This window comes from Adiantum capillus-veneris, chromosome 29 (genome assembly GCF_014529385.1).
Source record: "Adiantum capillus-veneris isolate H3 chromosome 29, ASM1452938v2, whole genome shotgun sequence".
In the NCBI taxonomy this organism is placed as follows: domain Eukaryota; kingdom Viridiplantae; phylum Streptophyta; class Polypodiopsida; order Polypodiales; family Pteridaceae; genus Adiantum; species Adiantum capillus-veneris.
This window is the reverse complement of record NC_140959.1, coordinates 40,979,046-41,050,394: the sequence shown is the minus strand read 5'-3', so window position 1 is coordinate 41,050,394 and position 71,349 is coordinate 40,979,046. Positions and strand designations below refer to the sequence as shown.

At 42.3% G+C, this 71,349-nt stretch overlaps 4 protein-coding genes across 4 annotated transcripts; 1 reads left to right on the top strand and 3 right to left on the bottom strand.

The window, feature by feature from the left end:
* Nucleotides 1–33,631: 33,631 nt before the first annotated feature.
* Nucleotides 33,632–36,211, bottom strand: LOC147419083 (uncharacterized). The gene is made up of 3 exons (XM_086505778.1): nt 35,440–36,211; nt 33,907–33,959; nt 33,632–33,706 (listed from the first exon to the last, which is right to left on the bottom strand). The coding sequence occupies exons 1-3, from the start codon at nt 36,209–36,211 to the stop codon at nt 33,632–33,634; spliced, it is 900 nt and encodes a 299-aa protein (XP_086361904.1).
* A 15,232-nt stretch (nt 36,212–51,443) lies between these two features.
* LOC147419082 (uncharacterized) lies at nt 51,444–57,363 on the top strand. The gene is made up of 13 exons (XM_086505656.1): nt 51,444–52,350; nt 52,479–52,652; nt 52,776–52,981; nt 53,068–53,196; nt 53,277–53,456; nt 53,546–53,683; nt 53,788–53,881; nt 53,956–54,054; nt 54,162–54,223; nt 55,224–55,325; nt 55,775–55,842; nt 55,963–56,126; nt 57,259–57,363. The coding sequence occupies exons 1-13, from the start codon at nt 51,520–51,522 to the stop codon at nt 57,361–57,363; spliced, it is 2,352 nt and encodes a 783-aa protein (XP_086361782.1). The 5' UTR covers nt 51,444–51,519.
* Nucleotides 57,364–58,076: 713 nt separating this feature from the next.
* Nucleotides 58,077–58,832, bottom strand: LOC147419081 (uncharacterized). Its single transcript, XM_086505657.1, has one exon. It carries the CDS (start codon nt 58,830–58,832, stop codon nt 58,077–58,079), a length of 756 nt encoding a protein of 251 aa, XP_086361783.1.
* Nucleotides 58,833–58,855: 23 nt separating this feature from the next.
* Nucleotides 58,856–60,919, bottom strand: LOC147419080 (uncharacterized). Its single transcript, XM_086505777.1, has 4 exons — nt 60,094–60,919; nt 59,199–59,276; nt 58,915–59,128; nt 58,856–58,877 (listed from the first exon to the last, which is right to left on the bottom strand). Exons 1-4 carry the CDS (start codon nt 60,917–60,919, stop codon nt 58,856–58,858), a joined length of 1,140 nt encoding a protein of 379 aa, XP_086361903.1.
* Nucleotides 60,920–71,349: the final 10,430 nt, after the last annotated feature.

Genomic DNA, 71,349 nt, shown 5'->3' with positions numbered 1-71,349 from the left:
CCATCTTTCCCCAAGCATAAGAAAGGAGAAATCCTTGGCAATCAGCATCCTCTTTTGGAGCTTCAAACATAGAGGCTCTAGGGGTCTCATTGTAGGCAATTCTCTTGGGGCAAGGATGATAACCATGGCCTTGCTCCCCACACTTAAAGCATTTCTGGTCCTTACAAAAAGATTCTAGCTCTTTAGGAGAGAGTTTATATTTACCTTTGTAAACTCCCTTCTCCTTGGACCGATTGTTATTGTTAGAATTGCCTTGGTAAGAATTTTGGGCATTGGTTTTCCTCTTGGAATCACTTTTGTCTTTATTTTCCATGGGCTTGACATTCTGTCTAGCCCCTTGTTGCAAATTGATGCATGAAGCAACCATGGTGTGGTGGATTACTTCGATGATAGAGCCAGACCGTTGAGAGTTGACATACTCGGCCATCTCTTCAGGTAATCCCGCACATAATTGTTGCTTTTACTCAGCAAAGTATATCTTTTGAAAGACAATAGCCTTGAGATGTAAATCCCAAAAAATTTCCACATATTTGTGGATAGACTCACGAGAGAAAAGCCTCAAAAGCTACCATTTGGTGAGCACTTTGTCCTTTGCATCGATTGTAAGGAATTGCTTCATGATGGAAACTCGTAGAGTTTTCCATATCTTTGGGGCCGTTGCCACAAAGGCTAGCACACCATTGACGAGCCGATTTTTTTTTTTTGGAAGTGCATAGCTACATGGCGTAGCTTGGAGGACTCCGTGAAGCCTTAGTCTCCAAAGGCCGCATCAAATTGTTGGATGAAGGCGAGTACTTTGTTAGTAGCACCAAAGGTGCCATCATAGGTGAGAAAAGAGATACTCTTTTCTCCCTCTTTGAACTTCTTGAGCTTTTGTGACCTTCGCCATGCAGGGTAAGATTTGCGATGTCCTCCCCTCTTGTATTCTCTAGGAGAATAGCCATATCTTTCATCGGTAGAGGAGTAAGGTGAAGAAGAAGGAGAAGAGGGTGACCTCTTTCTTGCCCTTTTCTTCCTTTGTTTCCTCTATTACCTTTTGGAGTGATGAGGAGAAGGACTATGGGTTAACCGTTTCCTCTTGGGAGGAGGGAGTGATCGTTTAATCCGCCTTCTTTGTGGAGCCACATCTTCGGAGGAATTTAGGGATTCATTAATTTCTTGATCTTTGGATTCCTCCTCTTGTATGGGAGAGAGTCTTCTTTTGGAGGTCTCATCTAGAGGACTCTTGTTACCATATACATGTGGTAGTGATGTGTGTGAACACACTAGGACCGCCGGGGCATTTTTTCCCTCTTTAGGAGGTTTTTTCCCCCGAGCATTATATATACGCCCATCACTCTAGGGCTATCTATCTTTCCATTGCACACTAAGTAACACACTCTCTATTGTGTGCCTTGAGCTTCCTTCGTCTTCTCCAAGCTGTGTGCGTTTCTCTGCAACCCTAATTCCAACAACTCCTAAGCTATGTCTCCTCTTGGAGAGGAAAGGAAATCCCAAAAGCACAAAGTTGTTGAGTAACTTTGGCTTGCAAAGCAAGGTTGCCCATAGCTTATTGCAACCTAGTAACAAGATAATTAACAAACATGGGGGCATCATCATTAGCACCTTCATGTGCAAAATCAAATTTATCAATGTTCATTCTACTCTCTTGGTTATTATCAGCCATGTTAATTAGACTTATGTGTTTACTTAGTGTATGCTTTGGTAGTTCAAAACCTTAGTTGCTGCTCCTCTTAGCCTTTGAAAATAGGCACTTATGTATCTACACCCACGGATCGAATTGGTTAATTATAGAGAGTAGTGGAGTGAGTCTAACATAGCGAAGTTGCCGAGGGATAGCTCGTTTCGGAATTCTTATGCCTCAATAATGGTAAAGCCATAGGCAATTCTAAAAAGACTCATTATTAAGACCAAATCTCCCAAGGTGTGCACCATATCCCACATAGTGGGCTCAACAAAACCGATAATAGATCTCAGTCCTACTTATCCTAATATAATTAACAAAATCAACCATTTATAGGCTACTTAAGAATCTCTCTTCTTAAGCAAGAAAAGAGAAACCAAACGCGCTGATAATAATGTAATGGGAATGGCCTATGAACTTTGAGAGTAGCGGAATTAGGAAATTAGATAAAGCACTTTTGTGAGATACCTTTGTGAGCATAGCGGTGATAGCCGTTTTTCGGCTCTCCGTAATTGCCATAGTGAGTTATCCCACCCTACCAAAATCACATAAACACTGTGGCTATTCTTACCTTTTCATTGTACATCGGCGTGTGTGAGTTAGGGGGCTTTTCCCATATCTTCTTTAAATCCTCAGCTAGCTAGTCACTGGGCTTATTGAGCCAAAAAAATAAAAAAATAAAAGAATAAAAGTATATTATGGCCTCTTTGTGTGTAAATATTTCATTGTATATATGGCCTAAATATAGGGATTTTTTATAATTATTTTGGTATTTTATTTAAATATTTCTACTTAGGTGTGTGTTTTATTAAACATGTGTATGCCTTCTTTCACTCTCTTACACCATAAGTATATTTTTTGCCAATATGTACATACTCTAACCTCATATTTTTCATTTATACAAATCACTCCCATATTTTCACCCTCACCCTAGTGAAAACAAAAAAATGATTTCTACTCCCTTAGTCACGTTTATTATATTATTTTCCTTTACTGGCATACCTTTTCCTCTTTCACCCAAAATAATACAAAGAGGGACCATATCCTATGATTCCAATATCTTTCCATATCCATAATTCCTCCATATTTTTTTAATTATTTTTACTCATTATTCTAACACCATGTGCTCATTGAGCTAAAATCCATGAATAGTCCATACACTAGTCCCACCATGTATATATTGCTTTATTCACCAATAATCCTCCTCCATGCATGTGTAAAGGGCAACTTGGATGCTTTGTATTATGATATGACAAAGGAGGGGCTCACTCTTGGATGCATTGTACAAATTCAACAAAGGAGGGGGCCACTAAAAAACTTTTGCAGGCATAAAAAACAGGCTTTTTGGTGAGATTTTTGGAACCCATCTCCACTCCGAATTTGAAGCGGTGGTCAAAAGAGAAAATATGGAACAAAAGCTGAATAATCACCTCAAAACTTTTGGTGATTTTTGGAGCAACCACCGGTGAGCTATGATTTTTTGAGTGGACCCGAGTCTGCCCACTTTTTTCACAAGTAGCCCATAGTCTTCTCTCACCTCTTTCCACACTTCTACACACACACACAAATACACATTCCTCTCAATCCCTCACTCAAACCTGCACCTTCAATGGTTTCTCTCACCTTCTTCACCATTAACCTCCCCACTTACTCCCATAGCTCTCATATGAGCTCTCCATGTACATACACCATCTCTATGCCTCTCTCTGTTATCTCCAAAGTACAATTCCATCTTAGTCCTTATATATATACATAAATTCAGCATGATGCTTAATCTCTGCAAATCAAGAGATCTCATCAACGGAATTACCATTTTCATCACGATAATCAACCTTGGCGGCGGTGGCGTAAAGAAGGGAAGACGAAGAAGAAGATCGATAGTCATTTTGAGAATCTACACAAGTAAGTCCAAAACTTCTTCAAGCTTCACCATCACAAGGATTTTCTCACTTCATTCAACCATCTTACTTCAACCATCCACCCCATTCTACCCATTGTAAATATATCATTAACTTTCTAATGATTACTAACACTAACCACTAACATACTAACACAAAATAGCATTGACCTAACCATAAAAGACACCTCACCTTAAGACATGTACAAAGTAACTCTCTCTCTCTCTCTCTCTCTCTCTCTCTCTCTCTCTCTCTCTCTCTCCTTACTTAAAACTTTACTTTCACCTTATCTACCATCAATAATGCTCTTTTTTGAGCCCACATCCATGACTCAAGCAGACAATGAAAGCCCGCAATGTTTTGATATTCAAAAAAATCATAATCCTGATTTGTTAGCTTGTAAATTAGGATTTCTAATAATCTTAATGAGGGGTCTCCAAACTATAAATAGGCTCCTCTCCTTCTTGTAAAAAAACCTCCAATATCTCACATAGCACCCCAACACTCTATGCGTGAGGAGAGACTTAGGTGTAGCAACCACTTTGTGAGCTTCACTCTTGGAGCTAGAGAAGCTTTCAAGCTACACATTGCAAGTGAGAGAGTGTGAGTTCAAAATCTCAAAACCAATATTGTATATGTTCCTCCATCATCAATAAATTGAGGTTTGGTGCATCAAAGGCGTGCTTCCACGTTCAAATATTCGTCCTTCCACTTGTGCGATACGGGTTTAGTGAATTGAAGGTGACTTGTGTATTTTGATTTCTATCGTTTGATCTTGCTTTAGAAAGTGTTTTAGTGTGTTTTCATTGCCAATTTTGTGTCCATTGTAAGAGGGTATTGTGGTGAGAGGTCTCCCACACCCTAAGACAGTGTGTGTGTGTTGGCGATGTTTAGCATTCACTAAGCTTTGAGTGAGTTTTATACAAGCTCTATGATAGCAACATAACCAACCATCTCCATTTTCAAGTCACAAATCAGGTATTACGCAAGATCCATTCCTCTCTCTCTCTTCCCTTTGCTCTAGCTCTCTAGTCCATTTTGTGTGTGTCTTGGTGTGAGATTGCTTGTGTGTGTTTTTTGTGGTGTATCTTCTTGGTTGTGACAAAATCTCTCTTGCGTCCTAGTTCGCATACCATAACTAGGTGGTGCCCCTATCTTGTTTGGGTTTGGCTGTGGGTTTGTTGTTGTGTTGTGCTTGTGGTTGCCCCAACCCCAATTGAGCAGCACAGGAGCCTTGAGGGGTGTTTAGAGGTCGCCTCTCTTGTTGCCCGCCCCGGACCGCCTCAATTTTGGTGCCCCCACTGAGGAACGGCTTGTGTATGTTTTGTGTAGGCTCAACCTTTAGCATAATCAAGTAGCTTGCATGAATCACCAGAATTTGTATGATCCTTTTATTCCCATTGCAAGGCAAAATGTGCACATAATTGTTAGTACTAAGTTACAATTTCAACGAGTAATTCATAGAATTTTGGGCCCTCGTAGGTTGGCTGAAATAAACGCTTGAGTGAATCCTTTTCTTTTGCCTCTCATTAGGTACGACCTTAGTCTGGACGTCTATTTTTTTTTTTTTTAAAGAATTAAGTCATGCATAGACCATGGATAATGGCCCAGGAATAGAGGTTTTCCCCTTCCATTTCACTCCACACATTAGAGTAAACATTGCAATTAGTAGAAAAATCCATTTTCAACAACGTATGGTGTTCATGTTTGGTGCCCAAAGAGTAGGAGAAATCCTCGCGTCACCAAACCCTGTCATCCTACCTCTAATTGATTATCATAGGTCATTTGATGTGAATATTTTTATTTTGTTGTAGAATAGATTGCAATTTAGAAAATATTATTGAAAAAAACAAAAACGTGTGACACTTTGAAATCAATTCAATGGAAAGCCAACGCCAAATGTCTGGGTATCCTCTTTTCTTTGGAGAGCCTGGAGAGGATGCAGAATTATTTTTGGCGAATTTCAAGATGTCTTGTCGTATCAAGAGGATAGTAACTGATCAAGAACGTGTAGAAATGTTTGAGGTAGTCCTTAGGAAAGATGCTAGCACTTGGTTTGACTCTTTGCCTGAGGAAGTTAAAGGAAATTACACGAAAGTTGTCAATCATTTCAAGAGATACTTCTTTGATCCCCAAAACACTCAAAAGCTATGGCAAGACATTGTTTCTCACAAACAAACAGACTTAGATGACTACTACTTGTACAAGCAAGAGTTTCTACGTCTTTGGGCTGTATGGGTGAGAAATGTTGCTAACCCTGGTGATGGTGCAGAGTTCCTAAAGAAGGAGAGGTTCATAGCCGGACCTTAAGGTAAAAGTTGAGGCAGGTGCACCTGCTACCTTTGATACAGCTGAAACTAGGGCTGCTGAGAAATATAGGAAGCTCAAGTGCTTAAGGGGAGAGGTTCCAATAGAAGGTCTTAGACCCAAAGGTAAGTCACAAGCATCAACATCTAGGGAGATTCCTGAGGTAACGGCGGAAGTGATTGAGAAGTTAAATGAATCTTTAAGCAGCCTGTCTATTCACCTTGCCCAAGCTGTAGGTCCAAAGGGACAAGCAAAGAAGTCTGAAGAGCGAGATTCACGACCTAGGAGAGTCTTGCAATGTTGGAATTGCGGTGAGTCTGGACATGGGATGTATAATTGTCCTTGGCCCCGTGGGGAGCCAGGGAGACCTAACTTGAATTACCTAGTGATGAATGCAGGTGAAGGAACTGGTCAACAACCAAGGCTTCTACAAAGACCAAATGAACCAAGACCACCTCCACAAGGGGTAGGAGGAGTTCCACCTTTGCCAGACCCAAATGTGCATGTGGTAGAGGTGACAAATTCAAGAGAGGTTGACATGGAAGCAAATGGCATTAAGCATGCCCGAGGGAAAGGTAAGGAGAAAGAAGGAGTTACATCACAAAGTGACCATGGACGAGAAAAGAAGGCAAAGGAGACCAAGGAATCTAAGAGGACTCGACGTCGTATCAACCTCCAAGACTTCCCTCTTGGACATGGTATGGCTCCATACGACTTGTTGGAAGACATGAGAGGTAAGGGTCCTGATATCTCATGGCCTCAGTTTCTTGCATTATGCCTACAAGTTAGGATGGATTTAACAAAGGCAGTTAGCACTAGGAGAAAGGTAAAAGAGAGTGTGCCTGTTGTAAAAATTGCACATGCTGAAATATATTACACCTGTTCTAGATTGTTACATCAAAGGAAGATTGGTTAGGAAAGGTCTAGTGGATGGGGGTGCACAAATTTGCATCATGACAGAGGGACTCATCCAAAAACTAGGCATGCACATCCATGAGACACCTGAAATTAAAGTCAAGATGGCAAACAATAACAAGGCTAGGTGCGTAGGCATTTGTAAAAATGTTTTTGTGGAGGCCTTTGGCATTAAGAAGGCAGTGGATTTCTATGTCATGTCTACCAAAGGAAATGGTTACCCATTTATCCTAGGGAGACCATGGCTAATGAAAGTGCGAGCTTTGCAGGATTGGGAGAGTGGAAAGCTAATTTGCAGGAATGACAATCATAAGAAGGTTGTCTTTGACATGAAGGAGCAACGCCAAGAGGAGCTCCATGAAGAATCATCTCAAAGTGAGACAGAGGAAGGCTGGACCGATAGCACTTCAGAAGAAGAAAGTAGCAGCAGCATTACTGAAGAGGAGTCTTCCATCGAAGTCATGGGGGTAAGGTTTAAGCCAAACAACCAAGAGACCTCTTGCCCAGGTTTGGAAGAGGTAGGTTCCCAAGAGAACCAAAATGTGCAAGATGAAGGAATGTTAGAAGGTATGTTGTCTACAACACTTACAAAGGACGAAAGAGAGGAGTTCAAATGTGTGCTAAGGAAATTTACTAGGCTTTTTGCTAAAGACTACACCGATGTGCGTGGAGTAGATGCTGTTCAACACAAAATTGAGTTGAAGCCAGGGGCCACACCTAAGGCTCAGAAGCTACGAAGGCTAGGAGTCATCAAGGAGCAGGCTTTACTCAAGGAGGTAAGAAAGCTTCTAGCAGTAGGTTTCATTTATCCAGTGGAGAATTCAGAGTGGGTCTCTCCCGTTGTTGTCACTCCCAAGAAGAACGGAAAGTGGAGGGTGTGTGTGGATTACCGTCCACTCAATGAGGCAACAAAAAGAGATCACTTTCCCCTCCCATTTCAGGATGAAATACTAAATGAGGTAGCTGGTCATGAGAAGTACACTGTGTGTGATGGCTACTCGGGTTACTTTCAAGTAGGTATCGCATTGGAAGATCAATTGAAAACAACCTTTATCACTCCTTGGGGTTGTTATGCTTTTAGAGTCATGCCATTTGGTCTGACAAATGCTCCTGCAACTTTCCAACGCTTCATGAACATGGTGTTTCAAGCATTCTTTGGAAAGTCCATTAGGGTTTTTATTGATGATTTTTGCATTTATAGCTCAAAATCATTGCATCTACAAAGGGTAGAAGAAGGTTTAAAGAAGCTCTACGACATGGGAGGTCAGCTCAACCCCGACAAGTGTCACATAGGTGAGGATTAAGTGATCTTGCTTGGTCACAAGGTTTCCTATAAAGGCATTGAGGTGGATCCTTCAAAGGCAAAGGCTCTTATTGAGCTCCCATCACCCAGAAATCTCAAAGAGGTCATCTCATTCATTCAAAAGGTGAACTATATGTCACGCTTCATTCACTTAGCCTCGGAGTTACTTCACCCTTTGCAAAAGTTGACACAACAAGTCGAGTTTGTTTGGTCTGATGAGCTTGAAGAATATTTTTGTAACATCAAAGTCATTCTGTCAGAGCTACCAACACTTATGCCTCCTTGTTGGGAGTATATATTCTTTGTTAGCTCTAGTGTTGGGAAAGAAACAATTGGTGCTGTGTTGCTACAACAAGATCCCCACAGTACCAGGATGCGACCCATCTACTTTGCTAGTAGGGTCATGAATTCTTTGGAGAGAGGGTACACGGAGGCAGAACTCATGATGCTTTCTCTCATGTTTGCGGTGAGAAAGTTTAGATCCTACTTGTTACCAAAACCTTTTGTAATTCTCACTGCAGAAAATTTGTTTCCTTGGATGTCATCTCAAATGAATCTTAGCACTAGGATCTCAAAGTGGATTATGGAATTGCAAGAGTTCCAATACTCTTTCAAGGTAGAAGATAGTGTGCGTGCACAATTGGTAGGGATCCTTACTTATAGGGTACATGAGAAGGAGATTAAGGTGCCGGAAGTAAAGACCCTACCATTGCCACCACCTAAAAGTATTCCTAATGCTTTTACCTTTTTCTTTGAAGGAGCTTTTCGACAAGTCACAGGAAAAGCAGGGGGAGGGCTAGTATTGCTCAACCCAAGTGGAGAGGTGGTCATGAAAGAGAAGGTCAATCTACCAGGTTCAACTAGCAACAATGAAGCAGAATACGACACACTACTTCATGGTTTGAAGATGTGCATTGGCCAAGGGATAAAATGTCTCATGGTAAAGGGAGATGCACTTCTCATTGTTAAACAGATTTTAGGCATTTGGGCATGCAAGAATGAAAGCTTAAGGACAAAAGTTCATGCCATTCGTAGGATGTTTAATCAGTTTGAAGAAGTGCAACTATATCATATTCTGAGGAAACAAAATGAAGATGCCGATTTACTTGCACAACAAGCAGTTACATGTGTTGAGAAAGAAGTGCAGGTCATCATGGTGGCAGCATTTGTCAAGCAACCGAGATACCAAGGGTTGGAGTCATTGGCTCCCATTATTGGCTACATTTTGGAGGGCGAGTTTCCACAAGACTTCACTAAAGCTCACAAAAGGAGACTCATGAAGAAGGCAAGTTTCTATCTCTTCCTAGAAGGCTCCCTCTATCAAAGAGGGAAGGATCACGTGTGCAGAAGAGTACCAACTATCGAGGAAATTCCAGCCATTCTAAAAGGTTTGCATGAAGAGGCATGTGGTGGTCATTTTGCCCAAGAATTAAGTGTGAAGAAGATTTTTCTTGCGGGGTATGTTTGGCCAAGTTTGCATGTGGATGTTCAACATTGGTGTAAAAGCTGTCACAATTGTCAGATAAATGGAAATAGAAGGTTGGTGCATGGCCCGAGGCAAATAGTGCTTGCAAATGGACCCTTTGAAAAATGGGGCATTGGTGCTATGGGTCCTCTGCCTAGAACAAAGAATGGTAAACTCTACATTCTAGTGGTTGTGGACTACATGACTAGGTGGGTAGAGGCTCAAAGTGTGGCAAGGGTAAATGGGAAAACAGTGAGCAGGTTTGTCTACACTAATATTTGTTGTAGATTTGGCACACCTCTAGAAATTGTTTCGGATAATGGTCCGGGGTTCAAGAAGGGTTTACTCACAGAAGTTTGTGAAGAGCTTCACATTCTACATCGTCATAGCACACCATACTACCCACAGTCAAATGGTTTGGTGGAGAAGGCTAATGGTGTCATTGCAGGAATCATTAGAAAGATGGTGCAAAACAAGACAAAATTATGGGATGACTTCTTGGATGGTGCCTTGTGGGCATATCGAACCACATATAGGGAAGCCACGGAGTTCACACCATTTCACTTGGTCTATGGTCAAGAGGCTTTGCAGCCTATCGAGCTCAACATTCCAACAATGCGGCTTCATGGCAAAGGTGCACAAGATGATCAAGAGGTATGGATGGATTGACTTCTTACGTTAGTGGAGCTTGAGTGGAAAAGAGAAGCAGCTTACGAATGCTACAAGAGGAAGGCCACACAAGAGAAAGAAAAGCTCGACAAGAAACTGAAGGACAAAGGCATCAAGGAAGGAGAGCTTGTGCTAAGGTATGACAATCGACTTGACAATCGTTTTGATGCCAAGTTTGAAACTAGATGGCAAGGGCCATACATAGTCAAGAAGGCTTTCAATTCAAGTTACTATCAACTTATGGACTTGAATGGGAAAGAGCACTCTAGGAAGGTAAACGGGTATCGCTTGAAGCCCTATTTGAGTCGCCTTCTACCAAAGGATCTACCAAACATCTGTCCAAAGGCCGCTGTCTCATGTAAGTATTGTTACATGAAGCATGAGTGTAACTCCAGCCAAAATTCTGAGGGGCCAAACAATGAAGATCTTGTAGAGGACTCTGAAGTACTCTCTTTGGAAAAGATGCTTTATGATGGTACATGAATATACCATCATCCTGGGGGAGAACTAATGATAGCCGTTTTTCGGCTCTCCGTAATTGCCATAGTGAGTTATCCCACCCTAACAAAATCACCTAAACACTGTGGCTATTCTTACCTTTTCATTGTACATAGGCGTGTGTGAGTTAGGGGGCTTTTCCCATATCTTCTTAAAATCCTCAGCTAGCTAGTCACTGGGCTTATTGAGCCAAAAAAATAAAAAAATAAAAGAATAAAAGTATATTATGGCCTCTTTGTGTGTAAATATTTCATTGTATATATGGCCTAAATATAGGGATTTTTTATAATTATTTTGGTATTTTATTTAAATATTTCTACTTAGGTGTGTGTTTTATTAAACATGTGTATGCCTTCTTTCACCCTCTTACACCATAAGTATATTTTTTGCCAATATGTACATACTCTAACCTCATATTTTTCCTTTATACAAATCACTCCCACATTTTCACCCTCACCCTAGTGAAAACAAAAAAATGATTTCTACTCCCTTAGTCACGTTTATTATATTATTTTCCTTTACTTGCATACCTTTTCCTCTTTCACCCAAAATAATACAAAGAGGGACCATATCATATGATTCCAATATCTTTCCATATCCATAATTCCTCCATATTTTTTTAATTATTTTTACTCATTATTCTAACACCATGTGCTCATTGAGCTAAAATCCATGAATAGTCCATACACTAGTCCCACCATGTATATATTGCTTTATTCACCAATAATCCTCCTCCATGCATGTGTAAAGGGCAACTTGGATGCTTTGTATTATGATATGACAAAGGAGCGACTCACTCTTGGATGCATTGTACAAATTCAACAAAGGAGGGGGCCACTAAAAAACTTTTGCAGGCATAAAAAATAGGCTTTTTGGTGAGATTTTTGGCACCCATCTCCACTCCGAATTTGGAGCGGTGGTCAAAAGAGAAAATTTGGAACAAAAGCTGAATAATCACCTCAAAAATTTTGGTGATTTTCGGAGCAACCACCGGTGAGCTATGATTTTTTGAGTGGACCCGAATCTATCCACTTTTCTCACAAGTAGTCCATAGTCTTCTCTCACCTCTTTCCACACTTCTACACACACACACAAACACACATTCCTCTCAACCCCTCACTCAAACCTGCACCTTCAATGGTTTCTCTCACCTTCTTCACCATTAACCTCCCCACTTACTCCCATAGCTCTCATATGAGCTCTCCATGTACATACACCATCTCTATGCCTCTCTCTATTATCTCCAAAGTACAATTCCATCTTACTCCTTATATATATACATAAATTCAGCATGTGTAACATGCTTAACCTCTGCAAATCAAGAGATCTCATCAACGGAATTACCATTTTCATCACGATAATCAACCTTGGCGGCGGTGGCGTAAAGAAGGGAAGACGAAGAAGAAGATCGATAGTCATTTTGAGAATCTACACAAGTCCAAAACTTCTTCAAGCTTCACCATCACAAGGATTTTCTCACTTCATTCAACCATCTTACTTCAACCATCCACCCCATTCTACCCATTGTAAATATATCATTAACTTTCTAGTGATTACTAACACTAACCACTAACATAATAACACAAAATAGCATTGACCTAACCATAAAAGACACCTCACCTTAAGACATGTACAAAGTAACTCTCTCTCTCTCTCTCTCTCTCTCTCTCTCTCTCTCTCTCTCTCTCTCTCTTCCTTACTTAAAACTTTACTTTCACCTTATCTACCATCAATAATGCTCTTTTTTGAGCCCACATCCATGACTCAAGCAGACAATGAAAGTCCGCAATGTTTTGATATTCAAAAAAATCATAATCCTGATTTGTTAGCTTGTAAATTAGGATTTCTAATAATCTTAATGAGGGGTCTCCAAACTATAAATAGGCCCCTCTCCTTCTTGTAAAAAAACCTTCAATATCTCACATAGCACCCCAACACTCTATGCGTGAGGAGAGACTTAGGTGTAGCAACCACTTTGTGAGCTTCACTCTTGGAGTGAGAGAAGATTTCAAGCTACACATTGCAAGTGAGAGAGCGTGAGTTCAAAATCTCAAAACCACTATTGTATATGTTCCTCCATCATCAATAAATTGAGGTTTGGTGCATCAAAGGCGTGCTTCCACGTTCAAATCTTCGTCCTTCCACTTGTGCGATACGGGTTTAGTGAATTGAAGGTGACTTGTGTATTTTGAGTTCTATCGTTTGATCTTGCTTTAGAAAGTGTTTTAGTGTGTTTTCATTGCCAATTTTGTGTCCATTGTAAGAGGGTATTGTGGTGAGAGGTCTCCCACACCCTAAGACAGTGTGTGTGTGTGTGTGTTGGCAATGTTTAGCATTCACTAAGCTTTGAGTGAGTTTTATACAAGCTCTATGATAGCAACATAACCAACCATCTCCATTTTCAAGTCACAAATCAGGTATTACGCAAGATCCATTCCTCTCTCTCTTCCCTTTGCTCTAGCTCTCTAGTCCATTTTGTGTGTGTCTTGGTGTGAGGTTGCTTGTGTGTGTTTTTTGTGGTGTATCTTCTTGGTTGTGACAAAATCTCTCTTGCGTCCTAGTTCGCATACCATAACTAGGTGGTGCCCCTATCTTGTTTGGGTTTGGCTGTGGGTTTGTTGTTGTGTTGTGCTTGTGGTTGCCCCAGCCCCAATTGAGCAGCACGAGAGCCTTGAGGGGTGTTTAGAGGTCGCCTCTCTTGTTGCCCGTCCCTGACCGCCTCAGCGGGTGAACTGAATTGATGGTAGCAACATAAACATGGTACTTAGTTAACTTGGCATGAACAATACTTTTCCAAGAGAGAGAGTTTAGAGAACATGACAATAGTTGAGGACCGGATTCATACGGAGCCGGTCCCCCCTCCAATAGGCATTTGTATATAGTTTCTCCCATCAAGAGAGACTTGGTACAATATAATCTTTGTGTTCCTTGTGACCTAGGTAATGCAATGAAGATGGAAAGCTTCATGCATCACAAACATAACATAAACTTTGTACAAAGCATTAACTATCCAAAGCCTCATTCCCAAGGCCTCAAATACCTTCGAAGGTGGAGAGAGCTAGCGGGGAATGAGGGTAGGGAAAATGAAGAAGAAACATTCCATAGGAGAAAGAAATAGTTCCTCACTTATCATGACTCTTCTTGCTAGCATACATAATAGCATATTAGTGAAGATGGAGAAGATGGCAAGTTTAAGCATTGAAGCATGGCTCTTGGTTGGATTTGCATTCTATAGCCAAGAGTGTTGGTGTAGGCTCTCACTTCTCACAAGCTTGGAGAAGGAGGTGGAGTTCCTCAACTTTCACCAAATGAGAATGATCCACAAAATGAGTGTGTATATGGTCTATATCCCCCTTGCACCCCCCTTGCTTGCTTGGGGCGAGTTGTAGCTTTTACACATGTTTCAGCTCATTGGACCCCTCTCTCCCCTAGCCAATCACATGCAGCATGCATTCAAGTACATGGGTAGTCTTTGGACAAGTGTCCTCCTTACCCCTTAGAGAGAGAGAGAGAGCTTGAAAATATCTAAATATTTGTTGGATAGAACTAGAAGCTCATTGGACCCTCTTTAGCCCAACCAATAGCATTCAAGCACACCATGTGGTTAAGCTTACGGAGAGTCTAACATGTGTCCCATGTGCCCTTTGAGAAAAGGGGTGCCCTTTGGGTGAGTGGAAGGTTAAGTCAAACATTTCCCTAACTTTGGGACTTTCATGCATAGGAAGTTTCTCTAGCACCTTCCTCATTAAGTTTGTAGGGTCTCTTTTTGACTCAAGCACCTTACCCCCCAAGCATGGGAATCATCTCAAGCATCTTCCTCATTAAGTTTGTAGGGTCTCTTTTTGACTCAAACATCTTACCCCCCATGCATGGGAAGCTTCTGAAGCACCTTCCTCATTAAGTTTGACAAGTACCTCAAGTACCTTAGTCATCAAGCATGACAAGCACCTCAAGCACCTTAGTCATCAAGCACGACAAGCACCTCAACCACCTTAGTCATCAAGCACGAGAAGCACCTCAAGCTTAGGTTGGGTTCCCACCTCAAGCTCAGTCCTAGCTTGCCTAAGGTCAAGGGACTTTTAACACTAACCATTTGGAGGTCTTTAATGAATCTAACTCTAAGGTCTTTTAAGCTCCATTAGATGCACATTTCTCTTTGATAAACTACCTCCTTTTGGACCCCTATTGAGATGTAACCATCTCTCCTCTTGGTCCCCTACTGAGGTAAGTCTAGAAGCACTTATTGCACATTGCTCTTTGGTAGACCGTCTCCTTTTGGACCCCTCTTGAGATGCAATCATCTCTCCTTTTGGTGCCCTACTGAGATGGGTCTAAAAGCACATGTCTCTATTCTAACTCTTGTTCCCGTTTATTCTCCCACATTAAATGATCAGTTTAATATGAGAAAATCATTTGGGTTAGCTAGATTTTACATTTTATGACAAATTATTCAAGATATAATGTAATTTTTTGAAATTTACAAATCCCAAAACATAAAGAAATAATATTCCACATGTTTTCATTGTGATCAAAAGACCACCAGCCCTTCAGATCCAAGTGTCAAAAGACCGTGCTTCTAAAAGTCAGTATATATTACTCATCTAAAATTCAAATTATTCAAAGCTACACATTGACACTTGTTTTGCCAAAGGCTCCAGCAGATTTATATAAGCCTTGAAGCCCTATCACCGTCTTTCAATGAAGGAATATCAGGACTTCTAATGAGCAAAAGACCAGCAATAACCAAGGTCAAAAATTTATCCCATTCATTCAGATGAGCAGACTTCAGTATCAATAATGTTAGTGATCCTAGGTTTTTGGTTATGAACTCTATTACAATAGTACCTTCCCTTTCATTAGAAGGCCCAACAATAGTTCAAGACTGGTGTTAAATGAAGTAGAAGCTTATCCCATATTAACTAAAATGTAAATTCGAGAACTAGTAAAGTTTCCTAGTAGCAAAGGGTCAGAATCAAGCAAAATATCAAATCTTAGATTCTCAACACCAGCTATCAATAATACCTAAGTCAAAATCACTAGTAATTTAAACAATTTCTAAATTTTTTGTATGATAAAAGCATCAAGTTCTTTCTCAGAAACAAAATGCACAATGCCAATTTGTATGAGCATGCAAGGGAGACCAGTACTAGTAAGAAGATTAGTACAAGCCACAGTACCAAGCCTCCACCCTTATTTATGTTCAGAGTGAGTAACACCAGGTAGTCAGGTAAAAACCTGAGAAGCAGCCCCACCATGGCCCAAATATTTACCGACTATATGCATGATTGTTAGCAGGTCCGTGACAGTCTGTAGGATAATTGTCTTGACACTAAAATAATGTGAATACTCAGGGAAGTCACTCGGATAGGATATGGGGACTCTTTGAGGTTGTTAGTCCTCAAGAAGTGAACTTAATAAGAAAACACAACAACTCAAACCAAACCACCACTCAATGATCGAAAGTTTTGTCTATGTCCTTTCTTACCGCTCTTGGTCATCATTCTATTTCAGTACTCAAATGGAGTCGAAATGCAATGAAACTTTAGAAAGAGGTCTAAAAGGTCTAGGGACAGTATCCTACTAAGTCTGATTGCAATCCGACAAGGTATCAAAATCACAATCCATCATTATCAAGACCCTGCAAATTGTAACGCAACTATCTAGAAAGGTCGCCCTATGGTCTAGGAACATCGTCCTTATGATCAAAACGTCAAAAGACAGTGATTTAAGCACTCATATCTACAATTAAGACTCACTAACATGCAGTCGTAAACCACAACAAAACTGATAATGCTACACTTGAATGAAAAAGCAAAGAGAGAGGAACACAATGCAAGTTTTGGAATTGAAAATGGATTATCCAATCATTAGAAAAGTTGATTACAATTTAGAGCTTCATGGTCGCTTGAGCGTACGTAAAGTAGATCTCTTTTTTCTTCAAAAGATAAGCCTCCTTTCACATTAAAGTTATTGACTTTTATACCTAGGGATTTCTAAATGGCTAGTGGCCAACTCAGATGGGCCTTTACAACAATCATTACAAAATAATTACATCTCAAAGAATTGATCTGCTACTATAGAATAATCAGGATTTGCACACAGTGTAGCTACACTAGCTCAAAAAAATAATAGAGTACAAATGTGGTGTTTGGCTAAGTGTCCGGCCAAGTGAACGCTCGTTTAGCGAATCCGCTAACATTCCCTCCTTCCTAGCTTGTGTTGTCCCTTGACACGACCAAGTGCAATTTTGGTGTCAGAGTTGTCTTCAGCTTTGTCTTTAAGACTGATCTTAAGATTTGAAATTGCTTTATAGCTGGTGACGTTGGAGAGGGGGAATGGGGGAACACACCCAACACAAACACAAGAGCCTCTCTATATCTCGGGGTATCCACAGCACCCCTATCCTCTCGAAAAAACACCTTCAAAAACACACTTCACACTAGCAAACCACCGCTTGCTCAATTTCCACCGCTCACACACTCAACAAATCCACCACACAATGCACACCTGCTGCCACGATTTGTCTCCACCCTTACACACGCACAGAGCCGCTCAATCTCACTCTCTCACACAAAGCACCATTGGTCTGGGGGGTCACACACATCCACACTGCCGACACCAAGGGGAAACACAGAAGGGGGAAAGGGGAAATGACACGAGAGCAAACACAATGGAGGCTTCACCCCTGCTCAAAAACTCTTTCCAGATCATCCACATCAAACGGCACCCACATGGTCATCGGGCAAGAAAACACTCACTTGGGGCTTTGCAGGCACACACCTCTGCATAAAAAGCCAAGCCAAGAACTCACACACATTCTCTATCTTGGCTGTCTATAGGCTCACTAGCTCAAGGCCCTCCTCAAGAAGCCTACTCTGGCAAAAAGCATGAAAAATGGCTGAAAAATAGTTTATATAGGGGTGCCCCTTTCAATTTGGGCATTTGGGCTCTTATTGGTCCACTTTGCATCCACATTTGGTAACTCTGGGGAGGTAGCCGTCTCTGCTCTCTTTCTCTTCCTTTTCAAGTTGAGGAGGGGGCATTAGCAATGTCGCTATTGCCCCTTGACATTTTGTATTTTTCCTTTCTTCTTTATTTTTTACCCCTTGGGGAGCTTAGCCTTGCACTCTCCTTTGACTTGCTTCTAACCGTCTTTGTCCGGCTCCCACCTACCCTCTTCTCTCTCTATTTCTCTCTCCTCATTTGCCCTTTACTTTTACTTGGTCTTGTTTGGCCGGCTTGGAATGGCCTCTTTGGTCTGCTCCTTGTACACGTGGTGGCCCTCCCAGGGCTCTCTTTCTCTCTTTACCATCTAGCCGCAGGATTGGCCTCTTTGGAAATCTCTCGAACTGCCTCTCTCTCTCTCTCTCTCTCTCTCTCTCTCTCTCTCTCTCTCTCTCTCTCTCTCTCTCTCTCTCTCTCTCTCTCTCTCTCTCTCTCTCTCTCTCTCTCTCTCTCTCTCTCTCTCTCTCTCTCTCTCTCTCTCTCTCTGCGGGACCCCTCCCTCTAGGCAATAGCGACATCGCTATTTGGGGGGGGGGGGCATTTTGCCTTCACAAGGTATTTGGCCCAACGGGCCGTGGACACTAGCTCTTAAGGGCATGCCACGTCATCACTGTATTACAACCCCAACCGTCGGTGACTGTCCAGCAGGCACGCGCACAATGCCGCCTCTCCTCCTCCAAAACCTTCACCCAGTGCCACTGGCGCCCCCACCACAGCGCCGCAAGGGGCCCGCCATTGCCACGGGGTGAGGGAGCTCCCCTCTCTCCCCCTTTGTGTATCTATTGAGGCTCACGGTCCCGCCCATAAAGCCCCTTGTCTAAACCCTTGGCTACACCTATGGGATAATCTGCCTCCACGTGTCATTTCCTGGGCCTCCAAGCCTTAAGGCTTTAAAATCTTTTAAAAAACACCTCTTCTATGAGAGAGAAACCCCACCTTGGGATGCCAACTTGGTCCAACTACCATGCTCTACCCACCGATCCCATTCCAGAGTTGTAAAGCCCGATCGCAATTCCATATACCCGGATCCATTCTGCGCAATCTCCATCAACTTTTGACTTCTTCGAGCCAACTATCCGAGGCCGCAAAAAAGGCAAAAAACATCTGTCAATCCCCTCCTTAATACTAGCTTCCGACTTCATCCTGCTGTATCCCGCTGACCGAGCATCCGATTGGACGAACCGTTGATTTGAGCTATCCTCACATGATGTCTTTCACCTTCCAGAACCTTGTTGAGGTCAAGTAGATGCCACATGGTGCATCCTCCGATACGGGTAAGTGGGCTCAAACCTGGCCCTCGTAAAAACTTCTGATGGCCATAACTTACTATCCAAAACTCCTATTTGCAATCCGAGAAGACAGGCATGCTCCATAATTTGAGCTCTCTACATGTATCCACTGATATCTGCCTGAGCCACCTGTCCCTAATTGCCCTATCCGTCGGGGATCTGCTACACCTTCTAACTTTGTACTTCAGTATCTTGCACTCCGGGGCTTCGTTTGTCAAGCCGTCTGGACCGGCTTTTAGAGCACATCAAACATTACATTTCAAGGCACTGACTTGGCACTTTGGACACCTTGATCTCTCATCCTATTTGGACCATTCTTTAGCTCTTTTGGCCTAAAAAACCTCATTGAGCATACACTTCCGCTACCCTTTGGTTGCCCAGGGACTCCATACCTGCCCTGGCCTTCTGTACCACACCTCTCTGCAACCCCTGCTTGGCATAGACCACTTTCTAGCTCGGACCAACTTTGGTTGCACCATCATTGCCCACCTCCTCGTTGAACATTTATGTTCAACCACACATGGGCTTATTGCACTAAAAAACTGTGTACCAAACACACTCTGTACACCACAAAGCACCTAGCATATATACAAAACTGGCACCTGTCACTTGCTGTCTTTGTTCATGCGGGTTGCCTAACCCCTTGTTTTATTTGTCATCAACCGCCTGGGTCAAACACCTTGCATTGGTCTCCTCCATCCATGTAAATAGACCTGACATACCTGACCCACCCTCCCATCCATGTAAATAGACCTTGCATTTGCACCAAATAGACCTGACATACCTGACCCACCCACCCATCCATGTAAAACTAGATCCTCATCTAGCAGATCTTGCACCTGATCAACGGCCCACTGCACAGCTACTTTTATCAGCATCCCTTTTAACCACCACTCATAGACCTCCCTAGAAAGCTTGGACATCACCTTGGAAACCGCATCACATGTCATAGAGTGCATTGACTGCGTAGGAAGCACCTCTATCTTTCACTCCGCACTGTCTTCTCACCTGCCATGCACTCAATTCCAGCATCATCGAACTCTTCCTCTTCAACTGGCCCTTCAATGTTGATAAGCACCATATGCTTGTCGGCTTCAATCACCTGCTCTTCTATTATTGCATCGAGTTCCACCAAGGAAGAGAGAAACTCGTTCTCTACCGCATCACCCTCGTCTTCTTCCATGGGCATGACTGCTTTATTCCTCTTGGCAAAACTCTGCACCTGTTGTACCACCAAGGCATATTCCATTGCTATCTTCCTCAACATGGCCATTAGCGTGGCACCACACATCACTTTTACTTGCTCATCATCACGTGTAGGCCTAGATCGCTCCACTTGGTCTTCATTGGGCATCTCGGCTTGCACTTCATGTTGCTCTTCACACACATTCATTGCCTCTCCACTCACATGTAAGACGTCAAACTCATCATACGTGGATTGATACGACTCGGTCTCCCAACTAGTGTCTACATCCATAGAGCTATTGTCACTCGACTCAAACTCTTCCTCTATTTCTAGCTCGGGAATCTCCTCTATCTTTACCACTTTGACCTCGTCCACAAACCGCACTCTTTGGTCTTTACCACATTCCAATGGAGCTTCAACAGCCGCACTCAAACTTGGCAGCACCTCCTTTGTCCACTCTGGAACCACCTGCACTTCCTCCACAATTGGAATAGCTCTAGCCGGCATCTTCGGCATAGGAACCACTTTGTCTCTCTGTAGCCAAAGAACCCTTCGTTCTTCTTGCACTTTCACTTCTCTATGCACCACCCGTGGCTCGGCTACCACCGCATTACACTGCTTTGGCACCACCGTACCTTGTAAACACCACCTAGCCTCGCGCTTCTTCAACATCTTTTTGGTCCACCCTTTTGCTAGAGCTACCGCCTCTTCGTATGACACCGGTCATCTATTTCCACCTTATCGCGCACTTCTTCATGTAGGCAATCCATGAACTTACTCAATTTTTAAAAACTAGCATTTTTTACAGCAGTTACCTTGATCAATTTCCCCCAAAGGGCTTCGAACTCCCACTCGAACGCTTGAAAATCACCCTCCAAGCTTTGCTTCAAACCATCCAGCTTTTGCTTTACTTCATCCAGTTGCACATCCGCTACGAATCTTCTTTGAAAAGCCGGCTCTAGGGCTTCACAATCTGCCTTTTCTTCATCACCAAGGCTATCGAACCATGGCCTCGCTTTACCACGAAGTAGGAGCGGGAACACCTGTACCACACCATCTTCTCTCGATAGACCACTTTCAAACACGAACAACCCATTGCTAGTGATAGCTCAAGGTATCCACAACACCCCTATCCTCTCAGAAAACACCTTCAAAAACACGCTTCACACTAGTAGACCACCGCTTGCTCAATTTCCACCACTCACACACTCAACAAATCCACCACACAATGCACGCTTGCTGCCACGGTCTGTCTCCACACTTACACATGCACAAAGCCGCTCAATCTCACTCTCTCACACAAAGCACCGTCAGTTCGGGGGGGCACACACATCCACACTGCTGGCACCAAGGGGAAACACCAGAGCAGGAGAAAGAGAAGGGGGGAAGGGGAAACGATGCGAGAGCGAACACAATGGAGGCTTCACCCCTGCTCAAACACTCTTTACAACTCATCTACATCAAACGGCGCACCCACATGGTTGTCGGGTAAGAAAAAACTCACTTGGAGCTTTGCAGGCACACACCTCTGCACAAAAAAGCCAACCCAAGAACTCACACACACTCTCTATCTTGGCTCTCTGTAGGCTCACCGGCTCAAGGCCCTCCTCAAGAAGCCTACTCTGGCAAAAAGCATGAAAAATGGCTCAAAACTAGTCTATATAGGGGTGTCCCTTTCAATTTGGGCATCTGGGCTCTGATTGGTCCACTTTGCATCCACATTTGGTAATCTGGGGAGGTAACCACCTTTGCTCTCTTTCTCCTCCTTTTGAACTTGAGGAGGGGGCATTAGCGATGTCACTATTGCCTCTTGCTATTTTTTTATTTTTCCTTTTTTCTTTATTTTTACCCCTTGGGGAGCTTAGCCTTGCACTCTCCTTTGACTTAATTCTGACCGTCTTTGTCCGGCTCCCACCTGCCCTCTTCTCTCTCTATTTCTCTCTCCTCATTTTCCCTTTACTTTTACTTGGTCTTGTTTGGCCGGCCTTGGAATGGCCTCTTTGGTCTGCTCCTTGTACACCTGGCGGCCCTCCTAGGGCTCTCTTTCCCTCTTTACCATCTGGCTGTGGGATTGGCCTCTTTGGAAATCTCTTGAACTGCCTCTCTCTCTCTGCGGGACCCCTCCCTCTAGGCAATAGCGACATCGCTATGGGGGGGGAGGGGCATTTTGCCTTCAAAAAGGTATTTGGCCCAACGGGCCACGGGCACTAGCCCTTAAGGACATGCCACATCATCACTGTAGTACAACCCCAACCGTCGACGACTGTCTAGTGGGCGCGCGCACAGCGCCATCTCTCCTCCTCCAAAACCTGCACCCAGCGCCACTGGCGCCCCCAACACAACTCTGCAAGGGGCCCGCCATTGCCACGGGGTGAGGGAGCTCCCCTCTCTCCCTCTTTGTGTATCTATTGAGGCTCACAACCCCGGCCATAAAGCCCCCCGTCCGTATCCCTGGCTGTGCCTATGAGATAATCCCCCTCCATGTGTCATTTCTTGGGCATCCAAGCCTTAAGGCTTTAAAATCTTTTAAAAAACACCTCTTCCATGAGAGAGAAACTCCACCTTGGGGTGCCAACCTAATCCAACTCCCATGCTTTGCCCTCCGATCCCATTCCAGAGTTGTAAAGCCCAGTCGCATTTCCATATACCCGGCTTCATTCTCCACAATCTCCATCGACTTTTGACTTCTTCGAGCCTGCTATCTGAGGCCGCAAAAAAGGCAAAAAACGTCTGTCAATCCCCTTCTTAACACTAGCTCCCGACTTCATCCTGTTGTATCCCGCTGACCGAGCATCCGATGGATGAACTGTCGATTTGTGCTATCCTCACATGATGTCCTCCACCTTCCAGAACCTTGTTGAGGTCAAAAAGATGCCACATGGTGCATCCTCCGATGCGGGTAAATGGGCTTAAACCTGGCCCCTGTAAAAACTTTTGATGGCCATAACTTACTATCCAAAACTCCGATTTGCAATTCGAGGACACAGGCATGCTCCAAAATTCAAGCTCTATACATGTACACTGACATCTGCATGGGCCACTTCTCCCCAGCTTCCCTATCCGTCGGGGATCTGCTACACCTTCTAACTTTGTACTTCATATATGGGGCTCCGTTTGACAAGTCATCTGGACCGGCTTCTAGAGCACATTGAACACTACATTTTAGGGCACCGACTTGGCACTTCAGGCACCTTGATCTCTCATACCATTTGGACCATCCTTTAGCTATTTTGGCCTAAAAAACGCATTGAGCATACACTTCCACTACCCTTTGGCTGCCCAGGGACTCCATACCTGCCCTAGCCTTATGTACTGCACCTGCCTGCATCCCCTGCTTGGCATAGACCACTTTCTAGCTCGGACCAACTTTGGCTGCACCAACGCCCCTCCCTTCCTTGAGTGATTCATACATGTTGTGTTCTTCTTGATGTGTATGTCGGTCTTCGATTGTTGAGGTAACTTTGTATCTCGTTATGCTTTCTTCGTTTTAGTGGCCACTTTTGGCCATGAAGTTGCTTTGGTGTTTCCTGCTTTTGTGGAAACTGAACTTCTTTGGGTTGTGGACTTGATGGTGGACTTTGCCTTTGGTTCCATCGCAATGTGAGTCCTTTGCAAAAGTTCACCAATTTTGAAGCACTATGTGAGCTATTTCTGATTTTTGTTGATAGCTCCCTTGCTGAATTTGTCATTGGTTATCGTTGTAGGCCATTCTTCAAATCCATAAACCCAATTCCATAGGTCCTTGAGATTTAGGCCTCTCCTAGTTTTGGTCTTTGAATGCCACCATTTTTTCGAGTAGGTTGGCATACTTCTGCTCCTCTTGATTTGTTTGCACAATGTCTATACTCCTTTGTGTAACACGAACTACAATTGTAGTAGAGACTGATCGAGCCTTTGCTTCATCTCCCATGTGAATCAGTTGTAGATGTGTGTGGGTTCTTTGTGATTGAGTTTCCAATAGGGATTTTGGAACCCACCTTGTTTGTGGTCTCTGTGTGATCTTCCTTTGCATTTGCTTCTTTTGTTCGATGACTTGATGAACACTAGGCTTTGGCATCCACATCTGATGATTACTATTGTAAAAGCCTTGCTTTTGTAGTAGAAGACGAGGTATCCATTTGGAGGTTGTAGCACTGTCAACTTGTATTGGATTTTTTTTTCTCTTCGTTGTGACTACTTTCCTTTGGGTAGAGCCTTGTGTCGCATGGATGCTTGAAGCACATGAACATTTTGGACATTGACTTAAGCAGATACACCCATGCATGCCTAGAGTAATCATCAATGAAAGTCATGAAGTAAAGATAGATGTACAAGACGGAGTTTGCATGAACCGACAAACATCATTATGCACAAGCTGCAACCTACATGTAGCCCTTACTGAACTATTTTTTGGAAATTCCAAACATTGCATCTTACCCAAAATACATCCTTCAAAAACATGCTTCACAGGTGTTTCAAGAGGCGGCAAAGAAGCAACCATATCAGATTTTTGTAAACGCAGCAAACTAGCAAAATTTAGATGCACAAAACGTGCATGCCAAAGTTTTTCATCTGAAACAGCCTTTGAATCCACAATTGCATTTGCAAAATTTTGCCTACACTTGTCATACAAAGTGAGGTTATATAGCCAATGACATTAAATGCCAGATGCAACAATTTCATTATTAAAACTAAGATCATGAATTGTACATATATCACCCACAAATTTGACAACAAGACCAAGTCTAGCAAGTGTAGATATAGACAAAAGATTCTTTTTTATCCCCCTAAGTACATACCATGCATCAACAAGTGTGAAAGAACTAACATTTACAGTAGTCATCACAATCTTACTAACTCCCTTGACCGGATAAGAGACATTGTTTGCACAAGTGATTGTATTCTTGTGAGGGACATCTTTGAGAGAGGTAAATCGGTCACGATGAGAGGTAATGTGCTTTGTAGCACCACTGTCAAAGTATCACACATGAGCATCTATAGCAATTGACATACATGCATCATGGACAGAAGAATCATAAGTGCACTCTATACTAAAATCCCAATCTGCATCTACATCAGCATCACAATCTCCTTTCACAAAAAAACTCTACAACTGTTGCACTTATAGTGAAACAAGCCTCTTTCTTCTTAGCCTCTTTTGCCTTCAATTTTGGACACTGCTTGATCAAATGATCATTAGCTTTACAATAATGGCAATGCATCTTCCCAGAAAAGTGTTGCCAGCAGAAGCATTGGAAACATGTGATTTTGCACTCGCCAAAGAACCATGAGAAGTGGCTATATTGTTGTTACCACTTCTCCTTCGATTAGCAACAATAAAAGCCTGTTCAACTGCACGTTGTTTAGCCCTATTTTTTCTTGAAAGTGACTATTGCAACAACAATGTGCATAATGCATCAAAGTTGATAACTTTTGGATTTCCTTGGATCATAAGTCTCCAAGTACTAGCAAAAGTTTGGTAAGAATCTGGCAAAGCATTAAGAATAGTTTGCACAAGGAAACTGTCATAAATAACTTCGCCTACAAAAAAAGTTGCTCATTAATATCCTTGATACCAATAGGAAAGTGTCCATTTGATCTTCCCCATGCATAATCTTTGACTCTACCTCTTTACGCAGCACTGCTATTTAGCCTTATTGCAACTTGCAGACCAGCCATAATATCCCAAGCTTATTTTGCAGATTTAGCTAAAAGAATGTGAGGAGTAATAGTGCACTTCATAGATAATGCATGAGCATGCACAACGAGCATGCTCAACTGTAGGCAAAACAGCTCTAGCAGTAGCAATTATGCCATCAAAACCTGCAACATCCTCAACATCGCCTATTTTCATAGAACCACGAAATACATCAATGCCTTGCACAACAATCCACGGGCTCTTTAACACAAGAACATGTTGATCATGTACGCCCACATCGGGTAATTGTCCCATCCAATTTATCCTCAACAGCAAACATCTTGAATACATCTGTATTGTTGTCGGCCATGGCGAATGCCTGCACCTAAGTAATTTTTTTCGAAAAGTGGAGAAACAAAGCGAGCACATGCTATATAGCACAACCCGTAGAAGGCTGTAAGGACCTATTTTGCAGAAAATGGCACTGACAAAAAAATTGCACAAAATGACAAACTTGCTTATACAATACTGCCTATAGTGGAAACGAAAGCCCAAATGAGCTCGAATGGAAAATCTGAGCAGATAGAAAGTGAGCAGACGTGAGCTCGAAACACGTATGACTCTCACCAAAGCTCACTGAAATCTAAGAAAGTGATCAGGCATGTGTTGGCAACCGTTAAATGACGACTAAGCTCGGTAGGACACAACCTACTCTGATACCAATTGTTGGAAATAGGAACACAACAGAGAGTAGTATTACTTAGTGTGCAATGAAAGATGAGTTAGCCCTAGAGTGATGGGCGTATATACAATACACGGCCCGGGGGGGGGACTTACTAGTGAGGAAAAAAATACCCTAGCAGTCCTAAGTGTGTTCACACACATCACTGCCACATGTATATGGTAACAATACCTTGCTTACTAATCCCTTGGCATGCTTGCCCACAATGGAAAACCCCTTGATAGCACATAGAGGACGATGCATCGGTTATAGAGATGGAATTTGGAATCTTTACTGGCATGTTCGAGATGAGGTTTGAATGTGGCTAAATTTAAATAAAATTGAGCGGCCACTTAATGCACAAGCCTTACACAAACATGATCACATGCCTTGCTTTTATGCTAACAGAAGTTAAGAAACATGACTATGCCTTGGAAATGTCGGTATATATCTTGTACAAATAGTCCTGCTAAGGGCAGAAAGCGTGGTTTGTTTTGTTGCAAAACAAGATTGAAATCGAGTTAAAAATAAAGAGATTTACTAACCCCCAACCTTGTTCATAGCCTTCAATGTGTTGTGCCTTCAACATGATGCACACATTTGCACATACCTCCTCTATTGGAGCACTACGAATTCTCCAAGCACTCACTCTTTGACCGAATTCCCTTGGCTTGTAACCTTGAGACTCTAAGCTCAAGCCCTTGCCGAAGTTAATTGCGATGCCGAACTACCTTGCAAAGGATGCATAACTTTGATAATCTCCATCCGACCTAAAATTCTCGTATAATTGATTTTTTTGAAACGAATTAAATACGCGTGTCGACGTGCCTTGTCGGTTGCATGGCCTGTGAATGAGCTTCCTCGGCTTTGGAATGACTTCTTTGGCTCGTGGTAGGTCACTTTCTACTAGCTCCAAATTCAAGCTTGCATTTTCTACGTTCTTTGATGTTTTGCATCACTCTATGATATTGCTTGCTGCCGGCCTTGCTAAGCAATCCTCTCTTGTGTAAGCCTCCCTTCCTGCGGCCTTGCTAAGCAATCCTCTCTCGAAGATTTCATCCTCCTTTGTGTAAGCCGCCCTTCCTGCGGCCATAGCTCCTTGTGTTTCCTTGCTTGGTGCATTAGGAAGCCTTGCTTCCCATGCCCAACTTGCTCCAATTCATTCTCAACTGATCCTTTCTTGCATGCCCATGCACATGCCATGCATGTAGCCTCCACCACCCCCCTTCCCCTTGCATGTTTCATGCATCTTGTCTAGGCCACTTTTAAGTGGGCTACCCCATTGTACAATCAATAAATTATTGCACAATTGGTTGGTTCAACAATCTCTCTCTCTCTCTCTCTCTCTCTCTCTCTCTCTCTCTCTCTCTCTCTCTCTCTCTCTCTCTCTCTCTCTCTCTCTCTCTCTCTCTCTCTTTTGCATTCTCTTTCTTGGCTATATGCTTCCTCATCATCAACTTTGACATGGTATCAGAGCTCTAGCGTATAGAATTGCACCCATTGAGGAGACCGAAGGATTACTTACTCTTGACATTTCCATTATTGTGGCGTTTTTGTGACTTGTTGCCAACCGTTGCTCTACTGCTAGCATTTTGAAACGCTAACAAAGAAGAGGCTCTTCCCCAACAGTGGCATCATCCAGATTCCAAAGGCCTTGCGTTATAAACGCTCACGCTGATTGCCGATAGTGGCATCATCCAAAGGCCTTGAATTTTAAAACACACACGCTAGTGCTGCTTGATGGCAGAATCGAAAACGTCTTGAGACACCCTTGTTTTCACACGCCTCTTCTCATCCCCTTGCTAGCAGTATTTTAAAACTATGTCTTGGCATTGTTTTGAAGAATTTGGAGGATAGTGAAAGTACTCATCAAGTCTCTTGAAGCTTGCTTGAAACAACAGTGGCGTGCTCTACTAGTACATAGCTCTTTTATGGAGCTTGGGGATGAGTTTCGAAACTCTAAAGTGTGAAAGCGGCTTGTAAAGGCAACGAGGAGTTTTTGGAGCGGCTTGGGGTCCTTTTTGGGAGTGCAAGGAGGAATTTCAACTCTTCTAGGCCTTTTGCCCGCAAAATGGTCTCCACTTGCTCGATCACCAGTGACAAATTGAACAGGGATAACTATAGTCATTGGCACTTGATCATGCGATTTTGGTTTTCACGTAAAGGATAATGGGATATTGTCGAGGGCTTGGAGGCGTACATCATCAATCGAAACACCCATCGTCACGATGAGGAGCACCTCAAATCATGTGTTGATTGGGATGCAAGCAATGTGAAGGTGATGTCAACCATTGCAAAGTCTCTCACCAACGAAATTTCTCTAGCCATATAAACTTGAAGACTATCAATGCATTGCGGTTCAAGCTCGTCGGAATGTTTGATCAAGATTCTACGATGCGAGCAGTCACCCTCCTTGGACAATTATTTTGAAACTAGAAGTTCCATGTAGTCTTTTCTAATGAAGGTAAAGTTTATTCCTGATCAACTATTAACTATAAAAAATTTATTGACTAGTACTTAGTTAGCTACTTTGGTACTCACAAAATTGCTTGAGGAGTATGAAACAGTGTGTAGCACACTATGCTTGCAAATCACAAAGGAAAAGCTGGAACTTGATGAACTCATCTCTTTTCTCATTGAGGAGGAAGCCGTGTTAATCACTCAAGGCAAAGTTTGAGTTTCTGACAAAGGTGGTGAAGCACATGCTGCTTCAGATTCCAAAAAGTGTAGTCATTTGTCTCGGCATTGTAAATCCAAAGGCAAAGGCAAAAGATCGACAAAGGACAAAGGATAAAGGCAAGCATGATGAGGAAATCAATGATAGTGATTCTAGAAAGGACTCAAAAGAGTCTACTAGTGTGGTAGAGACTACACTGGCAAGGGCTATAACCTTCTAGTCAGGTGGCCGTTTTTTTTGGCACAACTTGCTTCAACCAAAGGAGGCTTGTTAGGAAAAAAAAAGAGGGAAAAAAGGAGCTCTTTTCAAATGATTCGGACACATGTCTTAAGGATTCAAGTTAGCAGTGTTTCACCCATGGGTCGGAGTTCAAGGCACATGCATCTGGCAAGGAACCAATGCGATGACAAAGGACAAAGGACAAAGGCAAGCTTGATGAGGACGTCAACGACAGTAATTCTGGGAAGGACTCAAAAGAGTCTACTAGTGTGGTAGAGACTACGTTGGCAAGGGCTATAACCTTCTAATCAGGTGGCCATTTTTGCCACAACTTGCTTCAACCAGAGAGAGAGGCTTGTGAGAAAAAAAGAGGGGCACAAGGAGCTCTTTTCAAATGACTTGGACCCATGTCTTAGAGTTCAAGTTAGCAGTGCTTCACCCATGGATAAGGCACATGCATCTGGCAAGGAACCAATGCGACATAGAAAAACACTTTGGATGTGCACGCAAATCCATTGTTGTTAGCTGGATTATAGATAGGATGTGTTTCAAAGTTCACTATCTAGGAAAGTTTAGATCTGATGTATTCACAATTCACAAATGGGGATTCTTGGACGTAGTTTGTTCTACAATTTAACTTTCTGTGAGGCAACTAGTACTTGGGATGGCATTCTTCAAAGGTACAAAGTTGGTGGTTGCACTGATTGAGGCATATCTAATGGAAGGATCCTCTATTGGGATGTCCATGGTAGCTTCTTCATTGAGTTGGTCTTCCTACATATGTCCTCTATGAGCTACAAAGAGGATGTTAAAGCTATAGCATCTCAAGTGAATGGCCCAATGTGATCCCAATATTTACTTTGACTTTGGGTATTTAATTTACTTATTTTTCAAAGTCTTGGGTAGGGCAATTTGCTTAGGGGAGTATATAAGCACTTCTAGCCCCCATTGAAATAACAGGTCTTGAGTTAAACTCTGCTCGTCAGATAGATCTTTAAGATCTTATGGGATAGTTTCCTACGACGTTAAAATTTTCTTCTTCTTCTTCTTCTTCTTCTTCTCTCTCTCTCTCTCTCTCTCTCTCTCTCTCTCTCTCTCTCTCTCTCTCTCTCTCTCTCTCTCTCTCTCTCTCTCTCTCTCTCTCTCTGCTACGCTTCCACATCATCAACTCTAATAAGAAGTTTTAGCTTAGCTAGAAAGGAGCTTCTCGTGAAACACATACAAGTTCCCTTAAAAATATAATAATTTGCTCTAATTTGTGAGTAATTAGTGTATTAATAGTTCGCCAATAGTTAGTGCCAACTTGAATAGCTAGGATGAGCCCGGTGAAGAAACAATAGCTACTGTGATCCCAAAAAGCAATATTTCTATTAGATAGAATTACCACATTATCTCACGTTTGTAATGAAATTAGCATTTTAATAAATTGTATATGAATTCTTTGGTATATTTTATCAGCATTGCAATACTAAGTTGGCTTGCAAAAATATGATCACTTGTCAAGTGTTGTATTAGCAAATCAATGACTGGTACGTGCTAGACAATAATGTGATAGCTATTGATGGAATAGAGTTGCCATTATCAGACTTTGTGGCAAACCCTAGTGTTTTATGATTTATTGAATTCATAAGTTGAGATGTAGACTTTTTATTAGAAAGATCTAAGTACGAGCAATGATTAACTTTTATGCTCAAGTGTGAACTGACATAATCATTTCATGAGCATTGCCTTTATCTATGAATAAAATGCATGCAAGGTGAAAATGCTCACTCTTGCACGGGGGTTGATTGCAATCTCTCTCTCTCTCTCTCTCTCTCTCTCTCTCTCTCTCTCTCTCTCTCTCTCTCTCTCTCTCTCTCTCTCTCTCTCTCTCTCTCTCTCTCTCTCTCTCTCTCTCTCTCTCTCTCTCTTCCTTTTCTGCTATTAATCTATTGTTGCACATGCATCATAGCACATTTATGCACACTTCTCATGTTCTCTATCATTATCGCGACATCTACAATATTAGGATTATTCAACAGGGTTACCGCATGTAACAATGGTATCATAGCGTAGCTTATGCACTTGGGGATGTAGCAACCATGAGAGGGAGATACATGCAAGGGAGTCTAGTCAAAATATGGGTGTAATCAGGCAATAAACACTCTTGCAACTCAAATCTCAACCATGCTCTGGTCAACATTTTGGTGGCTACAATGAGCGCCAATCGAAGCTAAGTCGTGCTCAATTTTTTGTTTTAGGCTTTCAAATTTTGTTTCTTCTTCTTCTCTAAGTATATACATTCTACGAGTTGTATTAGAAAACCAGATCTCCTTATTGTAGTTACTAACTAGATGAACAAGTAATAATTAAATCATGAGACCCTCCGTTGAGGAGAGAGCATGAAAACACCACCATTGCGCCAAAAGTTGGAATTAAGAAAAGGGAAAATGACCAAAATACCCCTCTAATTTCAAAAATTCCCAAAATATCCTTCTATCTATTTTGGTTGGATTGTTCAAGAATTTCTAATCTTTACTTTTTTTTTGACAATTGAGCTCCGTTTTTGAGTGCTTAGCATGTAATTTGTGCAAATTACCTTGCAAAAAAAGGCAATTATGTCCAAACATGATGAAGCAATTCATCTTCAAAGCGTACATAACCAACTCAAATTCTAGTTTTAGCGTCTTGTATTGATAGACAATCAATCTTCTTATGATAAGCAACAAAAATAATTGTCTTTGGTACTCTCACAACTAGGGTGTTTTAGGAAACTTGGAAAATTTGAAGGGCATTTTTGGAATTTATGACAAAATATTGAGGGTATTTTGGGAATTTTCACAAATTAGAGGGGTATTTTGATCCTACTGCTTCCCTCTCTCTCTACCTTTTTCCATATTCTACTCGTTCTCTCTTCCTTAACACTTTGTGATCCTCTCTCTCTTCCTTTTCTTTTCTCGTTTCTCTCTCTCTCTCTCTCTCTCTCTCTCTCTCTCTCTCTCTCTCTCTCTCTCTCTCTCTCTCTCTCTCTCTCTCTCTCTCTCTCTCTCTCTCTCTCTCTCTCTCTCTCTCTCTCTCTCTCCACACAGCTCCATGGTTCCACAAGGCCAAAGCCCGTCAGCTACCTCTTGGATGTCTTTCCATTGTCAGCACCCTTCAACAGGCTGCTCCGTCGTCCGATGCTCTACTTGAAGCCAAGCCAACTCCCGAGCTCCACAATCACACCTTGTGCGTCTGTAGTTCATCTTTGTTATCCCTGTGCCTTCCCTATCCCATAGCTCATGTGAATACCTACTGGAGAGCTCTCTTTCTCCTTGTCCCATTGATACTCCGCTTGGATCGCCCCTAGCTCTAGTTCCATCATATGCATCCTATTCCCTACCAACTATCCTAGCCAGATCTGCCCACTACCATCACCATCCATCTTGTATTGTCCACCATCACCACAATGCCAAGCCCCCTGGCTAATGTATACATGCCAATCGCCAGATTTGTTGTCCAACCCTCTCCATGGCATGCCATGACCTTGCATTTGGTGCCGCCTTCAACTTAATATCTTACACCACCCATGGCCTATATTAGAGCTTGCCCTCCCTATTGCAATTAGGCCATGGGTCACCTTTGTCCTGCCAACTGTCTATGCATGTAGCCACAAGCACTAATGGCTCCCATCTCCTACGAAGCACCTTTAGACCGCCACCCTGCCATGTTGACCTACTGTACTGCTTGCCTCGCTGTTTCTGTTGTAGCCCATGACCACAATTTGCCAATGCTCTTTGTTCCAGTATCAACCATCGACTCCATATTTTAAACACCTGTTTTGCACGATCATTGCAGCTCCACAAATGCCCTTGCACCTTACCCCCTATTGTGCTATGGACTAGGCCAACCTCGCCATGTCGTAGCCCCTCAATATTTGCAACCACTGAAATCCATCCCACCACATTGGCAACCTGCAGAAGGTAGCTCACCTTGCACCCAATCGGGTACCACAATCTTTGTCATAGCCACGACGTCCATCTTCCTTCACACCGTAACCGTCCCCACAATATTATGGGCTACAAGTCTTGCCCCTTAGGCTTTCCTGCCTCGCCATTAGACTTGCATCAAGCATGAAGCCTCACCATCCCCTTCTCCTCTCTCTCTCTCCCATACAACACCCCCACTAGCTAATGTCCTTGATCATGGCTTGGCTCCAATCATGCATCATCACACCCCAATTTTCCATGTTCTTCCTCATGCATTTCAGCTCCACCATGCCCATCATTTTCATCCTAGCCAGCCCAGGCTCAGCAAACCAAGAAACACAGGCAAGGTTGGGTGGCTTGGATGGTACCAAAGTTGCAGGTGTTGTTGGTTTTGGCACCAGGGAACACAAGGGGACAATCTGAGTGGCGAGGTGAACACAGGGCATGTTGGCTTACGCAGTGAAGGTGGGGGATCGTTGGTCATGGAGGGTGCTTTTGATGTATACGTTCAAGATCTCATTCACGATAGAAATCTCTGCCTTGCTTTTACCAAGGATTCCTATTCCATCCAAAAAATGAGATAAATGGCCACTACTTTCATACACCAAGCAAAAAATAAATAATTTCAAAAAATATAAAATCTAATTTTAAAATAACTTTCCCTTTTTCCTAAAGAAAAAGGGAACTAATGAAAAAGGGAAGGCATCACTCATGCCTTCCCCTTTGGGGTAGGCCAAAAGATATACTCTTATTACAAGCTACTAACGAGTAAGTAAGGTGGTACCCCGTTTTCATTAAGGGGAATATTGAAAGATCCCTTGGGCTTGAGAGAAAGGGAACAAGGTGAAGGATCACGGAGGCCTGCCAATCGAAGGATTTGTGGAGGTGATTTTAGGATGTAGGAGGAGGGGAGGATTGGAATGTGTTTTTGGAGTTTAGTGGGAGTAGTAAGTAAATAATGGAGTGGTCTGACCAGAACGAAAAGTTAGTGCATGTTGTTATGTTAGCGAAGGAATTTGTAGTCCAAATGTGATCCAAAGTTGAATCGTAGATTGTTGTGTTTTGGGTTATATGTTGTGTCATGTTGTGTGTGGAGAGAAGGTTAGAAAGTGCAAGGTATTCAGGTGTTTGGTATTTAGCATTGATGTTGAAGTCACCGAGTAAAATGGTAGGGGTGTGTTGGAGGTGAGGTGTGAGTAGTGTGGTCAATGTTTGCAGGAGCAAAGGAAGTGGAGTTGAGGGTCTGTGGTATAATGTTATCAGGGTTATTGGTGGATTATGTGGCGTGTTGAGGAGTGTTGTAATACATTCTATTTCGTTCGTGGAAATGATGTTGTGGTGTTGTAGATGTATGTTTTTGTTTGATGTGAAGAGGGATACTCCCATGGGGCCAGTTGTTTGAGTGTGTGTGTGTGTGTAACTGTTTATGGCCACTGTTTTGGGATGTCGTAGTTTTGTTTCTTGGAGACAAAGAATGTGGGAGGCCATTAAGCTATTATCATGAATAAGGTTGTTGTAGTGTTTCTTTAGGGACACAATGTTAAGAGATTGTATTATCAAGTGACTGCTGGGCAAAGAGTGGAGGTTAAGCTGTGTAGGTTGCCAAGTGGCATGTGTTTTGAGGCGGTGTAACTCAGTTAGAACTGTTTGGTCTACTTTAATATGGTTGGAAGTTAATTTTGCTAAGAGGTAAAGGTTGTTGGGATCCCTTACGTGGGAGAGGGCAATGTACACAAGGCCGTGACATCGAATGCTGGTTGGATCGAAAGCCAAGGTGTCTAGCGTCAAGCCTTGTGCACGGTGTATGGTTCTAGCAGCTGCAGGTTGAATTGGGAATTGTGTTCTTGTAATAGTGTTCAGGAAGTTCTTTCCTATTTGAAACTCACGTGTTATTTTTTGGATTGGTGTCCATTGCCTATCTATTGATGCAATGTATAGTTGCTGGTTTTCATACCTAGTTTTTTGGCCTACTTTAGTGGTTTGAAAGTGAATCCAGATGGTTTGTGTCGTGGAGGTTTGTGTTATTGCTTTGAATATACCGTCAGCTCGATTGACTAGGCCATCTAGAATGTCAATATTTCCTGCACAAAGTTCTACAATTAGGCCTGGTTTCAAGTGAAGTTTTGTGTGAAGACCTGGTGTCAATTTTGAATCTATTGGTATTTGAATAATTTTGCTGCAATTTTTGGCCCTTGTGTCTTGTGCTTCAATAAATAGTGGTGTCCCTATGGTAGTGTTGAAAATATGTTGGTTGTGTAGGTCTTTATCTTTGTTTGCATAGTAAAGGTGGGAGACGATGGCTGGATGAGGTACTGCGCGCATGTAATGTGTATTGAGGTACAAAATGTCTTCGTTAGTGTGCTTTGAAACGCGTATCCTGTTGAGTATGTCGATGAATGTCTTGTTAGTTTGTCTCATGGTGCTTGTTAACTCATAAGACTTTATGTGGTCATGCCAGAAAGAGGGTGAGATAGCTTCGAGCAACTGATGTTTTCTGGAGAAAATCCAAGAGTCGCGCACAGGACTCGCTTGACAAAGATCGCCACATAAGACAATGTCAACACCACCAAATGGAAGGTCGTAGTTGTTTTTTATTGCACGCAGATGAGAGTCTGCCATAGCGAAGACGCTGGTTCCAATCAAGGAGACTTCATCGAAAACGGCTAGCTGCAGGTCACGATAAAGCAGTCGCAGCTCATTCAGTTTCTCAGGTGATAGGAAAGTGTTAGATGATGTGAGCAGTGGCAAGTGGAGGGCTGAGTGGATAGTGGTTTCACCAATGTTAAAGGCAGCCTTGCCCGTGTATGCCATTAGCAAAGCTTTTGTCGTTGTTGGGCTGGAATGTGATCTATGGTTGTATAAACGTAGAAGTCATTGGATAATCAAAAGGAGGGTGAAAGTTTTTCCTGTGCCTGCACCTCCAGTCAGGAAAATATGGATTGGTTCTGTAGGAAATGTACGTTTCCTTAGCATAATATCATCGAATATTAGCCTTTGTTGTGTGTTAAGTAGTAGAATGCTCTTGTAATATATATCGTTTGGCTACAGTAGTATTTTTATGGTTGGTATAGTGTGTGTATGCAGCTGGTGGTGTTGGATATTTAGGTCTTCTGTGATGTCAACACGAATATGGGAGGAAATATTAGATAGTGTTGTAGATATCGACGGTGAATTGGTGGCTAGTGAGTTGGTGTTAAGGTTCTCCTTTAGTATTGTGGTTTTGTTATATTTGGATTCATTTGTATCGATGGTAGGTTTATTTTGACTGTATACATCTTTCCATGTGAGTCCATCTGTTAGATGTTGAGTTTCATTATTTATCCATGGTAGAAATAAAAGATATTGTTCTCTATAATAATTATCTGGATTTTTTGTGGCATTATATTTGACATATCGTATAATCTTTGGTTTGGTACGTTTTTTGTATGTGTTGCTTGTTGTATTGTATGTCGAGGCAAATTCTGCCAATGATACGGCATTGAGCTGGGCAGGACGTGTACAGTATTTGTCTATGCTTGTCTCATAAAAGATTTTTGTGCCGGTCGGGTCTATGTTTTGTAGGAGGTGTTTTCGTTTGAGAAGCATTGTTCTCTCGTCGGGAGGGTTTGTGTTTATGAACATAAATTCTCGGATTGCGCTATAGAGAGGTAGGGAAAGTGCAATATATACTGCTTGTTGTGAGCTTATTTGCTGTGTGTTTAGTATTGTGTTTCCTATTTTTCGAAGTCTATCGTATGTAGTTGCATTGTTTTCAATGCAAGAGTCAAATTGTTCTTTGATTGCTTTGATGAGTGTGTTATCAAATTTTGTTATGTATGAGGTGCAATAGGTAGCTGCTCCGTGTGCATTTAAAATGTATTGTATATCTGAATTCGCATCCCATAGCTTTGAAATGGTTGGGTTGAAGTTATTTCTGTAGATATCTTTGATATTTCTTTTCAACAGAAGTGTTGGGCATGAGATTCTGGATGATATAGCTTCGATGTAATCGTCAAATCGAAGGTCCATAGATAGGAGCCACTGTTCGAATGTAATATTCACTTTATAATCTAGTAGTAGCAGATTAATCTTTGATTTGTTTGTGTTTCTTTCTTTTGTATTGCATATTGTTATCTGGAGAATGGTAGGGTTCTAAAATCATAGTAAAAGGCATTGGGTAGCGAGGAAAGTCAAAGCGGCATCCCTTGTGTTTTCTGAAGCAAGTCTTCCTATGCTTGTGTGTTTGAATTTCTTGTAAATCTACAGGAAGGAGAATGGAGTCAGTTGTTATGTACTTATCAATGAAATCCACAGCATCTTCGTTGGGATCTTTCCCATATATGGGAGCATTTTCTATCCATAGGAGCCCATGATCATGCTGGCTACCTCGGCTCTGAAACTCAGTTACAAAAAAGTAATCTTTGAGTTTTCCCATATCCTTGGTTAGCAATTTCTTCATCCCGTTAAATCGGTTCAAGTAAAAGCGGGCTGTTGTTACAGGGTTGGCTCGGACCAAATCTCGTATGTATGATGCTTCTGTCTGTGTGCTTGCACGCGTGATGGGGTTGAGCTTAGCAAGTGTTGTAATCAGGGGCTTCCAACGTTTCTCAGCGGCAGAAAATGTGATGAAGAATGTTGGTGGTCCAAGTTGTCTAATCATAGCAAAGGCGTTTTTTTTTAATTTCTCTTTGTAGTCAGGTGATGTTCGCAATGCCTCGAAGTCACGATATCCAAGTTGGGAAGACAAGACCTTCTCAATGTTAGTATCTCCAACAACCTGTGCGGCCACTAGTGTATTTTGGTTTAGCTTGCCTTTGCACATACGTATCCAAATGGATCCCAAGATTTTTTGAGTCATGACTTTGACTGTTTTGAAAAAAAGATTCTCTAAATTTAGTGAGAACCTTCTATCACTATTCATAAACTCCCATTGGGCCACGTGTTGGTATTTATGCTTAGCAAGTGTATGGTATTTACGGGGCTCACCATAGAAAATAGTAGGGAAACTAAGTTCTTCACAATATTCATCTTTGAAAATACTCAAAGGATTATTTCCCTCGGCAGGAGCTACAAAGAATATTTTGTCGTTGTGATCACTACTTGTTGTGATGATTCAATTCCATGGAGCATGACATCTGTAGCTAGATCATCTTCTTCTGATGGTTGATTGTCGTCGGCAAAATCATCAGGAAAAGGACAATGGAGACTATAGAAATGGCTTACCCATTCGTTGTTCAGAGTAATATTTTCGTTCTTGTATAAAGATGTTTGCAATAGTTGAGCAGTGGCTTTCATTGTAAGCAATGGTTGAACAACGCTGGAAAGGTAGCAATGATTGTACTGTAGACGATTCTTAATGCCCACTATTATCCAGGCTTCATCATGAATAAACCTTGGCAATATTTGTTGTGTTTTCCCCAAGGATGCCAAAACATTAACAACGCTACCTCGCAAGCCAAATTGACCATCGTATGTAAGCTCCCTAATTTTGGTGAAAGGTAGTCTAGGACTTACAAGGCGGCTTTCTAAATGATTTAGCTTCTCTACTGTAGCCAAGGGGAGGTTAAATCCTATGGAATTCAATTGGGTGAGTAGTGCACAATGTTCTTGCCTTCTACGACCGCATGAAGTACAAAGATAGTTTTCGTGTATCTCATTGTTTCTAGACCTCCCAAGTGCCGACTTACGCCCTTTTAGAGCTAACTGGGAAAAAAACATTAAACGTCCACATTTATAACATTGATATATAGGAACATCGTTTGCTGTTTTTGTGTACTGTTGTAAAGCTTTTTCTGATGGTGAGGCTTGTTGAATGTTTATGTTGGACGGAGTTGTGGGGTGTAATTTTTTTTTAAGTTTTTTAATTTTTGATGTTATTGCACCTATTTCTCATATGGTTCCATCACCTAAGCAAGAAAATTGTCTCGCGATGGAGATAGGGAGTTCATTTGGTTGTTGGAGAATCAAAGCTGTCAACGACTCTGTCTCGTTTTAGTCCCAGGTATGAGGCTTGCGTTTGTGTGAGGGTTGGTTGCCCCCCAAGCAAAAAAATAGGTTGCCACTTCTTTCAACAATGATGATTTTCTAAAATGTCGCTGGATCGATTCCACTATTGAATGTTGTGTTTTTGACTGAAGTTATTGGTGCACCGTAAATATAAACATCACATGCAATACTAAATCTAAAAGAGAACACATGGATAATATCAAGCGCAATACTAATAGATGATGTGTGGCTATTTAATACTTGGGTCAAAATGGAGGAATCGTGTCTACTGGAAGTCAAATGCGCTAGAGAAAGTGTGATCATTGGTGTTTCATCCAATGATACTCTTACTGCCTCTATCATGATGTTGATGATTTTTTTCAATGACCAGCGTGACTTTATTATTTTATTGAGCACGAGGAAAACATTATTATTCCATGGGTGATCAGCAAGGAAAGCACTATCAATATTATTTTGAATGAGTTGTTCAAAAGATACATTATGGTTGGTTGACGAAGCCATGTATGTGCAGTTTTTCCTCCCCTTACGGTATGGGGTGGAAGGAAGATAAGTAAATGAAACACGTGCACACTGAGAGAGAGAGAGAGAGAGAGAGAGAGAGAGAGAGAGAGAGAGAGAGAGAGAGAGAGAGAAAGAGAAAGAGGCAGAAAGAGATAGAGATGGAAATCTACAAGATGAGCAATGGATGAAAGCAATATAATATAAAGAGTGTTCTTTGGTGTGGAGGTGATGGAGCTTCAATGTCGTAGAGGAGCACTACTTTGTCTCTTCGACAAAAAATGTGATGAGGCCTAATTTGTTGACAGTGAATTTGCCAATATGAACAAGGAGGCTAGTAGCCCACGTGCATCTGGCACATCATAAGCATATAAGTCAATAAAGTTTGTCAAGGTGCAAAACTTTGTCGACTATGTCGCCCGCTAAGAAAATATCAGTTGCGGAAGCTTTGTTGGCCAAAATCTTTCCTTCAAGCTTGGGCACCAAAATAATAGTTGTAGATTTTGAGCAAATAGAGCAAAAGTCCACCTCTTGTTGGTGGTGAATCTTAGTAGATTTGCATTGACCGCAAGAACATTCCACCAAAATTGAGTTCACATTCACAAAGTGCAATGTGTTAGTTCTCTATGTATAGGCACCTGATGAGTTAGAGCGTTCTTGAGTTATTGTGGTGAAAACGGAAAAGCAAGATCAATACTTAGTTCTTGATTGTGAGCAACATCAAGTATATGGGCCTTATATGCTTCCTCCAAACGGTGCTTGAGATGAGGATTTTTGACATGTGCTAGGATAGCAATATCCAAGGCTGAGAGTGTATTGCTTCGACTTGTGAAGGAACTTATGTTTCGTGCGACAAACGTAGGATACGCATCGGTCTCCAGAGCACGAAAAATAGCGTGGCAATCGTCTTTACGTGCATTCACGAAGGTAAGTATTGCCGACTATGTTACCCACTAAGAAAAAATCAATTGGGGAAGCTTTGTTGGCCAAAATCTTCCCTTCAAGCTGGGGCACCAAAACAATAGTTGTAGATTTTGAGCAAATAGAGCAAAAGTCCACCTCTTGTTGGTGTTGAATCTTAGTAGATTTGCATTGATCGCAAGAACGTTCCACAAAAATTGAGTTCACATTCACAAAGTGCAGTGTGCCAGTTACCTATATGTATAAGCACCTTATGAGTTAGAGCTTTCTTGAGTTATTGCGGTGAAAAAGAAAAAGCAAGATCAATACTTACTTCTTGATTGTGAGGAACATCAAGAATATGGGCCTTATATCCTTCCTCCAAACGGTGCTTGAGACGAGAACTTTTGACGTGTACTAGGATAGTAATATCTAAGACTAAGAGTGTATTGCTTCGACTTGTGAAAGAACCTATGTTTCGTGCAACAAAGATAGCATGCACATCGGTGTACAGAGCACGAAAAACAGCATGTTAATCGTCTTTACATGCATTCACGAAGCTAGGCTATGATGGCAAGAGAGAGAAAATATTAGAAAGTTGCAAGTCTATAGAAAGGCGAAGATAAGTAAGCCTTACAGTGGTATGGTGCTCAGATGTTGGCCGATTCACAACAACAAGATCACCTCGGGAAAGACTAGCTTTTGAAGTGTTACGATGCCCTATATAACAACAAAAGCTACAGTTGCAAAGTGTGTACGGGTGCCTTGTGCATGCAAGGACTATGCCTCATGCAAAAATTGACGCACTTTGCTCTTTGGGTAGAAACTAAGGCTGACCTCAAAAGGATTTGTTTTCGCTACAACTGTGCAAGCATTGAAAAATAGTACATAAGGAGATGTGCAATCTTCTAACTTATTTTGTCTTAATATTGTGCCGTTTTCAATTTAAAAAGTGACGGTTGAGGGCATGGAAAAAGGAGAAATGTCGCCCCAAAATAGACAAAAGTAGTGTAAAGATTTAAAAAAGCAGCGTAATTTTTTGAAAATTTTTCTTGAAATATTGAGATGGGAATTTACAAGATAAGCATGGATGAAACCGATATAATACAAAGGGTGTTCTTCAGCATGGGGGCGATGGAGTTTCAATGTTGTAGAGGAGCACTACTTTGTCTCTTTGACAAAAGATGTGATGAGGCCTAATTTGTTGACAGTGAATTTCCCAGTGCGAACAAGGGAGGCTAGTAGCTCACGTGCATCTAGCACATCAAAAGCATATAAGTCAACAAAGTTTTTGTCAAGGTGCAATACTTTGTCGACTATGTCACCCGCTAAGGAAACATCAATTGGGGAAGCTTTGTTGGCCAAAATCTTTCCTTCAAGCTTGGGCACCAAAACAATAGTTGTAGATTTTGAGCAAATAGAGCAAAAGTCCACCTCTTGTTGCTGGTGAATCTTAGTAGATTTGCATTGACCGCAAAAACGTTCCACCAAAATTGAGTTCACATTCACAAAATGCAGTGTACCAGTTACCTATGTATAGACGCATGACAAGTTAGAGCTTTGTTGAGTTATTGCGGTGAAAAAGGAAAAGCAAGATCAATACTTACTTCTTGATTGTGGCCAACATCAAGAATATGAGCCTTATATGCTTCCTCTAAACGATGCTTGAGATGAGGGCTTTTGACGTGTGCTAGGATAGTAATATCCAAGACTGAGAGTGTATTGCTTCGACCTGTGAAGGAACCTATGTTTCGTGCAACAAACATAGGATGCACATCGGTCTCCAAAGCACGAAAAATAGCGTGGTAATCGTCTTTACGTGCATTCACGAAGCTAAGCTACGATGACAAGAGAGGGAAAACATTAGAAAGATGCAAATCTATAGAAGGGCGAAGATAAGCAAGCCTTACAGTGGCACAATCCTTAGGCGCTGGCCCATCTGCAACAATAAGATCACCTTGGGAAAGACCAGCTTTTGAAGTGCTAGCATGGCCCTGTATAACAACAAAAGCTACAGTTCCAAAGTGTGTACGGGTGCCTTGTGCATGTAAGGACTGTGCCTCATCCAGAAATTGACGCACTTTGCTCTCTGGGTAGAAACTAAGGCTAACTTCAAAAGGCTTTGTTTTTTCTACAACCGTGGAAGCATTGAAAAATAGTACATGAGGAGATGTGCAACCATCTGACTTAGTTTTTTTTTTAACAGTTACATTCTCAATGTGGAAAAAGTCTCCTATCGTAAGGGTGTCAATGAATTGCTCAATAAATTGATCGCTAACAGCACAAGTGCTGGTGTCAGTGTTGAGTGGATCAACTAGGTCTACCTTAAGGTAACGCATATACTTAGCGACCTCTGGGCTTTGTTTGTAGGTTCCATATCGATTAAGTATGCACCCCTCACATGCGAAACGAGGGCAAGTTTCAGTGATGTCAACAATGTGCAATAGAGGGATCTTAGTGGGAATATAAGGCACAAGAGAAGATGAACCAACGGGAATTACATTCTCATGGGAACACTCAGTACCAATATGTGCTTCTAGCTTGGCACCCTCTGGAACGCTCTCTTTTTTTGAAATTACAAGTGGTGGTCCCCCTAATAAAGGTTTGGCTGCCACAACAAAAAACAAAACTCGTAAGGGTTGGATACAAGAATACAATATCTTTGTGGTGCAAGCAAGTCTTACTTAGTTCCGTTGTCGCCTCACACATCTTGGAAAGTGTACGTGTTATTGCCCCACTTTATTCCACACGCTTGAGGGATTTGGGCCCAACGCCAAGAAAAGAAGAAACATCAACCTTAGGTAGGCTCGAAGCGCTCCTTGTGCGGAGTGGAGACACACGATCAAGAACGAGGCCACTATCGGGTCCCAAAAAAGATGCAGCTGTATCACGATGCACTATCTTGTGTAACTCTGTAAAAACAAAAAGGAAAGTCACATTATTCCCAAGCACATATCAACCATTTTCTATAAGTTAGCAAGCTATTGAGTCACCATTTTCAAACTCCATCGAGCGAACATCACTAGATTCATCGCACATGGGTTCAACGTTGTCATCGTAGCCATCGTAATGTCCATCGAGTGGATTTCGTGAGGAAGACGAGGCAACCATATTAAGAGAGGATGGTAAATAATGTTCACACAATTATTACTTGCTGTGTTCAAAAGAAGCAAAGGGTAAAGCACTTGCTTTAGCTAAAGAATGAATAAGTTCATACAAATAATACTTCACACAGTCACAAGCATCTTAGGATAAGTAATGGAGAGGAATGTTTTTGAACTGATTTTTGAAGCAGCAAGTCCACTTATATACTACAAGCTCCCTTGCCTTTCTCAATTGTTCACTATATCTTAAAGCTAACCTACTATCGCATCTATCAAATGGATTTGACACATTTAGACACATGCAACAGGTGACATCAAATTCAAAGGGATTAATGAACTAGTGGACAAGTGTGTGTTGGTGGTCTAGCGTTCCCACCACACTCATGTGTTGAACACCATAGAAATAACGAATGAACGAGCCTAAAATTTTCCCTCAAGAAACTCAGCGAAAAGAAATTTGCATGCTCGAGAAAATGATTTTTCTTGAGCACTTGGTGGGAAAAAGATTTTCAAAAACCAGTACTCGTCGTAAATTGTGTCTCACCTTAATAGTGTGTTGGTTTCAATTTCGAAAATGCTGCTCGAGGGCACGATAGTATTTGGGAAAAGGGAATAAGTTGCCCTAGAATAGACAAAAAATAGTGTTGAAATTTTATAAAGTAGCCTAATTTTTTGAAATTCCTCTCTAGAGTTCGGGGAAAATGTGTGTCGTCTTAATATCGTGTCATTTCCAATTTTAAAACTACCGATTGAGGGCATAGGAAAAGGCGAAGTGCTGTCCCTAGTGTTAAAATATTAAAAAATTTTGAAATTCCTCTCTAGTGGGGGAAAATGTGTCTCGTCTTAATATCGTGCTGTTTTCAATTTTAAAAGTGCGATTGAGGGCATGGAAAAAGCAGGAATGCCGCCCCAAAATAGACAAAAATAGTGTAAAAGTTTTAAAAAATAGCCTAATTTTTTGAAGTTTTCTCTTGAAATATTTTCGTACCATAGCCTCAACCTTGCCGAGTAGTATTCGGGGAAAATGTGCCTCGGGTTAACACCATACTATTTTGAATGTCAAAAATGCCGAGAAATTTTGAAAACCAAGCTAATTTTTTGATGGGTTTTTAGACTATTTTCCTCTCTTTTAGGGTTGAGAGAAATTGAAAACGGTATAGTATTAGGTCGAGACACATTTCTCCCTAACAAAATTTTTCGAGAGAAAATTTTGGAAAATTAGGTACTATTTTTTGCATTTTTACACTATTTTTCTCTCTTTCAAGGTTGACAACATTTTCAAAATAAAAAACGGCATTGTATTCAGTTGAGACACATTTCCTTGTAACACTGCTTGCAGCGAAACACTTTCTCTCTTTTGAGGTTGACAGCATTTTCGAGACCAAAAACGGCATGCAGTGTTCGGGAAAAAACATTTCCCCAAACATGCAAAATCCGTTTCCTTATTTTTGCCAAGAGGAAAATTTAGAAAAGTAGCTGACTTTTTTAGGTTTTTACACTATTTTTCTCTATTTTGGGACGGAATTTCTCCTGTTCGCCTTGCGCTCAACCAGCATTTTGGAAATTGTAGACGGCATAGTATTCAGCTGAGACACATTTTTCCCTAACACTACCTGCAGTGAGAAATCGGAAACGGCATGCAATGTTTAGGAAAAAACATTTTCTCAAACATGCAAAATGTTTTTCCTTATTTTTGCCAAGAGGAAAATTTAGAAAATTAGGTTACTTTTTTAGCTTTTTACACTATTTTTCTCTATTTTGGGGCGGAATTTCTCCTTTTTCCCTAGCGCTCAATCGGCATTTTGGAAATTGAAGGCGGCACGATATTAAGCTGAGACACATTTTCCCGGAACAGTGACGGCATGGTATTAACTTGAGAGAAAGGAGATCATGCTTGTTATTTTTTAATATTAGGGATGATGGCCACGTAATAGATTTCATCTTTTCTCTACTTGACCATGAGCCACTGACACAAACAGTCCTTTGAGGACTAAGGCTTAAATAGGCTAGAAGTGCATTTTACAAAGACTCTCTCTCTTTTCAGGTTGACAGCGACGGCATGGTACACCCTACAGAAGGAAAGGAAATTAGTAACCAAGATACACTCAAATATCCCCCCTTCCACGTCAGCACCGTGTAGAGAGCTAATTCTTGGCGGCTTGCAGAATCCCTTCTTCATGCCACTTCCTCACTGCGACCCCTCGACTGCACCGCCCTACGTCACATGCTACTCTCATCCCTTGCCTCGTGCTCCTCTCACTGCATATGCACGCGAAGCAGTGCCTTGAAGCGCGACATTGGCTTTAAATGCAGTCGCTTACAGCGCTAGTACAAACTGTCGCAGTCGCTGCAGAGTTCTCCACCATAACCAATGTTTATAGCACGTGCTATTGCAGGCAACCTCACTTTGTAGGTTCCGGGTCCTTCAAGGCGCAGCAGCCGTCCAAAATCCGGGCCTCGGGAATTCATCCACAGCGACCTCCTCGCACGTCTTCTCCCAAAAGCCTAAAAGAAATACTGGCCGTCCACTTGGACGCCATCCTTTGAAGAACGCCTAAGCTGACCCAATGCTAGGGCCTTTCTTTAGCAGGCCAAAAATGAAAGGGTAACTTTTTCTTCAAATTCAAAATCAAGAGTTTGATAAGTTAACTTGATGGGGCGGATTTTGAACCAAAAGTTTTTAAGGGGAGTGCTGGAGATTTATGCAAGCAACCACAAGGCAAGCAAGGGGAAGGGCATGGAAGCTAAGGTGAGAAGACAGTTGTGGCACAAGGAATGGAGGGAGAAGTGTTCCACGGGCCAAGATTTACTATCAGTTTTGATTTTTTTTTTTAATATGGTGGCATTTGCATGCATGACACGGAGTTGCCTACGGTACATTGCCTTTGGGAATATATATGTTGCGAGGGGATAATGGAATCTCGTTGTAATGAAATTGTCGAGATCGAATCTAGAGAAATGCTCTCTTACAAATGGAGAAAGGAAGAGAAATTCTATGTGGAAAAGGAAAATGTGAGAAAAAAGAAGACGAAGAAGAGCAATGCTAGAAAACAAGTGATAAAATCACAAGGCCTGCCAGGTATGATAAAAATTTCTTTTTGACATGCAATTTTTTAAGCCCCCTTTCATATGCTTTGTGTAATGCAATCAACTTATATAGTTTGCCATATATAACATTAACTTAAAGATATAAATACAAAAAATGACAGGCAATTTTGAGATTGTTTTGATAGGCAAAATAGCCCTTGACAAAAAAAATAGGCGTCAATTTTAGGCTCTGATCTGAGGCTAGATCCCACTTTAAAATCACGACATCTCTAAGCTTTTAAAAAAAAAACATAAACACATAGAATTGAATGAAAAAAGCACCCTTAAGCTCTACACCCTAAGCTTTAGATCCCTATGCTCTACATCCCACTTTAAAAATTCTACATTTTTAAGCTCTAGAGTCCCTTTTACAAATTTAAAATTGTAGATCTCTAAGTTGTAAATCCTGCTTTAAAGTTCTAAATCCTAAAACTTTAGCGTCTCGGGATGACTCTCCCTCTACTTGTGGATCCATGTAACATTTTCACTTTCTTTAATTCAAAGTTTTACATTCTAATAAAAAAAACTCTAGGTCCTCATTGGATCATTGGAGACATTACTTTAAAAGTTCTACGTCTTTAAGTTCTAAACTTAGCTTTAAAATCTTTAAAAATAAAAATAAAAAATCTTTAAAGGTTAAAATCCTAAATGATAAATTCTTTTCATAAAGTTTTAAGTAACAAAAATGACAACTTTAGTCTATTACCTCAAGTTTAAAGGGGTGAATCAAATTCTCAAAATGAAAAGGTGGATAAAAGAACTTCTCAAATTTCAAAATGAAAAGGTGACTCTTGGGATTTGTGGAGCCTCTAAGGCTTTATCATTTAAGATGTAAGGCTCTCAACTTTTCATGCTTCCAAAGGCAAAGGCATTGGACAACCCAAAATCTTTTCCTTGATATATTAGAGTTCATTTCATATTTCAAAACTCCAGACATGTCCATCATTAGATTTACACTATTCATTTCAATGAGTTCCTACTATTTTATTTCAACCAATGAACATTTTTGACCTATCAAAAAATGCTTAAAAATATAAATCAACCTTTTTCCTATTTTAGTCAACAAAAAGAGAAGGCAACGCTATAGCCTTGCCCTTTGGGCAAGCCAAAAAAGCTTTTGCCTTAAAAAAAGATGGGTCCATCAATTGGTTGAAACTATAGCCTAAAATCTTGATTAGATTGACTTATGCATTAAGGAAACCAGGAAACTTACACGAGAGAGAGAGAGAGAGAGAGAGAGAGAGAGAGAGAGAGGTCATGGACAACGGACCTAGCAACATGGAGAGAGAAAGAGGGCAGTGGTCGTAGCCCATGGATGGGCTTATATGGAGAGAGAGAGAGAGAGAGAGAGAGAGAGAGAGAGAAGTTGCCCGCAGCATCTCTATTGGTAGCAAGTCGCTGCAGTAGGATCACGCAGACGATGAGTCTCTGTGCTTGAGCAGCTGACGAGAAGGGGGGGAAATTGTGCGCCTCTTGCCGCACAATTTCTCCACCACAAAAACAATGGGCACCCTCCAGCATTCGTGGTGCCGCATATTCCCTTACACAGTGTTTGTTTTTTTTATCATCAAACTTTTTACTTCGTTAGCATAGGAGGCATTTTCCTATCCCTGGCCACTCGTTAACCCATGTGGCTCCTCTTATTTTTCAAAAAACCCAGCGATGAAAAGCTATAGAAAAAACTACACTGTCAAAAGCTACCAAGTGAAAAAATTAAAAAAGCATTCCTATCTCTGACCTCTCGTTAACCCACGTGGCTCCTCTTTTTTTTTTTTTAACCCAGCGATGAAAATCTCAAAAAAAAACTACGCTATCAAAAGCTACCAAGTGAATAAATTAAAAAAAGCATTCCTATCCTTGGCCTCACGTTAACCCACGTGGCCCCTGTTATTTTTAAAAAAATTCAGCGATGAAAAGCTCTAAAAAAAACCTACGCTGTCAAAAGATACCAAGTGAATAAAATAAAAAAAGCATTCCTATCCCTGGCCTCTCGTTAACCCACGTGGCCCCTCTTATTTTTCAAAAAGCCCAGCGATGAAAAGCTCTAAAAAAAACTACTCTATCAAAAGCTACCAAGTGAATAAAATAAAAAAAGCATTCCTATCCCTGGCCTCTCATTAACCCACGTGGCCCCTCTTATTTTAAAAAGAGACCAACGATGAAAAGCTCTTAAAAAAACTACGCTATCAAAAACTACCAAGTGAATAAAATTAAAAAAAGCATTCCTATCCTTGGCCTCTCGTTAACCCACGTGGCCCCTCTTATTTTAAAAAAAGCCCAGCGATGAGAAGCTCTTAAAAAAAACTACGTTGTCAAAAGCTACCAAGTGAATAAAATAAACAAGGTGAGGGATCACGAGGGCCTTCCAATGGAAGGATTTGTGGAGGTGCTTTTAGGAAGTAGGAAGAGGGGAGCATTGGAATGTGTTTTTGGAGTCTAGTGGGAGCAATAATGCATGGAGATGGTAATGAAAATGTATGTACTGCAATCATGCATGGTAATGGAACAATAAAAGGATGAAGAATGATTTTGATGCTAAGCACATTTGGTGAGATAAAAATTTAAATGATGCAATTGTATGTCAACTCCCCATTACTAGTATCAATATGTAAATGCGTGTATCAATGCACAAGGCAACAGCAACAGCAATTATATCACCGAAATCAGCTTCTCAAAACCGTCACACAACCTGGTGCATACGAACTTTGGGCTTTTCCATTGAAAGAGGAGTGCTCAGGTTATCACTTTCCAGATTGAAGATGCCACTCCCACACATCTCTTTTTCCTTCCGCACAGAGTTAGGCTTCCTACACAACAAATTGAAACATTCTGTTAGTGGCAATGGCATAATCACATTTCCAGAACGATCAAGATTATTAAGTGGCGTGCAATCTTCTTTCAACGTGAGATTTCTGCAAAGATTGTAGCTGAAAAGTTGCATTTTTGCCTGATAAAGGTATATGCACACCACAATTAGCATTTCAACAAGTCCCTTCTATTCTGTTCCTGGAGAATTCATGAAATTTGATAATAGTTTCTATCTTCCACCCCTCCTGGCTCATTGATATCTCTTACATCCATTTCTATAGCCCAATATCTCACACGAACTCATTGACAGCTCGAAGAGCACAACATTTATACATTTTCTACCCCGCAAGCTGAGTTCAAATGGAAAATTTCAGTTTCCTTTGCAAGGGGATTGAATTTAAGCATTCTGGTCTCTTCTTCATTTTATTTAAAAGGAGCCGCAGGGACCCATGAAAGGCCAACAATACTTCAGCACTATGGACAATAAGCACAAATTTAAGCGGCCGACCCTTCCGTGGCAGCTGTCATGTTAGATTCACAGCGAGAAGTTTTGTTTGATCTCTTTCGATGATGAGGCATATGCTTCAATAAATCAAGTGAAAGCTCATGCGCTTTTCAAAATCAAGCTCAGGAGCATGCTTTGCTACAGCTCTTTTGATCATGCTCCATCTGATAGAGAGAGAGAGAGAGAGAGAACTGCATTTTAAAAAGACTCCCTCTCTTTTGAGGTTGACAGCGTTTTCAAAATCGAAAACGGCATGGTATTAAGTTGAGACAATGACAGCCAATCACCTCATGCTCAAACTCCAGCTTGCGGCGACCCACCGCTACAACTTCTTTGCGCTTTTCTACGGCCTCAACCCCGACGCCCGGCGACCTCTCTAACTCACGGGCACGGGAGGGAGAGAGGGAGGGCCTCAGGACTATATAACACATAGCATTTAAAGAGGGGGGGTAAGGGGATCAATGGCAGGGAACTGGAATGGGGCTTATCGAGGGGATCTGGACCGTGCATACCTGTAAAAACTGAACCTGGACAGCGGGGGGGGGGGCTGGGCAGGCTGGCCAAATTCAAAACATGGGCCATGGGACGCGTGGCGACTGCTGATTGGTTGCATGGTGAGCCCGCGAGTGGGGGGATACGGGGGTTTGGCGGGGGGAGGGTCCTTACAGGATTTTGCGCTACTGGTGGATAATCCCGTCATCGCTATCCGGTCATCGCTCTAGCTCAGCATCGTTTGAGGGGCAAGCGGAGGAGCAGCAAGTGGGGTGAGGGCATCTCCTTTTCTCGTTGGCTGTGAAGGTTGGGATGCATGCGTTCTGTGTGGGTAGAGCATTGAAGGTGAGCACAATTTTTTTTCTCGCTGAAGGGTTGGATGCGTGGGTTCCATGCATGCTTTCTGCAAGCATCTCAAGGCTCGACCATGGGGTTATGCATGAGCTTGGCCATGTGAAGAAAGGGAGTGCGTTGTGTGGCTGACTCTGTGTGTGTGTGTGTGTGTGTGTGTGTGTGTGTGTGTGTGTGTGTGTGTGTGTGTGTGTGTGTGTGTGTGTGTGTGTGTGTGTGTGTGAGAGAGAGAGAGAGAGAGAGAGAGAAATAGAGGGAATTATTGTCATGCTTTTCATGAGCTAATTTGGCTTGAGGTTGTGGCTAGGGGATGGCTCGTTCACCTGCTAGAAAGGGGAAGAGAACATGGCAAAGGGGTGGTTGCTCTCGCTTCACAAGAGGATAGGCCGATGTCACCAAAGGCAAAGAATGGGGAGGAGGTCCAGCCTACGGAGAAGTCCAAGAAGGTGGACATAGCTAAAGAGCAAGAAGAGGGACCCTTCTGTCATGAGGAGAGCTTCACTAGTCCTCCCACATCTCCTCATGTAGAAGGGGCTACTTCTCAACCAAGGAGAAGTCCACGGAAGCACACCTTGCATGAGATGGGCACACCCTCGAGCCTAAACATCCGTCCGCGAAAGAAGTTGGTGGGCTCAAGGGAATGTGGAGTTGAGATAGAGGATGTAGCAAAGGGAGAAGCACAGGAGGTATTTGAGGATCTTCCAAAGCAAGAAGAGGCAGTCAGCATCCAAGAACCAAAAGTCTATTTAGAGATTGAGCTCCCTGATGGACGGCTAGCACGCCAATGCCGCGCAAGTGCTGATTGCCCAAAGCGATCGGCCTTCATCTTCAAAAGACTACGGATGATGTCTCACCTCAAGACTTTCCATGGAATCACTGTAGAGATTGAAAAGCGCCATGGAGGTCACCCCCTCCACAAAGAAACTGAGAGAAGAGCAAACCTCATGCCTAATCCGGAAGTGAGAGCTTGGCATAAAGCAGCTTTAAAGAGATTTGGCGACAAGGATAGGAAGTTTAGGCAAAATTGTAAAAGGTATCAGCACATCACGCGCATACGGGCTCACCAAGTATGGAAGGACCTCGGAAATCAGTACAAGCACATGTCAGAGGCCGCTTTTATTGAGGAATTTGTGGATGGGAAGATGCGAGACTACATGGCAGTCAAGGCTCTCCGGCTGGCAAAAATTCAAAAGTGCATTGATGAAGGTTACAACACACATGTAAGTTTCCGATTTGTCTAATTTGATTTTCTTTTGTCATCAATTTTCATAGTATGTTTGCACACCATGTTTGATTAGTTCATTCATTTCTACTAATTCTCTAACTACCATGCTATGGACATTCACAGAAGAGGATGCATGATATTCCTCCTTGGCTTGAGGCAGCCTTGGAGGACACTGACAATGAGGACCCTTTCCAGTATGCTCCCGAAGGAGAGGACGACAATGAGAATTATGAAGACAAGAGAGAAGAGGGCCCAGGACTTGCAGAGACATTAAGCAATCTTAAGCTCGATGAGGATGTATGTGTCTAGGATTTGTAACTTTTGCTTTTTTGTGCATAAGTAATTTTGTTTAGGTGTTGAGAGCGGTGAAAAAAAATCCAGCATGCTGATGTGTTCTAATAAATGTGCATTCATTTCTAGCCTACATTGCTTGCAACTCCAACAAAGAAAAAGCTTCCGATTCAAAGAGGGAAGACACAAGAGAAAGCTATTGAAATAGGCTCTCCTGATAATGCATCTTTGTCGGCTCTCCTATTTTATGTCGGTAATAACCAGCTGACAGTTGAAAAAATAGGCCATGAAATCAGCCCTGCCACTGCGACACGTAGTAATCGGGCCTTGTACAGGTGGCTTTTGTCAACCATCCCTATGTTCACAGTTTTCTAATTGTTTGATACTCACTATGTTCATGATTGTGGCATGTTGGATGTAGATTCTCTTCACATGTGCCTATGTCGCTCAACTCTCTTCGCTTTGGCCTACGAGTGGACATTGATGATCAGGCTCTATGCTTCATCTTATCAAATAAAGCATCCAAGCGCACGATGAATCTATTTGCAATGTAATCACTGCCATGTTTTTGTTATTGAGTGGTATGCATTATGGTGAGCAAACATGTGCTTAACATACTCACTTTTACAGGTGGATGGAGTACACACTAGGCTCATATGTCCTCATGCAAGTGATGCTTGTGGACTCTATGTGGTATTCTGTTGTGGATGCAACTTTGGGCAAGCAAGATTCCATGCGGGTCTTACATAACTTCTTCGGGGAGAGGGACTTTGGTGAATGCGTGCTTACATTTTTTCCAATCATTTACAGGTGGTTTGTAAGGAGAGGACAAAGGGCTGCTAGGTATGCTACATTGTGGCTTCTCATTGACATGCTGATGTTTTCTCTCTTTGCAACAGGGAGCATTGGACATGTTGTGTTATGTATCTTGCCACACATGCAAAGATTGTTGGGCTACGTAGGAGAAAGAACCACATTCTCTACTATGACCCACTTGGGTGGACGACCATGATGGATATTGTACCTGTTTTGCACAGGTACATGGGTTGACTTTGTTCATCATAGCTTGGGGAGGTCGGTATATGAAACAAGTTGATATGGCTATCAATGGTTTTTTATCTTGCTTGTTATGAATATGCAGTGCTATGGAGGCGATGGCCCAAGGAGTAAAAGCTCATGATGTCCAACATGCATTGCTTGAACCTGCCACCAAATTTGAGTTAAAAGTGTTGAAAGTATGTCTCCTTTTGCTCTCTTATGCTTGGAAAATTTAGGGCATGTTAGTCATGTTAATGGTTTGATGCTGCAGGGACCAATTCAACCAAATGCGATTGACTGTGGGTTTTATGTCATGGCTGCCATTCGCTACATAATTCAGTCTTGCTTGCAGGAGAAGAGCAAAACCTGGGTATGCGTAGAGTGTGTGTCGAGTGCTATCTTTCTACCATATGCATCTGGATATTAATCTCCTTTCTAATTTCCTTCAATCCTCTTGTGTTTGTCGATGTTGTGCAGGTGAAGAAGACATGGTTCATACACGATGATGTGTTGGCATTGAGGCAAAGCCTCCATAGTTGGTGCTTAGATATAATGGGGGGGGGAATGAGATTATGGCCGGTCACCATATGTGTTGCATTTTGCGCTAGAGGGAGCCAGGTCTATGGCCGTTTTGTAAAACAACCCATGACACTTTATGTATGATCGGGTTTAGGGCGAGGTTTTGTGTCAGTCTATGCACAATGGTTTTGTATCAGCCTACATGTAATGTCTAGGGTTTGTGTCGATAAAGTATGTATGGCGAGTTTTATGCTGCAATATTCGTTCAAAGAAAGCAAATCATTGGCTACTGACTATGTTTATGTGGGCTTGTTTATGGCGGCTAGCCACATCCGAGATCCATATTTTGTCTATGTGCAGGTTCAAGAATATGTTTGATGTATGTGGGAAGTGGCCATGTTTATGTATACAAGCAGGTTTGTTACGGTTGGGTTTATTTATGTTTGCAGGTTTTTGGCTACGTCCGGGTTTAGTTCCATGTGGGGCTAGTGGCCATGTTTGTTTATGTTTGCAGGTTTATTTCCACATCTGGGTTTAGGTGTGGCCAGTGTTTATGGTGTAAGCGGGCTGTATCAGAGTTTTATGCTTGAGCTCGATCGAATCCCAATTCCTCATCCATTTCTCGACATGCATCTAGTCCAGCTAAATTATTATTTATGGTGATGTTTGATTTTTATTTCCTGTTGAGTAAAATTTATGGCAAGGTCCGATTCTGTCTAAGGCGACTCCCCGATTATGTATGCCGTATGGCGACTCTTTTGTTTATGGCGAGGTTTTGTAATGTGTTCCCAGTTTGTGGTGCATTGTCCTTTGTGACGAGCTTTTGGTGCAATGTTTCACGTTTATATCTGGATCTATAATAGGTGCTCGGTTTTGGGTTGGTTTATGGCTATGTCTGAGAGCCATGTATGTTTTAGGTGCTCAGTTATGGGCTCAGTTTCTTTCTGTATGCAGGTTTATGGCGAGGTCCGGGTTTAGTGATCGGATGTGATCAACGGCCATGTTTATTTTTGTATGCAGGGTTATGGCTTCGTCCGGGTTTAGTGATCGGATGTATGGTTGTTGGGCCATTTTTATTTCTGTATGCAGGTTTATGGCTTCGTCCGGGTTTAGTGATCGGATGTATGGTCAACGGCCATGTTTATTTCTATATGCAGGTTTATGGCTTCGTCCGGGTTTAGTTATTATATGTACTCTTTGATAAGCCAATGTTTATGTGTATATTAGTGGTCCAACAACCTTTTGTTATACTGATGCATTCTGACCACAATTTATCCTTTTTATCTGGTACTCATGTATATATGACTTATGGCAAGTTCCTACAATCAAGGTTTAGTCTTTTGTTTAATAAGGTTGCAGTCCATTTCGAGTCTCCTATAACTGTCATGTAACACAAATGGCTCGATCAATTTGATGTTATGGTTTGTGCTGACTCTAGGTTTATGGCATTATGGCGAGTTTCGATGGTGTATGGTTGTTGGGCCATGTTTATTTCTGTATGCAAGTTTATGGCTTCGTCCGGGTTTAGTGATCGGATGTGGTTGTTGGGCCATGTTTATTTCTGTATGCAGGTTTATGGTTTCGTCTGGGTTTAGTGATCGGATGTATGTTCAACGGCCATGTTTATTTCTGTATGCAGGTTTAGGCTTCGTCCGGGTTTAGTTATTATATGTACGCTCTGATAAGCCAATGTTTATGTGTATATTAGTGATCATGTAATACAAATAGCTCGATCAATTTGATGTTATGGTGACTCTAGGTTTATGGCATTATGGCGAGGTTCGATTGGTGTTTGTGCCGAGCGACTCTAGGTTTATGGCATTACGGCGAGGTCCGATTGGTGTTTGTGCCGTTGCAGTCCATTTCGAGTCTCCTATAACTGATCATGTAACCCTAAACCGGCTCGATCAATTTGATGTTATGGTTTGTGCTGACTCTACATTTATGGCATTATGGCGAGATTTGTTTTTGTGTGTGTCATGTCCCAGAGTATGGCGAGGTTCGAATGGTGTTTGTGCCGACCCTACATTTATGGCATTATGGCGAGGTTTGTTTTTAGTGTCATGCTGGGTGTGTGTGAGCTTTTTGCCAATCAATTTATGGTCATGTCCGAGATTATGGCGAGGTCCGATTGGTGGTGTTTGTGCCGACCCTACATTTAGGGCATTACGGCGAGGTTTGTTTTTAGTGTCATGTTGAATGTGTGTGTGTTTATGGTGAAGTCATGCTGGGTGTGTGAGCTTTTGGCAATCAGTTTATGGTCATGTCCGAGATTATGGCAAGGTCCCATTGTGTATGAATGGAAACTATAAGGATCTTCTTCTAAGGCTGATCTGGAAGATGCAAGACCTAGCAAGAGTGAGAGCAAAAATCAGAATCCCAGAATTGGTAAAAGCATATGTACATGGCTGATGTGCACGCATCCTAAACCTAGCAAAATCGCCATCAAGATCAGTTGAAGCATGACCCTTTTGGGCTCAACCTATAGCCCTATATAGAGATGTAAGACCTGGGAAAAGCCAGAGAAAACTCGGCCCATGAGCTTGTTGTCAACCACCTGGCAAAAGGCTTGTGTTGATGCATTATGGTTTCATTTTGCTGGTGATATCAAAGAGACAACACTTCATTGTTGCGACCACTTACAAGTGATAAAGAACAAACAACCAGATTAAGACAACCCAAATGAACTTTAGGATATCTACAAACTAGTCTAGCTTCTTGGAGACCACATCATATCAATCTAATTGTTCCAAAAACAAATATATTGCAATTGTCCAAGTCATGTTCACAAAACATACATAGCTTGCAAAGTTCCAATGAGGCATGACATATGAGGATGACCCTAAACCGCACGCAAGTCATATAAAAGTAATTTGTGTCCGTGAGGCATAGATCTTCTCATATATCCGTCCATCATCAAGCTTCACAGTGAGATGTCGTTCACAATCAATATGAGATACCTCGTGGTCACATGCTATGATAGAACCATTGGCCGGGTTCTCACCATCCCATAACTGTACAAGGTGGTTCATGATCTGGGAAGTTGAATTTGCAGACATGTGCTTCTGAGATAGAGGGAGCAAAGCATGGCATGTATGGCAACATACTATATTTGAGCCATCAACAAGAAGGGTTTTGCTACAACAATGCCGGCAATTAACACGTCGCCATTTCTCAAAACGCACTCGATTTCGCCCTCGCTGGTGCTTACGTTTCAAGGAACCTGTGTTTCTGGTTTTTTTTTCTGGTTCTGGACAACCTTCAACTGCCTCACCTATGCCATCAATGATACACGATAGCCTGCCATGTCCAAGCCGTGTTTTTGTGACATTTGCCTGGATTTGTTTGATGCTACCCTTTCTTGGCAAGCTGATCTCCTCCGGCTCATGGAGATTCCCCAAGTTCTCCATAGAGATCTTTAATTTCTTTAGAGCAACCTCCTTTTGCTGCAATGTCCACTGTGGTAATACATCAGCCAATTGTCGCAAGAACTCCCTAGATTTGTCGATACAATTGACTATCTCCATGTCAACCTGTTGCAAGTATGGTCCAATGCCATTCATATCAGTATCCAGTGCTTTGTCATCACATCCACTCCCTGTTTCAAAGACTTGGGCACATTGTTGCATTCCATCGTTGGTTGCAAGGTCAGCCATTGCATGCACGCTATCCACAATAGGTAAAATTGCATGAAGCATTGGAAAATAGCTTTGAAGTAATAACCGAAGCCCATATAGATGCTTGCATTGGGAGGACCAGTCTGGGCAATCACAGTACGAGGATTGCATGCTCACATGGTACCAAGAGTCTGATGTCATGCTTTGAATCTTGAAGAGTAATGTAGATTCGTTCACCACCTGAAGAGTTTCAGGATTAGTCTTGTATCGTTGACATAGCTTCTCCCCAGCAGCTAGTGCCTTTGTTGCACTCTTGCTTGAACCATACACAGCAAATCGTCCACAATCCGCTGTCAATGAACATGCCATGAACTTTACTAAGAGGTAGATCGAAGAGAAAGTCCAAGGAGTGGGACAATAGCTCACCTAGCTCTTGCTTTTGCTTGAAGAACTCCAAGAGAGTTCCTCCCATCCAGCTTCCACTCCTTGCATTGCCAACAAGTGCATGTAGTAGATCCAAGGCTGGCCTATTTATCCTCGCATCCAAGAGAGTATACTTGACATATTGCCATAGTCTTTCCACCAAATTCGTTGTGTCCACATTGCCATGGGGAAAAAGACGTCCAAAATTCGGCCACCGTTCACGCCATACGCATGACCTCGAGCACCATCCATTGGAGACATAACGCTGAATATTTTCATGATTGGAGTAGTCCAGCAAGAGGCGCTGAAAGCGAGCTTCAAAGTCGTCCTCAGAGCTGGAGTGCATCAAGTTACACATTGAAGAATAAACATGGTCTTGCATGTGTCTTGGCACTTGCGGCAAAAGGTTCTCCACCCAAGCCTTTTTGACATGAAACCAACAAACCAAGACATGACATGCTACTTGGACTCGTTGTCCTTCACTGTGTTCAGCCCAACAAGCAGGATCATCTTTGACGGCACTCAAGATGGCATTCAATTCTTGGGGACATTTGTCTATCACAATTGCATTCGGTCTTATGCTGCCCATTCTTGAGAATATCATCCGGATGGTCAATTCAAGGGCAACGCTCTCCTGACATGTCCCAGGGTCACTTGTGCACATCATCAACCACAAAGGAATCCCTGTACCATTTTGATTTGGCAAAACAGCTGCATACAATGGCAACCCATAAACGTTTGTCTTGAATGTGCTGTCCACGGCCCATGCATTATGTTGTGAGAATCGAATACACATCTGAAGCATCCAATCATCTTGAATGATGACGACAAACGGCTTGTTGACGTCTTGCAAAGCATTTGGGTTGTATGGTTGCACATATGCGACTTTCAAAAGCAATAAGCAACTAAATAAGGACATAAGAAAAAGGAAAACATAAAAATGAAGATAGAGCACTCCAAAGTACCTTCCCTGCGGCTTGTAACTTTAGAGCCTCCATGTACATTGCAGACCAATCATTCCCAGATGCACGACCTAGAGAAAACAAAATGGTTAAATAATTAAAGGGGTGACAGGAAAAGAAAATTATCTTGCTACCTTCATGCCGTAGGCTATATGCCAACTGTTGGACCTCCTTTGAGATCATGAAGAATCGAAAAGTTGTGCGATCTAACAAGGATGCTCGTTGCTTGTGGAAGTTTTCTTTTGAAACTGACATTTTGGCAAAATGGCGACATGTTCCAACATCAAAATAATCCTCCATGCAACATTGAAGCACACTTGGATGAACAGGTAGATGATATAAGTCAGCCCGAGAGCCATGAACATGGCCCTCATGCATAGCACGAAGCAAAATCGTGACCTCATGAACTCCCTCACTGAAGTGAACCTGTGCCTTGAAAGGACAACCGCACTTCTTCGTTTTCCTCTCTCTACGCTTGTTTTCTCCATGATGCCTTCTTGAACCACCACGATGACAGACATAGTAGTCCTCTACCTTTCCTTCGCCTATCTTGGCTGATCTTATCTTAACAAGCCTGACTTTATGGTTTATCATAATACTCTCCAGCACATCACACACATGAAATCTATCTGTAATAATTTTTTCACTTGGAGTTTTCTCACCGGCATTGCCCTTCCCTCCAACCTTCTGAAACATAAGTGATTCAGATTGGAGGATAGGATCCTTCTTACATACCTGACAATTTCTGACCGCATCTCTAATGAATGAAGTAGGTATGCTTACATCTTATCTTAACAAGCCTGACTTTATGGTTTATCATAATACTCTCCAGCACATCACACACATGAAATCTATCTGTAATAATTTTTTCACTTGGAGTTTTCTCACCGGCATTGCCCTTCCCTCCAACCTTCTGAAACATAAGTGATTCAGATTGGAGGATAGGATCCTTCTTACATAGCTGACAATTTCTGACCGCATCTCTAATGAATGAAGTAGGTATGCCATGCCTTTTGATATCTGTGCACCATGCAGTTTTCATCTGATTCATAGTTTCCAACATGCTCAAATGAGCCCCTTGCTGGTCGACATGATATTGTTCTGTAATGGTTGTCCACTCCTCCTTTGGTGCAATGGCTCTGGGAGGGAGACCCTTCAAGAAGATCCTAACTGATCCATGCCGAGGGGATCCTCGGATCACAAGATTGTCCTTCATCTTGTTCCACCGTTTTACATCATGCATGCCGACATTGTGCAGCATACCCAATGTTGGCTTACAAATCCCTTGAAGATCTAATAGCATAAGGTCATAGCTCTCCCGAGAAAAGCTAAAGAAATGGTGAGAAGCATGCAACTCTGGGTCAAAAGATTGGGTCATGGGTTTCCTCCTATGGATTGAATCTACAAGGAAGGTTGAAGGGAATTCGGTAAACTCCTTTACTTGGTCACCACCACTAGAATGGGATCCTGATTCCATGGAAGCACTACTTGAGCTTGTTGATGACGATTTGCCTTCCTCCAACTCCTCATTCAAATCAAATATACGATATTGCTTTTGTTTCTCCCCATCCTTGAAAGCATCCAATCGTGCCTCCATCCTGCCCGGCATCCCTCGATCTCCCTCTGCCTTCCAGGTTACGTTTAAGTCAATGGACTGCATAACTTGTTTTGCCTCCCAAGGTACATTGAGGTCCAGCATTTGTCTGCTCTCCATACCTGTTGTGGCTTCTTCCCTCTACCCTCCTGCCTCTCAGAGATAATGCGTGGCCTCTCTGCCCAAACCCCAACAGCGTGGCCTCCCCGCCTGTCGACCCCCCTGAAAAGCGTCCCAAATTCAAATTTTCACCCTGATGACATGGCACTTCCCTCAGCCTTATCCCGCTTGAATTTGGCCAGCCTGCCCAGCCCCCCCCCCGCTGTCCAAGTTTAGTTTTTACAGGTATGCACGGTCCAGATCCCCTCGATAAGCCCCATTCCAGTTCCCTGCCATTGATCCCCTTACCCCCCCTCTTTAAATGCTATGTGTTATATAGTCCTGAGGGAGGGCCTGAGGGGGAGAGAGAGAGAGAGAGAGAGAGAGAGAGAGAGAGAGAGAGAGAACTGCTCATGCAACCTGCAGCCGTACTGACGCCGACAGCCTCACAAAGACCAGCTCCCTCGCCCTCCGCAACCTCGCAAAGAGCAGCTCCGTCTAGTGCTTCTTCATCGACTGTTGAACCTTGGACGTAGTCGCCGGTTCTAAAATCATATCCTTCAAAGATTCACTGGAAAGCTCGGATCTAGAATAACCTAATATGTGCAGATTCTGCAAAGATAGAATGCCTCGATTGGAAATCTGGAACTTGGTTGTGCACATCCTTTCAGGTGTAAGGATGAAAACAAAGAATAAACACAGCACAAAGCAGCATGCGCAGACAAGAACTTTGAATCAATTGGCAAGACCAATAGTGTGGATGTGGGCATTCAATGGTTGGTATTACAAGAACATAGTGACATGTTTGTTGATTGTAGCTGCAGTGCAACATAATGTGACAATCAGACCCAAACAAAGTACCAAGCAGGGCAAGAACTTTCAAAGATCGCATGATACCTTGGGAAGGCAGCCTTTGTGGAAAAGGGCAAACAGGGCAGGAAAGATCTTGCTCCGAGCTAGTTCCCTCGTAGCTCCTACCACGATGATGGATAGTGAGCGACCATCGATATCATTCCTTGGTTCATCATTGTCTAAAGTCGTCACGGTGTCTTTTTGTGATTTGTTTGCTATTGGTGGTGAGAGCTCTAAGGTGGTGGTAGGCACAACTGCAACTTCAGCCTATGCAAACAATGACACTCTACTCAGTTCAATGCATTCCATCACCTGAAGATGAATTTCAGCTTCAATATTATTAACCGAAATATGTATATTTTCATTGCTACAAATCTCTATCATGCTTCTACAATTTCTCTATCAACATTCATACTGTGAGCATATGTGCAAATCCTGACGTACACATTATCATTTTACATCATACGAGGTCAGTTCATCCACAATTTTTGTGACCTTGAGAACCTGGTTTTCAGAAATTTAATGTACATGGACTGAATCTCAGTGTGCAAGGAGCTCAAAGTAGCAATGTTTTCTGTGATGCAACAAGACAACAAAAAGCAATTATACTTGTTGAAATGAATAGCTTAAAAACTGCCCATGCGCCACTAAATGTCCCATCGGCAATCAATATAATACTGCACAGGGAACAGGGATGTCCTTACAATCTAGTGACATGACAATGCAGTTTTTCTTCAGTCATACGTGGATGTGTTGTGGAGCATTTCTTCATTTGGTTATCCATCACTAATGCCATAAGATAATCGCAAATTCCGGTAACTCAAAACATATAGTGGACCTGGGACTAGCCTGTTTATATTGCTACTATGAACGGGCACTTGTGAATGAAACCCTACTTGAATTCAATCATGAGAAAGAAGGACGTACTGGTGTGTGATTTTGGACTTGGATTGAAGAAGCTGTAGAGGAATGGTTTTTCGTAAGTTCTGCCCAAACTTCCTTATTCTGTTTGCCACTTCTGAGAGAGAGCTAGCTGGAGGGAGGGGAGAGGGAAGATGGCAGCCTGACGAGGGTGATTTGGGTCATTCTCAAGACTCTGCGAACTAAGAGGCCCTACAAGGTACACTGGACTGGCTCTAAGCCTTTAATGCTCTACAGAATTTCACACGCAAATGGCCTCCACGTGGACGGCATAGCTAGTAGGACGCCCAAGCGAGCCCAACACTAAGGCCAATGCTTTAGCAGGCCAAAAAAGCATTCCTATCCTTTGCCTCTCGTTAACCCACTTGGCTCCTCTTATTTTTTTTAAAACCCAGCGATGAAAAGCTCTAAAAAAAAACTAAGCTGTCAAAAGCTACCAAGTGAATAAAATAAAAAAAGCATTCCTATCCCTGGCCTCTCGTTAACCCACGTGGCTCCTCTTATTTTAAAAAAAAACCAGCGATGAAAAGCTCTAAAAAAAACTACGTTGTCAAAAGCTACCAAGTGAATAAAATAAAAAAAGCATTCCTATCCCTGGCCTCTCGTTAACCCGCGTGGCCCCTCTTATTAAACTGCGCTGTCAAAAGCTACCAAATGAATAAAAAATTAAAAAAGCATTCCTATCCCTGGCCTCTCGTTAACCCACGTGGCCCCTCTTATTAAAAAGAAAAACAAGCGATGAAAAGCTCTAAAAAAAACTACGCTGTCAAAAGCTACCAAGTGAATAAAATAAAAAGCATTCCTATCCCTGGCCTCTCGTTAATCCACGTGGCTCCTCTTTTTTTTTTTTTTAACAGCGATGAAAAGCTCTAAAGAAAACTACGCTATCAAAAGCTACCAAGTGAATAAAATAAAAAAAGCATTCCGCGTTGCTCTCAGCAGCAATTCGATCTTCTCCACAAGCAGTTCGCAGGTTGCCAAAAGTAGCTCCGAGCTTTGTCTACAAGTTTGTCTCTGGCGTTCTTTTTTTTTTCCTCTCCCTGTGCATTTAAAAAGAAACGCATGCACTGCTCGGTCTCTCTCTCGCCCCCCCCCCCCCCCCCCCCCCCCCCCCCCCCCCCCCCCCCAAACATGACATGAGCTAGAAGAATTGATCATCACTGAGCTTCACAATAGTATAATGGCATATTCAAAGAGCACAATGTTGAGAAGTTTTTGATAGGCTTCTTATCCAGGATGTTGAATTTTTATATGCAATGATTGCCAGAATGCATGGCAGTGGCAAGAAAGCACTCTGGTGTAGGCCTCTCTGTTCCATTGAAAAGAATCACACGTTTTGTATCCACAGTAAATCCACTACAGAGAAGAAGCAATATTCACTACACAAGTCAAGCATAGGCAGGAAGAGCATGCGTTGTTGCAATGCTTTGGTCTATATGTATGCCAAATGTGGTGCCATTGCGAAAGGATGAAAGGTTTTTGTAGGTATCCTCTCCAAAATGTCGTCACTTAGGTCGCATTGATTTCAGGATATGCCCAATATAGCTGTGGGAAGGAAGCTCTGGGCTTTTCCACCAACTCCAAAGGCAAGGCCTCCCTTTAGATGCAATCACTTTTCCTTGCGGGCCTTCTTTACATGGTCAAGAGATTTCATGATGAGATTTGTAGTCAAGGGCTATTGAAGGAAGATGTCCTAATGGCGGTGCTTTGGTCGATACTAATGCAGTCAAATGCAAGAAATGCCCAACATGGCTAGGAAAAATGAAGCTATGGTTGTTCACCTTAAAGATGTGGCAAAACCTTCACGTGGGTGAGACTATTCAGAATGAGATTGCTAGTCAGGGTTTGCTAAATGAAGATGTCGTGTGTAACAATGCATTGGTTGATATGTATTTCAAATGCAAGTGCCTCACGAAAGAACGAATGGTCTTGATGCACATTCTATTCAGGATCTCATTATTTGGATAACATTGATTGCAGGATATGCCCCACCATGGATGTGGCAAGGAGGCTCTAGGTTTTTTTCACCAGTATGGAAAGGAGGGCGGCCTCTCTCGAGATAAAATCATTTATGTTTCCACCTCCAGGCATGTGGGCATACACAAGATATTCATATGTGTAAGATAATTCACTATCAGATTTCTACTTAGGGGCCGTCATTGCAGAAAAATGTGCTTGATGATGCTTGGTTTGATATGTATGCCAAATGTGGTGCGTCACAAAAAATTCTAATGGGCATCCTCTCTAGAAGGTCATCATTTTGAATGCTTGATGGTAGGATATGCCCAACATGGCTTTGGCATTAAGGAAGCTATTTCACCCTGATATGAAAGGAAGACCTTTCTCCATGTGGCCTTTGGCAAAAGCTTCAAGTGGATGCAAGATGCTGATATGGGCACCAAAATTCACAATTATATTGTTAGTCAGAGGCTACTGGAAAAAGATGTTGTGCTTGGCACTGTCTTGGTCGATATCTATGCCAAATGTGGTGCGCTTGAGAAAGCACAAGCGGAATGTTGCCTCTTGGAATGCACTGATTTCAGGATGTGCGCAACAACAAGAGCAGGGCCAGAGAGCTCTACGCTGTTTTTGACGAGTGAGATGTTGTACTTGGCACTTCTTGGCCGATATGAATAGTGTGCTTGAGAAAGCACGAAAAATGCTTGAGATCCTTCCTGTCCAGAATGTCACCTCTTGAAATGCATTGATTGCACGATGTGCGCAACAAGAGCACGGAAGCTCTAGGCTATTTTCAAGGACGAGATGTCGTGCTTGGCAACAGTGCTTGAGGTGCTTCTTGTCCGGAATAAGCACAAAAAGTGCTTGAGGAGCTTCCTGTCGGGAATGTTGCCTCTTGGAATGCACTAATTCCAGGATGTGTGCAACAAGAGCGGGGCCAGAAAGCTCTAGGTTGTTTTCAGCGGGTGCCAAGCAAGTGTATTTCTCCACATTCAGTCACCTACCCTTTCGTGTTCAAGGCTAAGCTTACATCTTGAAGCCATGTGGCTCTATGCAAGTGCTCGAGGAGCTTCCTGTCCAAAGTGTGGACTCTTGGGATGCACTGATTTTGCAAGAATTTCCCCCCCTGTTTGGAACTGTGTTGGTCGACATGTATGCCAAATGTAGTACGCTTGAGAAAGCACAAGTGCTTCCTGTCCAAAATGTCGACTCTGGGAATGCACTGATTGTGAGATGTGCAACAAGAGCAGGGCCAGAAAGCTCTAGACTATTTTGAGTGGGTGAGATGTCGTGCTTGGCACTGTCTTGGTCGATATGTATGCCACATATGATGCGCTTGAGAAAGCACAAAAAGTTCTTGAGGTGCTTCCTGTTCGGAAGTCGCCTCTTGGAATGCACTGATTGTGGGATGAGAGCAACAATAGCACGGCCAGAAAGCTCTCACCTATTTTTAATGGGTGAGATGTCATGCTTAGCACTGTCTTGGTCGACATGTATGCCAAATGTGGTGCATTTGAGAAAGCACAAAAAGTGCTCGAGGTGCTTCTTGTCTAGAATGTTGCCTCTTGGAATGCACTGATTGCGGGATATTCGCAGCAAGAGCAGGGCCAGAAAGATCTAGGCTATTTTCAACAAATGCAAATTCAGTCACCTACACTCTCGTCTTGAAGTCTATGCTTACATCTTTTAGGCACGTGGCTCTATACAAGTCTTTGAGGAGCTTTCTGTCCGAAGTGTGGACTCTTGGAATGCACTGATTGCAAGAGTTTTCCCACATGACACGGGGCAGGGCTAGAAAGCTCTAGTCTATTTTTGATAGATGCGAAGCGAGGGCCTCTCTCTATATGCAATCACTTACGCATGCATCTTGTGACTATATGCGAGATGATGATATGGGCACAAAAATTCACAATTATATTGTTGGTCAGAGGTTGTTGAAAAATAGACAAGCAAAGCATGATGAGGAGTTAGAAGGAACCGGTTTTTCTTTTTTGACCGGACTCATTGCAAGATATACCCAACCTGGCTCTGGCAAGAAAGCTCTGGGCTGTTTTTACCAGACATGAAGGAAAGGCCTCTCTCTAATTGTCGGGCCTGGGCCAAAATAATGGCATCCCGGGTGGAATCATGAGGTTTCTTTAAATTTTAAAAATTTGATTAGATTGCGCAAGATTCACAAAGGACACATGCATGTGAATCAGTTGCCAGATCATTTTGTGATATGAATTTCTGAAGTGCTTCTTTAGCTAAGTGGTTATGTTCATCTCTACAGTTCTAAAGCTGACTCTGAAGCTCATTAAGGAGCCTTGGGTGATCCAAGCTATTATCAGGGTCAAGGAGTGGAAATGACTCTCCACCACTTCCATCGGCTAGCCAGGAAAGCATGCATCATTTCTATTGCAACACAAGATGCTTGTATGGGCACAAAAATTGAGCCTGATATTGTTATCACGGGCTATTGATGAAAAAGGATGTTGTGTTTGGCAATGCCTTGGTCAATATGTATGCCAGATGTAGTGCACATTTCACAAGAAGGTCTGTCGGGAATGTTGCCTCTTGGAATGCACTGATTGCAAGATGTGCGCAACAAGAGCACTGCTAGAAAATCTAGGTTGTTTTCAGTGGATGCAAAGCATCGAAGTGCACTGGTAGAAAGATACACACAATAGGAGCAGGGCCAAAAAGCTCTATGCTGTTTTAAGCTTCCTCTTCAGAGTGTGGACTTGTGGAATGCACCCATTGCAAGATTTTCCATAGGAGAAAGCTCTAGTCTATGCACATCTTGAAGGCATGTGGCTCTACGCAAGATGCTCATATAGCAATAAAAATTCAGCTTGATATTGCTAGTCAGGGGCTGTCGATGAAAAAGGGTTTCATGCTTGGCAATGCCTTGGTCGATATGTAATCCAACGGTGGTGCACTTGAGAAAGCACAAAAAGTGCTTGAGGAGCTTCCTGTTCGGAATGTCGCCTCTTGGAATGCAATGATTGCAGGATCTGCACAACAAGATCAGGGCTAGAAAGCTCTAGGTTGTTTTTAGTGGATGCAAAGCATTGAAATGTATGGGTTGCGGGATACACACGTCAGGAGTAGGCCCAGAAAGCTCTAGGTTGTTTTCAGCTTCCTATCCAGAGTGTGGACTCTTGGAATGCAATGTCTGCACGATTTGCCCCACAGCAGAAAGCTCTAGTCTATGTTTAGCAGATACAATCACCTATACACGCATCTTGATGGCATATGGCTCTACACAAGATGTTGATATGGGCACAAAAATTCAGGCTAATAATGTTAGTCAGGGGTTGTTGTTAAAAAAAGGGGGTCATGCTTGGCAATGCCTTTGTCGATATGTATGCCAAATGTGGTGTACTTGAGAAAGCACAAAAAATGCTTGAGGTGCTCCGGTCCGGAATGTCCCCTCTTGGAATGCACTGATTGGGGGATATTCACGACAAGAGCAGGGATAAAAAGCTCTAGGTTGTTTTTAGCGGATGCAAAGCAAGTACATCTCTCCAAATTTAGTCACCTATACTTTCACCTTGATGGTTTCTCGCTAGGCGAAATCTCTTGGAGTACTCTTATAGAAGTTTGATACCCAACTCGATCTTATTAAGAAAGTTGTGAACTCTTTCTTTGATGTAACACAAGGGCAGCTCATCAACATTGTTTATTGAGTCATTTCTTGGAGAGCATTGATTGATCATTGCAGTACATGCAAGTGTTCAGAGGAAGGATTTGTACCAAGTCATGAGGATAAACAGTGAGCTCCTCAACAACGGGTTACTTAAAAAATACATAGATTTAAGAAGCACATTAGTGAGTATGTATGCCAAATATGGTACCCTCACGAAAGCACAAGTTCATTCTCGATGGGCTTCTTGAATTTCATGGATTATATGCCCAACACAGTTGTGAAAAGACGCACACCGGATGCGAAGGGAAGGCTTGTTTCCATATGAAAAATGACATGCTTGGTGACACTTTGGTTTATTCTTTCTAGACTTTTATCACTTGGAATGTATTGACCACAGGATATGTCCAACATGGCTATGGCAAGGAAGCTCTAAGTGGTTTTAACCAAAGGTAAAGGGAAGACCTTTCTCCTAATTCAATCACCTATGCTTGCACCATGAAGGCCTATGGCCTAATGCAAGACACTCACATGTGGGAGAGAATTTATGACAAGACAAAGACATGCAAACTCTTTGTGAGACAAATGGTGGGATCCACTACTCTTTAAGGACTCGCATCTGTCTGAAAATTATAGTTTAAGGTAGGGTGCATTGGTGCCATTGAAACAGAGGGCGCATTTCTTGAAGGACTTCCTATCCTCCGATTGTTCCATTGGAGGGCATTGATGGAGAAGGATGTCATTCTTGTTGAATCTTTGCTCGCTATGTATGCCAAATGCGGTTCCCTCACAAAAGCGCAAAAATTTCATGATCGGCATCTCCGTGATACCGTCTCCCGGAGCGCGTTGATTTCAAGATATGTCCAACGTGGCTATGGAAAGGAAGCTCTAGGTTGTTTCTACTAAATGTGAAGGGAAGGCCTTTCTCTAAATGAAACCTTGATGTCATCATCTGATCATCCTTCAGTTTGGTCAGCTCTTTGAAAGCTTGTGGTCTTACACAAGACCTTCAAACAAATGATAATCCACGGTGAGATTGCAAGATATACCAATGTGAGCATGCAGAAAGCATATGCGCAAGCTCATTCACAAAGCTTTAGCCAATATCATCGTGTTGGTTAGAACAGTCAACAAATGAATGTCGAAACAGAAGGTACGTAAAATACTCTATTCTTTACTGAATACTAAGAACGCGGTGAAATGAACGCACTGAAAATTGCACGTTATCGTGGGAATGGCACATTCCCTCGTATTATAAAAATTGGGGAGGATTGTGCAAACTTCCCCATGCAAAGAGACTTGCATGTTTTCCTTTTTTCCCAAACATAAAAAGCGGACAACATCTAAACGTGAACATATTTTAAACGACTCATATCATCTATTTATAAAAATTATAACATTTGCATGGCTCTTTTGCGAGGTACATTGACCAAAATTGGGGCTTCCGTATTGTATTAAGGAAGGTATCAATCAAAAAACAAGGAAACATGCTTTGATGAAAGGTAACAAGCTCTTTCTTTCTTCCATTTTCTTCTTCAAGGACATATTCTCTTGCTGAATCTTCATATTACACAACCACACTTACACAAATGACAACAATGCATACAATAGGGCAAGATTGAATTTAAAAATTAATACAATCTAAAAACTAAGGACAAATTTAGACATATCAAAGTTGGGGCATGTAGATCATGGCATTGTGAACACGAGACCATCTCAACTTGAGGTAACAAGATTTGTGGAAAACAAAGCACAAGCTCTCTCTCTCTCTCTCTCTCTCTCTCTCTCTCTCTCTCTCTCTCTCTCTCTCTCTCTCTCTCTCTCAAGCTTCTCTCTAGGTTCTTGCTTTCTCTTACTCTTGGACTCGCTTCAATCCAATACAAATGCGGCTAACAAAGCAGTCTAGTTATTTTCAAAAAAAAATTACTACAGCCTCACAGCTTCCACTCATCCCCTTACTTTTACCACTCATCCACTTACTTTTTCGTTTTTCTTTTTCTTTCTTCTTTTACCACCTTTTGTCAAAACGTAGCTCACCCTTATTTCTTTTCCAACCACCAATATTTTCACTTTTTATCGAGGTGATTAATTTTTTTTCAACGGTACTCACTCCAACCGGAGAGAGTTGAGATATGTTATCAAAAAAAATATACATATAAATTCTCCATGCTCAACATGAGCCATGGAGACATCAAAAGGAATTACAAAGAGCCCACTAAGTTCACCAGATAGAGATGCAACAGAAATCAACCAACGACCATCATGATCTCACAAATCACTTCATGGGGTTTTATAAGGACCCCAAACCTATAGATGAGAGATCACAACATAACAAGATCGACCCATCAAGAGGTTTCAACAGATACCATCGCAACTGCCACTCCCAAATGACATCCCCCTTCAAATGACACTACAATCGTTAAACAGGGAGCCACCCTCAAAACAGCCCATAACCAGGACAAAAGATAGACCAGAACGAAAGGAAGTAGAGCCCCGTATGGGGGGAGCCACCCTCAAAACAGCCCATAACCAGGACAAAAGATAAACCAAAACGAAAGGAAGTAGAGCCCCGTATGGGGGGAGCCACCCTCAAAACAGCCCATAACCAGGACAAAAGATAGACCAGAACGAAAGGAAGTAGAGCCCCGTATGGGGGGAGCCAAGGCGCTCCATCACCAAGAGTCAAGGGAACGAGCCATAGCACCAAGCTGGCGCAGAGCCCAAGAGCAAAGTATGCAACCATAAACCACCAAGAACCAGGCCATTGAGGTGGACCATGCACCTGCTAAAAACGGAGAAGAAGGCCCATGGCCGCTACAAGCGAGGTGGAGCTGCCACCACTGACTCCAATCCCCGTAGGCCGAGTTCGCAAGCACAAGGAGCCATAGTCACTGTTTTTGCTCAGAACCGAGCCAGGAGGGGCGACCCAGGAGGGGCGACCTCCACCCAATCCAAAAAGCAAGGGTTGGCGTAGGGAGACCACGAGCAGGCGGAGAGAAGGCGCCTCATCGCCCATCCCAAGGCCCACCGTCCTCCAGAGCCACCTGCAGCACAACATCCAACACCATCGCCATGCCGCAACACCATCAAT

What these genes read in the sequence shown, in the direction of transcription:
- LOC147419082 (XM_086505656.1), top strand. Translation starts at nt 51,520, where the DNA reads ATGTCACCAAAGGCAAAGAATGGGGAGGAGGTCCAGCCTACGGAGAAG. An exon ending in TTGAGTTAAAAGTGTTGAAA is followed by an intron (nt 53,882 to 53,955) that starts GTATGTCTCCTT and finishes TTGATGCTGCAG; the next exon opens with GGACCAATTCAACCAAATGC. An exon ending in AGGCAAAGCCTCCATAGTTG is followed by an intron (nt 54,224 to 55,223) that starts GTGCTTAGATAT and finishes TTTTGTATGCAG; the next exon opens with GGTTATGGCTTCGTCCGGGT.
- LOC147419083 (XM_086505778.1), bottom strand. Translation starts at nt 36,211, where the DNA reads ATGGCATACACGGGCAAGGCTGCCTTTAACATTGGTGAAACCACTATC. An exon ending in CCTAGTCAATCGAGCTGACG is followed by an intron (nt 33,960 to 35,439) that starts GTATATTCAAAG and finishes TGGATGGAATAG; the next exon opens with GAATCCTTGGTAAAAGCAAG. An exon ending in TCGTGAATGAGATCTTGAAC is followed by an intron (nt 33,707 to 33,906) that starts GTATACATCAAA and finishes TGGGCTGGCTAG; the next exon opens with GATGAAAATGATGGGCATGG.
- LOC147419081 (XM_086505657.1), bottom strand. Translation starts at nt 58,832, where the DNA reads ATGGGCAGCATAAGACCGAATGCAATTGTGATAGACAAATGTCCCCAA.
- LOC147419080 (XM_086505777.1), bottom strand. Translation starts at nt 60,919, where the DNA reads ATGGAGAGCAGACAAATGCTGGACCTCAATGTACCTTGGGAGGCAAAA. An exon ending in TGGAGGGAAGGGCAATGCCG is followed by an intron (nt 59,277 to 60,093) that starts GTGAGAAAACTC and finishes TGTTTTCTCTAG; the next exon opens with GTCGTGCATCTGGGAATGAT. An exon ending in CGCAGGGAAGGTACTTTGGA is followed by an intron (nt 59,129 to 59,198) that starts GTGCTCTATCTT and finishes TGCTTTTGAAAG; the next exon opens with TCGCATATGTGCAACCATAC.